Raw genomic sequence first — 72,089 nt, 5'->3', positions numbered from 1 at the left:
TTTTCCCTTTAAGTCACGAGATGCAGGTAACATGTTTTATACTTAATGTGAATATAATGCATACTTTGTTGGCATCTTATTCTGAAAACCGGATGTTCGTCTGAAGAAACCGGATGTTGTCTCACGTTAATCTTTCCGCTATCTTTCAAAGTCCTTCGCTCGCTCCCGATCTGTGCCGTTTGAATGTGTTTACGGTGAATGTCAGCATATCGGTGCAGTAACATGTGAGTGTCTGCTGAGTGGACCACGGAGATCTGAGTGTCTGCTGACTTTACCAGCGATGTCCAGTCGTCTCCATTCCTCCACCGCTGCCAGTGAGCAACGGACTTTCAAAATTTCAAAATTTAAAAAATGCGTTAACGCGCTATAAAATAATTGTCGGCGTGAATTTATTAATGCGTTAACGCGATAATAACGCGTTAACTTGCCCAGCACTAGTTTTTACATTCATCACGCAGAATGTTTTGCCACGTTTTTTTCTGGATTTTGCAAACATATATTTTCTAAATTGTTCCATAAACATCCGTTTAGGAGCCATAGAAACGCGTGTACAGCTCCACCCACTACAGACACTGAATATGTGAGTTTAGATCTCAACATAGTGTTGATGATCCATGACAGGGTGCTTCATTTGAAAAGAAAAGTCTTTGATGGTTCAGGTTTGACGAGCACCACTTGGTCTTAAACTATGGTGGTGATTGTTGAGGACACCGGATACCTAGCTGTTCAGTTCCACTCCACCCCATAGTGTATTTAAACATTAATGTCTGCCTCACGCTCCATAATGAACCACGCTCAGTTCGTACTAAACTGAAAAAAAGCAATTCCCACAGATTTGCTCCAAATAATAATTCCCAGTACATGTGCTGGCGGATTCTTTGCCTCCGAGCCAAAATGTGTTGAATCGATGAACTGTCGCTGAACATCTCTTCATGCTATTGGACCACTGCTCCTCAGTGCTCTCTGGAAGGTTTGATCTGAATACAAAAATGTTTACTCAAAGCAAAGTGCATGTGGTTGCTTTCTTTTTACTGGTGAAGGCTTGTTTTTGCAAAAAAAAACCCTTTTTTATCTTGAGGTGTTCTGGGAGTCTATGTGTGTGCGCTTTGATGTGTGGCCCTTTTTCTGTGTAGACATGCTACTGAGCCAATAGTAGTCATGTGCTTTGTGACTTCTGGCCGTGGCCTGGGGATGACTCCCGACCATTCATGTGACCAGTGACAGTGGGCTGTGTTGGCAAACTGTAGGAGCCTCAGGCTTCCGTGGGGAACATTTACTCCTTTCTTATGCCAGACTGACAGAAATAAACTCGCTAAATTCACCAACGTGCAAGACTGTTTTAAAAGGCCACAACACGCCCTCCATGTGTCAGAGCAAACACGTTCAAACTCTGCTTCAGGCCTCTTTGAACGGATGTCAGTGGAGGTGGTCGTAGTCCTGGAGCGGTCGAGCAGAGTCAGTACAGCTGCTGCTTTACTGATTCAGCACGGGCAACACCTGAACTCATTCTGCCTTCATCGGCAACATTTACTAACCAGAGAAGAGCGCCAAGTAAAAGTGAATCACTGTCACCTCCTGGTCCTGGTGAGAGTGATTCACTTTTACTTGAAATAACTTGGTTATTACATGCAGAAATGCATTTTATTGTGAAAATCTGATATTTCTATCACTAGTTGAAGGGAAAAACAAGTTGTTGTCTGAGTTGAACAAGAACATTTATTGTTATATTTGTTTGCCACCGACTCCCCTCAGGATACCGCTCCCCCAGTGAAGCAAAAATACAGCACACACAACCACCGAAAACACACTATCACAGCCACAGAAAACACACTCTCACAACCACAGAAAACACACTATCACAGCCACAGAAAACACACTATCACAACCACAGAAAACACACTATCACAGCCACAGAAAACACACTATCACAATCACAGAAAACACACTATCACAGCCACAGAAAACACACTATCACAACCACAGAAAACACACTATCACAGCCACAGAAAACACACTATCACAATCACAGAAAACACACTATCACAGCCACAGAAAACACACTATCACAATCACAGAAAACACACTATCACAGCCACAGAAAACACACTCTCACAACCACAGAAAACACACTATCACAGCCACAGAAAACACACTATCACAACCACAGAAAACACACTATCACATCCACAGAAAACACACTATCACAATCACAGAAAACACACTATCACAGCCACAGAAAACACACTATCACAACCACAGAAAACACACTATCACAGCCACAGAAAACACACTATCACAGCCACAGAAAACACACTATCACAGCCACAGAAAACACACAATCACAACCACAGAAAACACACTATCACAACCACAGAAAACACACTATCACAGCCACAGAAAACACACTATCACAACCACCGAAAACACACAATCACAACCACAGAAAACACACTATCACAACCACAGAAAACACACTATCACAGCCACAGAAAACACACTATCACAATCACAGAAAACACACTATCACAGCCACAGAAAACACACTATCACAACCACCGAAAACACACAATCACAACCACAGAAAACACACTATCACAACCACAGAAAACACACTATCACAGCCACAGAAAACACACTATCACAACCACCGAAAACACACTATCACAATCACAGAAAACACACTATCACAGCCACAGAAAACACACTATCACAACCACAGAAAACACACTATCACAACCACAGAAAACACACTATCACAACCACAGAAAACACACTCTCACAACCACAGAAAACACACTATCACAACCACAGAAAACACATTATCACAACCACAGAAAACACACTATCACAGCCACAGAAAACACACTATCACAACCACAGAAAACACACTATCACAGCCACAGAAAACACACTATCACAATCACAGAAAACACACTATCACAGCCACAGAAAACACACTATCACAATCACAGAAAACACACTCTCACAACCACAGAAAACACACTCACAACCACAGAAAACACACTATCACAACCACAGAAAACACATTCTCACAACCACAGAAAACACACTATCACAGCCACAGAAAACACACTCTCACAACCACAGAAAACACTATCACAACCACCGAAAACACACAATCACAACCACAGAAAACACACTATCACAGCCACAGAAAACACACTATCACAACCACCAAAAACACACAATCACAACCACAGCAAACACACTATCACAACCACAGAAAACACACTATCACAACCACAGAAAACACATTCTCACAACCACAGAAAACACACTATCACAGCCACAGAAAACACACTCTCACAACCACAGAAAACACTATCACAACCACCGAAAACACACAATCACAACCACAGAAAACACACTATCACAGCCACAGAAAACACACTATCACAACCACCAAAAACACACAATCACAACCACAGCAAACACACTATCACAACCACAGAAAACACACTATCACAACCACAGAAAACACACTATCACAACCACAGAAAACACACTATCACAACCACAGAAAACACACTATCACAGCCACAGAAAACACACTATCACAACCACAGCAAACACACTATCACAACCACAGAAAACACTATCACAACCAAACACCAACAAATACAGAAAACACCAACAAATAAAGAAAACACCAACAACTACAGAAAACACAGTCAAATACAGAAATGTGATGAAAAAACAAACGGATGCATATATGCGCCTCAAGCCTGATTTCCACGGTGTGCTCTGTGACTTCCGTTCATCTAATTGGTGGACTTTTCATTCCTTGCAGCGTGTTCTTGTAAATGCGGACGTTTCCTTGAATTTTTTTTGTTTTCTTCTTTTTTTAACATGTCAAGTCGCAGTGAATTAAGCTCTCATGGCCCAAGTAGTTAAAAAAAGTTTGGTTTGAACGAAATCCATCATATGGTTCAACGTTCAAAATACAGAACACACAGCTGAACTCCATGTGTGGAGCAGAACGAGTGTATTTTGACGAATTAAATGTACTGTATTTACAATTTACATTCTAACTTGTATTGGTGAAAATGACGGAGTAAATATTTTGCACATGAGTTAGTCATCATGGACATTCTGTAACCGTGTCTTGTTACACTACTCATACCATAAATCTGATACTCTACAGTCATACTTACATACAACCCCAATTATACTGATCCATAACCTTACTATGTTATTAAACTGGTAACCTGTTTGTATGTTTATGATCCATAAAGTTAACCTGATTATATGTTTATGATCCATAAAGTTAACCTGATTATATGTTTATGATCCATGAAGTTAACCTGATTATATGTTTATGATCCATGAAGTTAACCTGATTATATGTTTATGATCCATGAAGTTAACCTGTTTGTAATGTTATGGTTCATACTGTTATCCTGTTTATATTTCTTTGATCTTTCTCTGTTTTGGGCATTGATCTTATTTGCACTAACCAAGTAATTTTGTCATGTTTTTTGTTCAGTTTTGTGTCATGTGTTTAAAACTGCGACACAAGGACAAACACAGGACTTTCACTTCCTGTGTGAAACCAAAAATCAACATTCACTCATTTTAATTAACTTCTGTTGCTTAAATAATGTAACAAACAGTCATTTTGAGTCAAACCATGATGTTTTTAACCAATCCTAACCAAGTAGTTTTGTAGCCCAATCATAACCAAGTAGTAGCCCAAACCGAAGCAAGTATAGTTTTGTAGCATGTTTTGTTCCAATTTATAATGTTCACCACATGTTTAAAATGGTCTAACATTGTGACACAGGATTAACACAGGACTTTCACCCGGGAGACCTCTGTACGTGTCCCTAGTGAAAACAAAAGTCAATGTTCATTCATTTTAAATGTATGCCCACAGCTTAAATAATGTAACTAACGGTTAAGCCAAACCACAATGTTTTTCACAAAATGATAACTTGGTTTTGTCGATGTGTTGGGGTTCTTTCGTTTCGTTTAAAATGTATGCAATAACCACATTTAAAACTGTGACACAGGACAAACACAGGACTATCCCCCGGGAGACTGCTGTTCAGGTCCTGTTTGAAACCAAATGTTAACTTATTTTAGTTTACGCACATAGCTCAAATTATGTTTTGAAGTAATTTTAAGCCAAACCATTATGTTTTATTTCCTAAAGCTAACCAAGTACTTTTGTTACCTAAACTCATCAAAGTAGATTTGTTGCCTTTTTTTACTTTGTTTTGTTAACCCCAAGTCTGAAACTGTTAAAATCTGCAACAGAACAAACACAGGACTTTCACCCAGGAGACCGCTGTTCATGTCCCTTTGTGAGTATATATATATATCCAAAGTACATGTTTAATTATTTTATTTGACCTACATAGCTTAAATAACGTAACAATAAATAACGTTTTACTAAACCTCACCAATTATGTTTGTTGAGTTTTGTTTACATTTCTTAGTCATTTTAAGTCAAACCGTTTAAAACGTTTTACAACTGCGACGCAGAGAAACTGGACTTTCACCCAGGAAACAGCTGTCCATGTTCTGTGTAGGGTTGTCACGTTACCAAAATTATGACTTCGATATGATACCTGCCATAAATATCATGATACCTGATACTTACGATACGATAATAGTGGTTTCTATCAGGTCCTCAAGTGACTCTGCTTGAACTTTCACTGACATTGAAAGTGAACACCACCACAGATGTTTTGTCTATTAGGAGGAACAAGTTCGAGGTTACAGCTTGCTACCCTAAATAACATCCAAGCTACTGAAAACGCCAGGACTGGCGCCTTGCTAATTTACTACGAGCATGATCCTTGAACTGGTCCAAAGTGTGAAGTGTTCTGACAACAAACGCCAGATGCGATGAATGTTTTCCTTTGTGACCGGGACCATGGCCCACCCTGTGTTTACAGGTATAAATGATTCAAGCTCAGACGCAGACCTCTGAGCAGCCTTGATGCATAACCTGTTTGTGTTTCAACTCTGTTCCTTCTTGCGTGAATAAATGTCCAATGATCAATGATTTTTACACCAGTCTCGCGTGGAATTTTTCGAGCAGCTTTTTTTCCAACAAGCCGAGGACGGTCGGCAAAAGCTGCTGCACTTGATGCCATCTCCCCTGCGATCACTTGCTGTGAGTGCGCGCTGCCTGCCGCCTGTGTGAGCGCTGGGTAGCCCCGCCCCCTTGCAGTCAATGCCTGCAGGCAGCATGACAGGGAGCGGAACAGCGAGGCGCTCTGATCGCACGCTATTTTAATGAAGTATCGATACTAAAAAGATGCAAAATCGTATCGTTTTTAACGTACGGGTACCGCGGTACCTTTTTAGTATCGATACACCGTGCAACATTAGTTCTGTGTGAAACAAAAAGTCAAAGTTCACTTATTTGAATTTAGGTCTGGAGCTTAAATAATGTAAAACATGTAGTCAAGCCAATTAAACCAAACCAAGTAACCTAACCAAGTAGTTTTGATGTATTTTGATATTGTTTTATTTCACTTTACAACAGGACAAACAGGACTTTCACCCAGGACACTGCTGCGTATGTCTCTTGTGAAACCAAAGGTTGATGTTAACTTGTTTAACTTCAAGCCAAACCACGATGTTTTTTAATCAATCACTCCCACCAAGTAGTTTTGTTGCGTAAACCTAACCAACTAATTATTTCGCGTTTTTTGAATTTTGTTTTTCTTTGCAACATTACCACGTACTTAAAACACTTTAAAACGGCGAGTTGAAATGAAGTTGCCCTGTAAACGCAGTTGAGAGTTCCAACAGTATTTCCTGAACTGGGTTGTTACACCTTGCTTTCATTGGCTATGTCAACATTGGCTGAAGCAAACGAGGCCTGTGAATGTTACAGGAGCGTTGCTGAAGCTTATTCCCACTGGTTCTTCTCACCTGCCTGTTCCCAATCCTATTTGAAACTAAAACAAAAGGCGATGGAGGGAATGACAGAGTTGTCTACTTTCATATCTAAGCAAACTTTCTTGGGTAAAACGTCTCCTCTCTCAAACGCTGCAATTTCCAGTCATATCTACGTTGTAAATGTGTCTGAAGTCAAGCGACAAGCAGCCTTCCCTCTCTGGGAAGCTGTTTTTAATGTGTGTCAGGTGATAACTGACAGCTGGGGCCTCCCCGCTGTACGAGCGGAGCACAGACAATATTCGAATATCGCTGTGCCAGACCTGCTACTTCCTCTCTTGTGACTCTCAGAGGTTCATTGCAGCCTGTTAGCATCACGTTGATAGGTTTATTGCTCATAACAAACAAAGCATGATTGTGAGTTGAGATTGCAACAAGTTAATGTGATATGTATAAAATTGAAGGAAGTGTAAAGTTGACAATTCACACTGTGGAGTATTTCAAGCGATAAAAGCTCTTTTTTATATTCTAGCCTCTTTCTTTAACAGCAGTAGTCATTCTGACCCTGCGGTCTTGGGAACCATGAGGGTCCAGTGAGGAGCTCACTACACGTGTACAGTCGTCAGATCTGTACTTGAAAACAGCTGTTGGTAATAACACTGCCGTGAATCATCGTACGTTTCCGCAAACACGGATTTGTTGATAAGTATCATGCTGCTACTTATGTCGCTCAGCGTCTTCCCCCAATGTTTCCACCGAACAGAGGACATGATTTGGAAAGAGACACTTTAAAAACTTTGTGATGGAGGCCGAGAGGGGAGACCGATGCTTCCTCTTATCTGATCACAGCGTAGACGAAACATTCTCACATTACAACCATGTGCTTATAGGTAGAGATGCTCTGGCTCAAGAGGACGTATGAATACAGCTTTGATTTTGTGCATTATTCAGATCCTCAAAAGCAACTACATTTAATTTTCCCATTCAATAACCGTGTTTCTGAATCTGACAACAACCCGTTTTCACATTGTTAATCAGAAACAACAAAACATTTTCCGTTACCCTAAAAGACATTTGTGTGAATGGAAAAATCAATGTGTGATAATTGATGGGTCTTTTACAGGAGTTAATGCTTCGAGGAAGTTAAATTAGAGGTTTGGTTTCAGGCCATTAGAGCCTTTAAGGGTCGTCTGTGGTGCTCACGTTATGAGAAGTGATCGTGAAAGATATTAAATGACAGTAAGAACCTATTTAGGCTTGAGTTTATGGTTCATATCTTTAATGGTAGTGAGACATTTTTACAACAAGCATTTTGTTTTTGCTTAAGGGTCCAAAACAGCTAATGAATACAGGAACTTGTTATTTCAAACTCTCCCCAAGGGAGCCCTGTCAGATGAGTCGCCCTGCAGCGCCATGTGGGTCAGGGACCTAAAGCACTCGTGACTAAACATACGCAAACTATAAGAGAAGAGAGGCGAAGTCCCGCCCCCTCTGGTGGACCACCACGGGACCTTACTCCCCCAAAAATATGTACGAGAGTCAACGGCTGAAGACAAATAAATTTAGTTTCATGAACTTAGTTCAGGAACGGGACCACGCCCAGAACACGGCTCATTTCCCCTGCACAAGTATTTAAGCTCAACGCACCTGTTCACTTCCTCTTCGACTCTGTTCTCTCATCCCTCCCCCCCAACCCCATTTTTTGTTTTCCTATTTTTTCTCTCTTGCAGGATTACAGGAACGGCAGGGGACTCTGCACCGCCGGAGCTCCCCAGAGATGGCCCCACTCAACAGTCTCCGTTCCCACCAGCCGCCAGACACCAACTGTCCTCCATCACTTCCCTCCATCCCTCTACCTCTATCCCTACCCTACCTCCTTTCATCTCTCTACCTCGATCCCTACCCTACATCCCTTCATCTCTCTACCCTACATCCCTTCATCCCTCTGCCCTACATCCCTTCATCCCTCTACCCTACATCCCTTCATCTCTATACCCCTACCCCTACCCTTCATCCCTCTACCCTACCCTACATCCCTTCATCCCTCTACCCTACATCCCTTCATCTCTCTACCCTACATCCCTTCATCCCTCTACCCTACATCCCTTCATCCCTCTACCCTACATCCCTTCATCCCTCTACCCTACATCCCTTCATCCCTCTACCCTACATCCCTTCATCCCTCTGCCCTACATCCCTTCATCCCTCTACCCTACATCCCTTCATCCCTCTACCCTACATCCCTTCATATCTCTACCCCTACCCTACATCCCTCTACCCTACATCCCTTCATCCCTATACCCTACATCCCTTCATCTCTCTACCCCTACCCCTACCCTTCATCCCTCTACCCTACCCTACATCCCTTCATCCCTCTACCCTACATCCCTTCATCCCTCTGCCCTACATCCCTTCATCTCTCTACCCCTACCCCTACCCTTCATCCCTCTACCCCTACCCATACATCCCTCCATCACTCGACCCCTTCTGCTTCCTAAACCTAACTATCTTTCCATTACGCAATAAAAACTCTCGAAACTTATCCTGTTATTGGTGTGGTCCTTGTTAGTGAATTACTTGATCCGGTTTGAATTGTGCCAGAATTGGCACACATGGTGTTTGGTCGGTCACGGCTGTTTTCTGTCCTGGTCGCTGCCCATCTTTCATCAGGCTGAAGACTCACCTCTTCTAGAAGTACTACCTGAGCCTTCCACTCAGCACTTATTATATTCGTATTAGTTTGTTGCACTTATTGTATTCGTATTAGTTTGTTTCTGTACTTTTGCTCTGGTTTATGCTCTTAGATGCTTGTTTAAAAAAGGAGATGTTCTTATGACTTCTGGTGACAGTAGTTCTCTTGAATACCGATGTTGAATACACTTATTGTAAGTCGCTTTGGATAAAAGCGTCTGCTAAATGACTGTAATGGAATGTAATGGAATGTAATGTGTTTGTCGAGTTAAAAGATCGTTTTGCACGTCAAGAAAGTTGCATTTTGTTGTAAAACTGTTGAAGACTGAAAATATGAATTAAGAAAAACTACAAACCCAGAAGTGTCTTAAAGTGACGTCTCTCGCTGAAGCTACGAGTGTTTTCATACCAGGATGTTCTCACACCAATAACAGGTCTCACTCCTTTCTATTGAAAATACATCAAGCAAGATCACGTTACATTTGTGCGTGAACCATAGCTTAAGTTAGCTAGCTAGCTAGCAAGCCAAGCTAACGGCCGTGTTGGTGACGTGCATTGTGCGAAACGAGAGGTGTAGTGAATGATACTACGACAGATTGAGATCTTGTTGATCTGCCAAATGATCTTGACAAACATCATTATGTTTTAATTCATGGCGCAATTTAAACACGATCAACAAAAATATTTATCCCTTACCATTGACTATTTTAAGTTTTTTTCCAAAATAAAGTGACACTGGAAGGGGCGGGACTTTGCCTCTCTCTATGCTGTATTTACTGAGCAGATCGTGGTTTAGCTACAAGAGGACAAGAAGTACAAGTACAAGAAGAGTCTAGTCTGGAACATTTTTGTGCCACATGAAGCTACATGCTTCTGCCGCCTGCATCATTTGTTATGAACTTTGTATTCTCGCCACATTTTTTGATGACCTGTTTCCTAAACATGTCTCTCAAATGTCATGAGGTTTGTTTAAATGCGTGTAGTAACGGTATTCGTGGCCCCGGGTTGTAAACGCCACCGCAGTATGGTTTGTTGTCATTTTTTGACTAAAAAAAATAAGTATGGCATTACTGACACACGGCGTTTGGGTTTGGTTTTGGGCCACATCCAAGCACCTTTGAGTTTACAAAGTGCTTTGACAGACAAAGCAACAAAAGCAAAGCAATAATAACAATAACAGAAAGCTCAGTGAGACGGTCGATACCATAAAAAATTAACTAAGAAATAAATAAAATAAAGTCAATTTACTAAAATCAATGTGTTTTAAGAAGTGATTTAAATTTGATGCAAGAACTGGTTAAACCACTTAAGATGCACAACTCTGAAGATGTAAAAATGTTAAATAATAAGAATGTAAATAAAAACTTAAACGGTCTATCACGTCACAGGATGAATGGAAAACAAACCTAATGGTTTCCCCTAAATTGTGTCATTCACATCTGTGATCACAGCAGATAATGAGGTCTGTTATGAGCAGTCAAAGGAAACAATTAAGGGCAAACTTGCTGTTGTTGGGATTAAAAACGGCTGTTTTCAATAACAAAATAGAATTGCTAATTCAACATCATGCAGAGACCAGACCTGGTTTGCGTGTTTGAGCCAATGGAAAACTAGGCCAACTCTGGGAGTGTTACTAGAAAAACACCGTCATGTGGGGTCTCATGAGGGAAAATACAAAGGGTCATTATGTGATTTTCTTGTCTCAATTGAGTTTTTTTGTTTTTAATGATTTCAAATGTGTGTTGTGAAAGAATGCTCATAAAATACTGGAGAAGTAATTATAATCGTGTCCTTAGAGATGTGCGTGTGTTCAGAGTGTGTTTTCTTTAAGAGAAGTAGTTTGGAAAGACTTCAATGTTTCATCAAATAACAGATGAAAAAGGAAGCGTGGATGCTGGGCTCTGTCTTGTCTGCGTCTCTGCGCTGCGTCTTTTCTTTGTCGGTAAAGCAGACGACAGGTCCCACAACGCCTCCCTCCCCTCGTGAGTAACAGGCTCCACCACTCGGCTCCCCATAAAAACATGTTGACGCCACAGTCAGTCAGAGTCACACACACCGACCTGTTCGTTCCCGCGTCTCGTCCCCACGACTCTGGCGCGCTCCACAGCAATGTTGGCGGATATATGCGACGGCTGCTTGCTGCTTTTGTTGGCGAGCTCCACTGAGCGTCTGCGCCTTTAAAGGCTTGTAAAGTGCGCCTCTCTACACATCGCACAGTTCAACTTCTCCACAACTCCGACGCGCGCGGGCGAGTAGAGTAGAGACACCTTAACCCCGGAGAGGCTCACCTTCACGGCTGGACCCATGGAATAATAACTATGGAATACCACTGGATACTGCTGGCTGTGTTTCTGCAGTTAACCTTCCATCCAGGTGAGGCACGAGGCATTTGTGCGCTTGCTGTTTTATTGTTTTTTATTTTTTTATTTGGGGGGGGGGGGGGGGGGGGTACACCGCATGATCGACTGTATCTCTGAATGTCTGCGGGTGTTCAGCTCCCTTTAGCCCAGATAATCCACATCACAGGGAGTTGTTGCATCGTCATTCGTGATGCATTTTCACCACTTTTTCTTTGTTCCGGTGCAACGAGATCTGAAGCGAAGTCGCTGAAACCCGATGAGGAAAGCGGACACTTTGGTGCATGATCTGGATGCCTAGCTCTTAATAATTCATGTTTTATTCAGTGAGCAGGGCGCCATTAATAATAATAATAATAATTTAGAAAGTATAGAATGCTGAATAAACATTGAGCGCTATGTAAACAGACTTTTTCACCGTGTTGTGCTCGAGGAAACGCGGCAGGTTCATGCGGTTTTCCCCTCAGATGAACCGTCTTTATGGAAATATAGTGGCAACTCCTGATTCCGAGGAAGCATGCAAACTCGCTGCCATATCCACAACTGGGTTGCATGCTTACGTAATTCCTCACTTGTTAACCCGACCATTTTAGGGGAGATTTTGGCTTCGACTTCGACTAATTGGCTCTTATGTGCGCAAACGTATCTGCCTGTTTTTATTATTTGGAGCTTCATTTTTTAAGACGTGTTTATTCTGTTTGTGTGCGAGTCCATTCGAAGTCAACAGTTTTATCTTGTCAGGAAAGTTGCCAAACTTGGCTTGCAAACATTTGTTATGGAGAAGCTGGCATGCATGGCGCCATCTGTGCCGAAAAACAAGTGTTTCTGTTTAACTTTGCGCTCCGTGCGCGCTCGGTTTATCCGGCGAGCCTCCTGCATCAGGTGGACTCTTCTTTTTCTTTTCTTTTGCTCCTTGTTTCCATCTGATCGACATCGTGAGAGTATCCGACGCGCACGTTGATGTTCACGCCATCATCGGGGGATTTAAATGACGGCCACATCTTTACGCAGTGTGTGCGCGCAGGGCTGGCCTGTCATGTGATGCCATTAGGTTTTGCCTCCAGCCTGTTTACACAGACCTAATTCACCGTGTTTGCTCGCGCTTAATCAATGTACACATATACATGATGCCTGAGATAAAGAACTTGTAGAGGCTGTTCATAACAACCCCTGACGTTAGACCACACTGTAGCCGCTCAGCAAACAGAACATCAGAACTGACAGCCTCTAAACAGAACCGTTTCTGCGCAATGACACATTGCTGTTTGCTGTCCTGTGATTCTATGAATTCAAGCGTTTCTGTCCTTCAATCATCATCATCATCATCATCATCATGCTTGAGATGTCTCTTTATCAAAGGAGGGATGGGAGGATTTGGACGCATGTCTTTTGGATGTTATCATATATTCTCGTTCGTTGCGGGTTAACTCATGCTTTAAGTGCAGAGGGTGCCATGGACCCTCAAACTGTAGGTTCCATAGGGCCCCGGGGTGGCTCTTGTGATCAGCTTACATTCTAAACAGCAAGGGGTCTGGGGGCCATGGTCAGCTGACTTATGTTTTAAACAACAAGGGGTCTATTGGTCAGCTCACGTTTGAAACTTCAAAGGGTCTATTGGCCCTCACACTGGAAGCGTAAGGGGTTTGGAGGGTCCTAGTGATAGGCTTGCTTATGTGGGCCCTCACACCATGCGCCGAGGGGTCTAAGGGGCTCTAGTGGTTATCTCACGCCATAAGCACCCATATAGGGGCATGATGCTAGTTTACACTGGGCATACTGACAGCCCAGGCTTTGGACTTCCATCGGAAGTCTCGGGCCATGCGGTCTTAGCACGCTGGCCCTTCTGGCCCGGTCCACAACGCAGCCACGTGTTTTAACGCTCCGCTGCCGTATCACCAGAGGAAGCTGCAGCCGCAGTCCTGCAGTGTTTTGTGGTGAGGTGGCTTCAATAAAAGAAAATACTGAAACATAAATATGACTCATTCGCCTCCGCGATGTCAAGAGGTTTGACTCCTGCTGTCACACTGAGCCCTGGACGATGGTCAGAACAGTCTTAAGTGCAGCTGAAGTCACATCGGTGGAGTTACGGATGATCAATACAAATGTCTGTTTCTCAAATGATCTAAATCATATTTTTGTTACAAACCTTTAACACGGTGGTGAGGACACTCAGAAGTCCCAAAATGAATCTGACGGGTCACTTGTTCAAGCTGTATTTTCACCATCCACTCATGAAATACTGCATGTGTCCCACTGCTTGTGTCATGTCTCTGACCTGCTCACAGCAGCCACACTGAGGCTGTAACCCCTTGCTGAGGGGTCACTCGTGGACTTCGCTTTGTTTTTTATTTTTTGTCGCAAGCCATTATCGGATGGGAACCGCTGCGTTAACAACAACTTTTATATTTACAGTCGTTGCACAGTTCCAGCTGTGTATCAAAAAACAACCTCCCAATCAATGATGGGAACGAGAGCCAGAACAAATCCTGTTTGTTTGTGTTTTTAGTTTGGAGGGGATGATCCTGTTGTTTGCGTTTGGATCAGGGACTGTTTCAATGAATCTTTGCAGATGTTGACTTACAAGTGGTGAGAACATGATTTTGCTCTTGTAGCATTGCTCAACTTTGAGGATTTCTAACAATTATATCTGTCTTCTTGAGTCAACATAAAGACAGGGTTCAACTTTAATGTTGTTGTTTGTCACACTTGTACGAAGTCAATTTTTTCCAAACAAATACATTTATTTTTTAGCAGCTATCAAATTACAACAAAGACCAAAGTTAAACTAACTTTACCCACTTGTTCGGGCATATCTAAAAAAAAACAATGTGTGACGATTGCCTGGACAAATATGACAGCCCGTAGCTGATGACGTAGCTGATGACGTAGCTGATGACGTAGCTGATGACGTAGCTGATGACCGTAGCTGATGACCGTAGCTGATGACCGCTCGCTACAGTCCCTTGGAAAATGGCGACACGGCGCTAAATTCGATGGTTATACCGTCTATCAGACCACAAATGAGACAAGAACTGTTCCTGCTCATTTTTTGTTAGCAGTGTAACTTTAGTATAAAAACATGGCGTGTTTAGCAAGCTAACGTTAGCTAGCTAACTAGCCAGCCGCTATATGAGCTGTGCTGTGATTGTAATGCTTCATTGAGGATACTGAAAAAGTAAGAGGGGGGGGGGGGGGGGTCTGGTGAGATGTTGTTAACTTTATTTTATTTCATGATGTCGATTCGTCCCAAACGTTTTTTGCGCTGGAAAAATGAAGCTTGATTTCAAACAGCAGATGGCTTTTCTAGCCATTTTCAACCATGAAATGCAGATTTTCTTTTAAATTTGTGAAGAAATGTCAATATTAATGAACACCAGCTATGATTTGTTTCATCAAAGAACAGTCATGTCATTTAATTCATAGCTTAAACAAACGTGTAAGTGCGCAGTTCAGCTTCAATTGTCGTGTTTAATCTTCATTTATGTAAATGACTCTCGAGTCTTGTTAGTTTTATCCAGGTGGCAACCTCCGGTCCTGCCGAGTGAAGCCGATGCTGAAGCGTCTTAACGCTGCATTCTCTCTAATGTCCAGCAGGGGGCGATTCCTCTGGTTGTATAGAAGTCTATGAGAAAATGACTCTACTGTGGGGAAAATGGGACTACTGTTCTAACATACATATATAACACCAACTGTCTCATCGTGACTTTATTATGTTTGACATGCAGTTGATTTCGCTCTCCGTCACTTTGTAGGCAACACCAAGCCCACCATCACCCCCGTCGACCCCCACCTTGTCGTCCCGCTCAACGCACCCTTCGAGCTGTGTTGCCAGGGTGAGAAGGAGATGCAGTGGCAGCGGGAGGACCGGCCGAAGGTGCGGGGGGAGAAGAAGGTGGCTGGGATGTCCACGCTGCGCATCCCCAGGGCCCAGCCTGTTCACATGGGCCGCTACATCTGCTTGGAGGAGAGCACCAAGGAGCGAACCTCCATCTACGTCTATGTGAAAGGTAGCTGCGTGTAACCGTCGAGTGTTCAAGTGTATTCAGTGGATCGCGTGTGTTTGGGATTACATGGTGTTTGTGTGTGAGAGAGAACTGAAATCCAGAGTACAGGGAGCAGGGTGTGTGGGTGTTTGTAGCTTTGCCCCGGACAGGTAGAGTAAATACTCTAACTGTTTATCGAGTGCATGGTGGAGCGTGTTTCCACCTCTAAGTGACTCCACATCTCCGTGGCCCGCTGCCATCGCTGCAGGCGAACATCATGTGCTTATCATTCGCTCCACAGTTCGCACCGAACTACTTTTATGATGAGAGGCACACATGTAACATTGTCACAAGATGTTTGGATTTGATTAATGGTCATCGAACAATTCAAGCTCTGGCAACTTGGCTTCTCTGAGAAGCTGCAGCTGAGTCATCGTTTTTGGCAGATCAGATGTCCTTGTGTCTGTTAGTTCTACGAATTTGAAGAAGAAAGAAAAGGTCGATTTATAGACGTAATCCTTAAGAAGACAGACGAGCAGCTGGTGTGTCTGTTTCTGCTAATGGTATTTAAACAAACCCACGTTGTTGTGATCTGCTGTCAAAACTGGCCCTTGCTTTATTTGTATGGATGCGTTTGGATGAATGGTAGCGGTCACTGCTCAGCGCGGTGGCAGATGCATTGCATTTTCTTGCGACTGCTTCACAGTTTAAGTGGGACAGTTTAGCCTTTAATGTGAAGCAGCAGCCGTGGCAAATGTTCAATCAAATTTATATTTGAATAGCCTAAATCACAAATAAAAAATTTGCCTCAGAGGGCTTTACAAAATGTACACATGCGACATCCTCTTGTCCCGGATCGCTCACATCGGAACAGGAAAAACTCCCCAAAAACCCTTTAACGGGGAGGAAAGAGGGAGAGACCTGAGGGAGAGCATCAGAGGAGGATCCCTCTCTGATGGACAGAAGTCTAGTCTCGATGTCATGTGTACAGAATGAACAGCAAAACAGAATTACAGGCATAATGTTCTAGTCTCTGCAACAGGATGAAATGGTCGATGGTGTCGAACGCAGCGCTATGGTCTGACAAGACAAGAACAGAGACAAGTCCTTTGTCTTTGCCTGGCTACAGTGCCGAAGAGAAACCTGGGTTTGTTCTTATCTTTCTCTGTTAGCATCCTTTGTTTTACTGTCTTCTTTTTGAGAGGAGCAATAGAGTCGAGTGTCCTCAGTGAGCCTGTAGCACTATCGGCAAGATGATCAACCCGGGTCGGACTAAAGTTATCACAGGAGTCCTCTGTTATATTGAAGCATGGTATGGAGTTAAATACAGACGGAATCACTCCTTTAAATTGAGCTACGGCACCATCACATAGACATCTAGTGAAGTAACTCTTGCTTAACGTACACTCCGTTAGTAGGAATTCAAAAGTTATTAGATAATGGTCCGATAGAAGAGCGTTCTGTGGAAAGACTTAAATCTTCTGTTTTAATGCCATAAGTCGGAACCAGGTCGAGGGTGTGGTAAAGCCCATTACTTACTTACTTACATTCACTGTTACTCACCAAATTGCTAATAGTACACTTTAAATGAATGAACACAACTTACCTGCAACCTCAAGCACCGCACTAACTGCTGCTGTCTGTTAAGATCACGGCGACCACGGTTGGTGAAGCCGTATAGCTCCAGATGTCCATCAAAGGCCACCGCACTGAGAAATGAAGCTAACGGCGGCGGCGGCTTTTCAGCTCTGAGTTGATTTCGCTTTTTCAACTCGATTAAACACATTCATCATTTTCTGTGAATTCATATGGCAATAACTCAAAATAACAAAATAGTGGTGGGAAACGAGTGTATGTGTGTGTTGCGTTGTTACACCATGGCACATGATCACCAACTAAAGCCTCATCAGCTCAATGTGCAGACCTGTTCACAGCTCTGACGCCTCCGTTTCTTGGCAGATCCCGACAATCCCTTCAGAAAATCAATGGTGTTCAACATTCTCACTCGAGTGGGAGACAATGCTTCCATCCCTTGCCTGGCAACCGATCCAAGTCTGGACAACCTGCGCCTGGAAACATGTTCCAGCAGAGCTCCGGCCTCTGGTCTCCAGTTCTCTGCCAGCCCGGAGCGAGGCGTCGTCATCCACAACACGCAAAAGGCCTTCGAAGGATGCTACGTGTGCACGGGAAGACTCGGGCAGGAGAGCGTCAGATCGCATGACTACTACCTGACAGTGAGGCCAGGTAAAGAGGTGTCAATGCACTCCAGTGTGTTGTAGTCTGTCTGCTCGACATTACATTTTTGCAGGGAGACGTGTTTTGTCGTGGTTTACGTTTCGCCTTGACGTGTCATAAACAAAACAACGGGCTTTGACTTTGTCTCATGTGAAGCAAGTTTTGTTCTGTTTTTGTTTTGTTTTCAATTTCGTAGTCATTTTAATGCAAACCTTGATGTTTTGTAGAAAGTGTAAACAAGTAGTGTTGTAGCATTTCTTTTGTTTCTGTTTCGGTTTACATGATCAACCACGTGTTTCAGACTGTAATCTGTGGAAAATACGTTTCCTTCGACGTGGACTCGAGGATGTAGTTTCGTTGCGTGGGAACATCATTTTGTCGGAGACGGTGTTGAACACTCAGTCACATTTGCTTGTTTTGTTTTTTTTAGTCCCTGTTGCTCCTCCTGTGATTGAGATGCAGGCGACAAAAAGAGTGATTCTCACACGGGATGAGAGTCTCTCCCTCACCTGCAACACCACCAACGTCAACGCAGAAATCCAGCTGAAGTGGGTCCCCCCTCCTGGCTCGGTGAGACCCTTCTTCCCTTCCGTTGCCGTGTGCTGTGCTGTTGGTGGAAGATTCAACTAGAAAAATACTGAACACTGAGTGTTGACTGTAGTCTTGTTAGAGTTAAAAGCGCTTTGATCAGATTCTTCACTTAAAGTTACTCTGAGGAACTTTTAAGTGGTCCTGAACCAGTCTCAGTGTAGTCCTGATCCTCTATCAGACCTCCATCAGTGAAGAGACCATCAGAGAGAAGATGGTCTGTTTCTATAGAGTTATTCTTAATACTCGTCATCCAATCCACAAAAAATAACATGACAAGTTGAATATTTGTATTATTGTAAATGGAATCGTTTTCTGTTACCTGGTATCAGTGCTTGTTTCTTCTTATGAACGAGAGTGAAAGGGGTCAAAGTTCTCGCTGGCTAAGCTTCAGGATCTTGGCTGTGTGTTCACCGTGTGCGTACGGGCGTGATCGTCCTTGTGTGTGTGTGTGTGTGTGTGTGTACTTGCATGCAGCCGGTGTCAGTGTTTGTGTGCTGGGCAAGCATAGACCAGCAGACAGGGTTAATCTCTAGAGATCTCTGGGCGTTGACAGGGTGCCGTCTGGTATCCACAGCAACCAGTAAAGGTTGACGGTGCTTCACGCATCCTGACGGAGAACTTCAGTCACGTGCGCGGCGCCACGTTGCACATCGCAGCGGTCAGACCTCAAGACGTTGGGAAGTACCGCTGTGAAGCCCAGAACGAAAGAGGGGTCAGCTCGCAGTCGGCGTGGCTCGATGTTTATGGTGAGTACACGAAGACGTTTTGCTTCTTCTCCGTTTAAAGCAAAACTTTTGATGTCGTAAAGCAATGAATGTGGAAATGTAACCGGCCAATGAAGAGAGACCTGAAGCAGAAAGTGCTACCTGTCAATCAGTCGTTGAATTGTTGAATTTCTTGAGATTAAATTTGAAGTATCCCCAATTTTGAAAATATTGGTAAATACACTTATTTTGCTTTCTTGCTGAGAGTTAGATGAGAAGTTTGATATCACTCTCATATAAAGCCCACGGTAGAGCGCCGGGCTTTCATTTCACATTGTGTCCAAACTGGGAATTACTATCCAGGTCCATCAAGTGATGAGACGTCTGTAAATCAGAGAATATATATATATTAGTGCTGGGCAAGCTAACGCGTTCATTTCGCGCTAACGCATTCATTAATTAACGCCGACAATTATTTTATTGCGCGTTAACGTATTTAAAAAAAAAAGATTTTTTCTTTTTTTTGTTTGTTTTTTAACTGAAAGACAAGAGACAACACATATACATAACAACAAGAGGATGACAAGAACAGTGGGATAAAAGCCAGCAAACATCCTGTCGTCATGTCTCATGTTTATGGTTTTGCATTAGAGATATGATGTCCCTTCAGGGTTGCCGTAGAGAAAAGGCGACTTCCGCTGCTCTCCCTGGAGACGACTGGACATCGCTGGTAAAGTCACAGACACTCAGATCTCCGTGGTCAACTCACAGACACTCACATGTCAGTGCACCTATCTGCTGACATTCACCGTGAACGCATTTAAACGCCACAGATCGGGAGCGAAGGACTTTGAAAGTTAGCGGAAACATTAATGTGAGACAACATCCGGTTTCTTCAGACCAACATCCGGTTTTCAGAATAAGATGCCAACAAAGTATGAATTATATTCACATTAAGTATGAAACATGCTGCCTGCATCTCGTGAACCAAATGTTAATGCCCTTTTGTTCATATAGCAGTACTTTAAAATAAAAGTGCGCAATACACTACTTTATAATTCATTATTGAACTTTGCCGTAACATAATCGCGATTAAATATTTTAATCGTTGCCCAGCACTAATATATATATGTATATACACACATTATTTTCAGGTCAATAAACTTCCCAGTACGAACACTTTAATATATTTAAATCATTGGGTCCTGAAAGTTGTAGAATAAACTATTAACCAAAGCAGAGTTATTGTTCTCTGCATAATGGCCGAGCGAATGGGAAGCCGGCTGAAAGGGAACGCTGGTGTTCTTTCTCTGGATGTGGAAGATTTGGGTCATTTTAATTTAGCTTCGAGCGCCACTGAGCAACTTTCTTTGGAATGATCTGGGCCTCGCCTCCACGCTGTGTATCCAGCTCTCTTTATGCCTCCGTGCTCTCATGTCTGTTTGGTAAACGTGAAGCAGTTGATTAGCTTTGCTCAGCTTAGCATAACGAATGGAAACAAGTGGAAACGGCTAGATTGGCTCTCTGCAAAAACCCACTCTACCGGCACCTCTAATGCGCACGAATCAACAAACAGCATAGAAAGAGAAGATCATTTATTTATATTTCTGTTGCGTTCAAAAGGCAGAAATGTGTCAAATATGCTCTTAAAAAGGTTACATTGAGACAGTCTGTGTATGGATCAAACAAACACGACATACGTGTTACGTAGCTTTAAAAGTGCTGGTAGGTGGCTTTAGTTACCTTTGGAGAAAGCCAGGCTAATTGTTTCCCCCTAGTTCCAGTCGTTATGCTAAGCTAAGCTAACCAACTGCCAGATATGACAGTGACACTGAACTTCTCATCTTATGTCGCAAATTAACGTACATGTACATTTGTGCTGTGATTCATTATTGTTGTTTCTGCCCCTCTGTCTCTGGACTGGGAGGTGCAGCTGCAATCAGTTTCTACTCCAATAAAAATAGACTCAATTTCACTTCTGCAAATCCCTGTAAAAATATCTAATTTCTCTTATTTTTCAGAGAAAGGATTCATCAACTTAAAACCCACAATCAACGAAACCATCCACGTCCGCTCGGGCGAGAGCCTGTCCCTGAACATTGACATGGAGGCTTATCCGAAGCCGCACTCGTTCTCCTGGAGCTTCATGGGCCACGAGCTGAGGAACACAACGGACCACGTCATCACCACACACAGCCACGAGTACAGGTGGGACAAACACACAAACGCACACTTGCCTTCAAGTGCCTTTGGTTTTACCACCGAGATGAAAATGTTCATTAACCCCGCTCGGTGGAATTTGACACCTTTGGATTCGGCTGCAGGTCAGTGGAGGTGCTGCTGCTCACGGCTTCCTGAGAAATACAGCTGGAACTCTAAAACACTGCTCCGGGGGCTTCTGGTGAAAGGGGAGCTGTCAGAATATAAATGGCTTTTCACAGGAAAAGAAAGCGTGAAATATGTGCAGTATTACCTGCGTGCTGCAGATAGAGATATTACATAATGTTATGCAAGGCTGCATGTTCCCAAGCAGATTAAGGGCACGCGAGGGAGCACAGTAATCAATAAATCAATACTCAGACATTTCTCCGCCAGAATAATTGGAAACTGCAATTTGTGCCTAAACAAGCAAACTGGTCGTCATCTAAAATGAAAATATCAGATCATTTCAGGTTCTTTGACATTTTTACTGCTGGTTCTTAAACATTGATAAATGCATTAAGATGAGACAGAACTTTATTAATCCTGAAGGAAATTCTTGTTCCAGAGTTTCAAAAGTCAACTTGAATATAAAAAGTAAAATGCAAAGTGTATACGATGTTTAACGCATGAGTGCTGAATCGATGTGATTGCTTTGTGTTCAGGTACAGCAGCGAGCTGAGGCTGGTGCGACTGAAGGTGTCAGAGGGTGGAGTTTACACCTTTCAAGCCTCCAACGGCGACGCTTCAGTGAACTACACCTTCACCATCTTTGTGATCAGTGAGTTGGTTCATCGGTTTTTATTTTTTTGTGTGTGTGTGAAAGGTTTTCTGTTCCTTTAAGGTCCAATGTGCAATGAACTCCATCACTGCACATTGCATTAATCTTCTGGCGCTGACATGTGGGAATATGTTTCATTGATTTGATTTTTTCTGTGTGTGAAATGAGGTCCTGAGAATCCACCTCACGTCGCTGTGTATCAGTCACGCCTCACGGAGGTTTAATGTCCGTGACATGTCCTGACGTGTGTTTTTGTTTTGTAGGTAAACCTGAGATCGTGTCTCATGAGGGTCCGGTGGACGGACAGGTACGCTGCGTGGCCGAGGGGTTCCCCGCCCCGCAGATCACCTGGTACTACTGCGAGCAGCCGTACGTCAGGTGAGATTTTTTTCTTACTATCAGTAATTCGACAATTTTTTCTATCCAAAGTTAAAACTGTTTCAATTGTTTCACATGCTAGATTCCTGCGCTTCTGTTTTAGTTTGTGCCGTTCTCACTGGTTTTGCAGTGGGCGGGGCTAAAATTGGGAAATGTAATGTCGTATGTCCTTGCACCAATCAGACTCAGTGATAACAATCTGGCCAATAAAAACCACACCCTCACAGTCCTGATGAGTTTTTAAGAAACTTTTATTGAAGATATCTAAACTTGTCAAACTTTACCGTAAATTGTTGTTTATTTAGTAATGAACACTTAATATTACAGAGAAATACTTAGTTGAGTAGTTTTAAGGGGCTTAAGAAGCCTTAAGAGAGAGAAATAAATATCAATATTTCATCCAAACGTTATCCACATTTGTGCATATTTATTGGTGAAGGTTTCCATTCATTTTCCATCATCATTTATCAGTTTAAAATATAAAATAAAAAGCAAAGACAGAATATCCTTGGATTGTGTAATAAGTGCACTGAATTTAAGAACTACAGCCTAAAGGAATTACAGGGATTGGACTGATTGGATTAGTCAGACTGGTCATTAAATTGACGACAAACAAAAGAAAAGCTGCTGAACCAAAATCAATCTGACCAATTTGGTGCTCAAGGCAGCACTGCTGCTCTGATCTGTGACTCAGAACCGTGATACAATCTGATGTTTTGTGATCCGTTGCACCTTTATCACTTCTTCTTCCGTCTTCTCTTCTCCCCTGGGCCCCAGAGGGCTTTTGGTCTTTTTGACATGATATAATATATTCGAGGGAAATGATGTTCATCGTATCACTTGTCAGGATCAGTGTTGGTCGTTCACCTGCTCAGGTAAGTCTGACTAAGAGCGAGAAGCGATGCTGCAGGCAACCGAGAACAAGGGACGATGAGCAGCGTTCATATTTATGTTGTGGGCTTTTCTTTGTAATCATTTGGAACAATGTTATTGAAATAGTATTAGTTAAAAATTCCCCCATTTGTGGCGCCCCCTAAAGATGGATGGCACCAATACCGTTATCCCACGGGTCGATTCTAACAATCTAATATCCAATAAAGTGCTGCAGGAATGAGTCCTGAAACCAGAAAACGAGTCAGCATGAATGCACTTCTGGTTCCCTCGTCTCTAAGTCAAGATGTTTTTGGTTAGATGTCTAAAATAAGGTGGTTTAAGATGAAGAGATTTAAAAATGTTGTTCTACAATATAAAATCGGTCAGAATATCTCCCTCTGGTTAATCTAGAAACTTCTACGTGTCTTAAAAAAGTAAATGAGACGACGTAACGTCCTCACTAGATCACTAGTCCTCCTTTAGCTTAGTGGTGGAGACGTGAAGTCACGTGACCGTGATGGAGTTCATTTATAGACTAACGTGAAGTCACGTGACCGTGGTGGAGTTCCTTTATAGACTAACGTGAAGTCACGTGACCGTGGTGGAGTTCCTTTACAGACGAACGTGAAGTCACGTGACCGTGGTGGAGTTCCTTTACAGACGAACGTGAAGTCACGTGACCGTGGTGGAGTTCCTTTACAGACTAACGTGAAGTCACGTGACCGTGGTGGAGTTCCTTTACAGACTAACGTGAAGTCACGTGACCGTGGTGGAGTTCCTTTACAGACTAACGTGAAGTCACGTGACCGTGGTGGAGTTCCTTTATAGACTAACGTGAAGTCACGTGACCGTGGTGGAGTTCCTTTATAGACTAACGTGAAGTCATGTGACCGTGGTGGAGTTCCTTTATAGACTAACGTGAAGTCACGTGACCGTGGTGGAGTTCCTTTACAGACGAACGTGAAGTCACGTGACCGTGGTGGAGTTCCTTTACAGACTAACGTGAAGTCACGTGACCGTGGTGGAGTTCCTTTACAGACTAACGTGAAGTCACGTGACCGTGGTGGAGTTCCTTTACAGACTAACGTGAAGTCACGTGACCGTGGTGGAGTTCCTTTATAGACTAACGTGAAGTCACGTGACCGTGGTGGAGTTCCTTTACAGACGAACGTGAAGTCACGTGACCGTGGTGGAGTTCCTTTATAGACTAACGTGAAGTCACGTGACCGCGGTGGAGTTCCTTTACAGACGAACGTGAAGTCACGTGACCGTGGTGGAGTTCCTTTATAGCAGGGGTGTCAAAGTCAAATGGACGGAGGGCCAAATAAAAAATTTAGCTACAAGCCGAGGGCCGGACTGTTCGAATGTTCATTGAAAAATTTTTAAATGACGCATATAGTCTAGTGAACCTAATTGAACCTACTGAAAACCTAACAAATATATTCCAATATGATCAGATAAATAAAGCAATATTTTCTTATGGCTCTGTCAGTAATCTTTAATTTTCAACAGACACAAAAGACAAATTTCCTTTATATAAAAATCCCCATAACATGAACATTAAATGAAAGAAACCGGTATTCAAGGCACCATCAGTAGCCTATATTTTCTATTTTAGCAAAAGTGGGCTAAATTTACTTCAAAGAAAAAAACAATAATAGCAATTTTCTATCATCCACTCAACTGAAATATTTTTAAAATATAATTGGATTGAAATACAATAAAATAAAGTGCAAAAATCTATTAATCAAAAACAACACTTTGTTTAAGGAGAAGTAACATGCAGTGAAAACAAATATTAAACTTTAACTTTTAAACTTGAACTGAGTAAAAACTCTAAATATGTGATTGCACAGTAATGTTCACTTGTTTCCCGTATCTTCGCCACCAGTCCGCTCCTGTGTCCACACATCGCAGGTGCTCCGTCGGTTGTCAAACCCACGAGTTTTTCCCAAGGCAGCTCCAACTCATTTACACATCTTGACACCTCTTCATACAAATCATGCCCCGTAGTTGTGCCATGCATAGGACGTAAAGCCAAAAACTCCTCTGTCACGCTTAGGCTGGAGTCCACTCCGCGGATGAAAATTGACAACTGGGCAATGTCAGAAATGTCGGTGCTCTCATCCACAGCCAAGGAATATGCAATGAAATCTTTTCCCTTTTTCACAAGCTGCTCTTTTAGATTGATGGACAACTGGTCTACTCTCTCGGCAATGGTGTTTCTGCTCAGACTCACATTTAAAAAGAGTTGCCTTTTTTCTGGGCAAACTTCGTCACAAACTTTAATCATGCAGTTTTTGATGAAATCCCCCTCCGTAAATGGCCGGGCTGATTTAGCGATCTCTTCTGCCAAAATAAAACTGGCCTTGACAGCAGCCTGGCCTTGTGATTTGGCTTTTTTGAACAGAGCCTGTCGAGATTTGAGGCCTCGTTTTAATTCCTCTGCCTTTTGTAGCCTTTGTTCCATGTCCATATTCTTGTTTTTGTCCGCGTGTTTCGTTTCATAATGTCGTCTCAGATTATACTCTTTCAGTACCGCCACACTTTCTCCACACAGAAGACACACAGGTTTTCCAGCTACCTCCGTGAACATATACTCCGACTCCCACCTTGTTTGAAACCCCCGGTTCTCAGTGTCCACCTTCCGTTTTGCCATTTTTGATGGGTATCTGAAAGTTAATTTTACTGTGATGCTGACGACTGCTGTGCCAATAAATATTGAAATGAAGCAGCCTACTGCTCGGTGCGTCACCGTTGCATTGTGGGAAATGTAGTATTGGTGCGTGTAAAAGATCTGCGGGCTGCCGGCTTGCTGCAGTCTGCGGGCCGGTTCTAATAATAAATCAAGATCATCCCAGGGGCCGTAAAAAACCTTCTCGCGGGCCGGATGTGGCCCGCGGGCCTTGACTCTGACATATATGCTTTATAGACTAACGTGAAGTCACATGACCGTGGTGGAGTTCCTTTACAGACTAACGTGAAGTCACGTGACCGTGGTGGAGTTCCTTTACAGACGAACGTGAAGTCACGTGACCGTGGTGGAGTTCCTTTATAGACTAACGTGAAGTCACGTGACCGCGGTGGAGTTCCTTTACAGACGAACGTGAAGTCACGTGACCGTGGTGGAGTTCCTTTATAGACTAACGTGAAGTCACGTGACCGTGGTGGAGTTCCTTTACAGACGAACGTGAAGTCACGTGACCGTGGTGGAGTTCCTTTATAGACTAACGTGAAGTCACGTGACCGTGGTGGAGTTCCTTTACAGACGAACGTGAAGTCACGTGACCGTGGTGGAGTTCCTTTATAGACTAACGTGAAGTCACGTGACCGTGGTGGAGTTCCTTTACAGACGAACGTGAAGTCACGTGACCGTGGTGGAGTTCCTTTATAGACTAACGTGAAGTCACGTGACCGTGGTGGAGTTCCTTTATAGACTAACGTGAAGTCACGTGACCGTGGTGGAGTTCCTTTACAGACGAACGTGAAGTCACGTGACCGTGGTGGAGTTCCTTTATAGACTAACGTGAAGTCACGTGACCGTGGTGGAGTTCCTTTACAGACTAACGTGAAGTCACGTGACCGTTGTGGAGTTCCTTTATAGACTAACGTGAAGTCACGTGACCGTGGTGGAGTTCCTTTATAGACTAACGTGAAGTCACGTGACCGTGGTGGAGTTCCTTTATAGACTAACGTGAAGTCACGTGACCGTGGTGGAGTTCCTTTACAGACTAACGTGAAGTCACGTGACCGTGGTGGAGTTCCTTTATAGACTAACGTGAAGTCACGTGACCGTGGTGGAGTTCCTTTACAGACGAACGTGAAGTCACGTGACCGTGGTGGAGTTCCTTTACAGACGAACGTGAAGTCACGTGACCGTGGTGGAGTTCCTTTATAGACTAACGTGAAGTCACGTGACCGTGGTGGAGTTCCTTTATAGACTAACGTGAAGTCACGTGACCGTGGTGGAGTTCCTTTATAGACTAACGTGAAGTCACGTGACCGTGGTGGAGTTCCTTTACAGACTAACGTGAAGTCACGTGACCGTGGTGGAGTTCCTTTATAGACTAACGTGAAGTCACGTGACCGTGGTGGAGTTCCTTTATAGACTAACGTGAAGTCACGTGACCGTGGTGGAGTTCCTTTACAGACTAACGTGAAGTCACGTGACCGTGGTGGAGTTCCTTTATAGACTAACGTGAAGTCACGTGACCGTGGTGGAGTTCCTTTATAGACTAACGTGAAGTCACGTGACTGTGGTGGAGTTCCTTTATAGACTAACGTGAAGTCACGTGACCGCGGTTGAGTTCCTTTACAGACTAACGTGAAGTCACGTGACCGTGGTGGAGTTCCTTTATAGACTAACGTGAAGTCACGTGACCGTGGTGGAGTTCCTTTATAGACTAACGTGAAGTCATGTGACCGTGGTGGAGTTCCTGTATAGCCTAATGCTTTTGACTTCTGCCGATTTTATTCACGCTTTAAAAAATCGTAAAAGTGGAAGATGCCCGTTGGCTTTTTGTCGTGGGAACCAGTGATGCTAACTTTCTGGTTCGTCTACAGCAATAAGTCATCCCGGCAGAGCTCCATTATTAGATATCCATTGTATGTTTGCAAACAACTGTCATGGTTTTTGCAATGGCAACGAGGCCTGCATGTCCATGTGTAGATACAAGGCGTATTTGTCAGTGATGCTCCCTTGATGATCGCCACCACCCATTCATTTAAGATTCACACGCTTGCAAAGCTCCTCTGAAGTGTACCTCGAGGGTCCTACAGGCTGGACAGAGTCAGGAATGATGATGACGGTGGAATGTGGGATTGAGGAGGCTGTTTCCCCGGCGCTGTCTTGTGATTGGTTGACGGCGATACGATGACCGCCCCCCATGTGACACGGGATTGGAATAGACTTGACTTGTGATTGGCGGAGGGGACCCAGCGCGTGTTTGCCTGGATACAAACTGGACGCGGGGACTCATCTCTCTCTCGCGTGTCAAAGATAAAGCGCGTCCGAACGAAGGGGCACCCGGTTGCCTTAGCAACAACCAATCCCAAGCGGCACAGGCAGTTGATCATAAGTGATTATCCAAACTCCATCCAGTAATTCTTTAAGTGTAATCGAATTACAGACACGCACGGCAATGTGCGGAAAGACAATGAGCCGGTGACCAGAGAGCTGCTTTTAATGGAGCCCTGGGACACTTTTATTCTCGCTCATATTTCATGAGCACAGGAGGAACTTCCCCTCAATTATTAATACTTCTGGTGGACACGTTGATACTGTTCAACCCACAATCGTTATGTTCACACAATATGCAGAACCACAGAGAATCAGGTCTTTTTCAGGTCAATTAAAAAAAGGCTGGGTCTTCACTGAGGTTCCAGGCGGTCGTACACAGAGGGTCAGACCAGAGAGAAATGAGCGAATAAATCCAGACAGGAAGGAGGCAAAATCCAAAACCAAAGAGAACTTGCACTGAAGAATTTCTTGATAGTGATGAGCCCACAATGTAGAACAAGGCGGCAACATCCAGTCCTAAAAAAGGGAAGCCAAAGCTTCATGTCTTAAAGCTGCATTCTCTCTAATGTCCACCAGGGGGCGACTCCTCTGGTTGTATAGAAGTCTATGAGAAAATGACTCTACTGCTCTCTTGATTTATTACCTCAGTAAACATTGTAAACATGAGTTTATGGTCTCAATCTCTAGTTTCAAGTATTCTTCAATACAGCATGATGTTCATTTAGTACATTATGGTCCATTTAGAGTCACACAGACCATAAAGCAGGGGATGCTTTAGGGCGGGGCTACTGTGATTGACAGGTCTCTACCAGGGCGTTGTGTCTCACGCAGACACATAAAAGGAGAGACGTCTCAGTAAGACAGCTGATGAATAACTCTGTGATCCCTTTTGTCAACAGCCTGTAATCTTCTGCTTCTTCAGGTGCTCCCAACAGGTGAACGCCACCCAGGAGGAGCACAACGTCATCACCGTCACGCTGTTCAGCCCCCTGTTCGGCAAGACGGAGGTGGAGAGTCGCGTGAACGTGAGCCGGGGACGGTTCAGCACTCTGGAGTGTGTGGCGACGGTGGAGGGAGAACAGGCCTACACACTGTTTTCTATCAGCGGTGAGTATATACAAAGAAAGTGGGATGCGGTCCACACAAACACGCTTAAATAGGGGCCACGTGGCATTGAAGGGGGGCGCATGTCAGTCTCGTGTTTTGTTGCCGATTTGATGTAATTCCTCTGCTCGTCCTCACCTTCAGATTGGAATTAAACCAGAGTTCAACAGCACAAGAGAAGACACACACACATGAAAATCCTGTTTCATTTACTGGAGTATTCTGTTAAAAAGAAAAGCCTGCTTTGTGCACTGAAAACACAAAGTTATCTTAGCAGTTCTGTAAACCGCTACTTAATGCTCGAGTCAAAATATTTACTACCAGCGTGATTTGGGGGAGGATTAACGCGTCGGCGTGGTCCAAGTACTGGTTGGTCTTCTTTAAACTGTTAAGTAAACATTAGCAAAGGGGAGATACCTCGCCCGTGATTGGCCACGATAGGATGTTGTCCCTTACAGATGGGAGTTAGTCCATTGTTTACTTTATGACTCCAAATCCGCTCTGTTATAACGGCTTCCCCATCTGCCGTGTGACGTCCTCAATGTGGCGTGAGCGCAGGAACTGAAAGGACAGTCGTTCCTGCATGAGCCCGGAGACCCGGGTTTATGGAGGGCATGGGTGGGGGGTTAGGGCGGGTTCAGCGGGTATGTGGGCGATCGTGGCCAGGCAGCACAAGCCTTTTTGTCTTTCGGAGCGTGCGCTCAGGATTTCGTGCGCTTCACTGAGCAACAGCAGACCAGGCGGAGGCGCCGAGAGTGTGGAGCGCAGTGGGAGTCCTGGCGGCGCTGGGATCCGTTCTGGGGGCTGTGGGCGGCTCGGGAGGTGTCACACCGGGCTTTAGAAACCACTGACAGGTTTACAGGGGATTAGTTCCTGCAGACGCTGCATTCTCAGATTTGAAATGAAGAGAAAGCTTCTTATCTCTAAAGAGCTTATTACATCCCACTGTACAGAGGAGCAAAACAATGAGGCATCACCAACAGCCAGGCGCAGAGGAACAGGACACTGGTCACGTATAATTACTCGCAGACACAGCTGGAAAAGGAACAGAAAAAACGGTAAAATACCATATGATGGAAACGGATATAAAAAAAGTCAACCAAATAAAAACAGAATTTGTAAACGCAGGAAGAAAAAAAAGCAGAGACAGTATGTTTACACGTGCAATTGGATTAGTTGGCTGTGATTTGACCAAAGTGAGCTTCACTGTGACTTAGCCCTCTCTGGCTTACCGTGATGCCCCTCTGCAATGTCATTTAGAGTGGAAACATGGCAAACCAGTGAAAGAGTCACAGATTCCAAGTCCACCAAGGCTGGGCAATATTATATTATTATTTAATTATCGTGATTTGAGACAAGATATCGTCTTAGATTTTGGATGGCGTAATAAGACTAAAGTGTTTTTTAGCCGCCCACAGACGGCATAATCGACACGGTCAATGTTTATTTAGTGTGTTAACATTACTCGTCAGAATTGAAGACGCTACGATGTTCACGGTGTCCTGATTCCTGCGTTGTTGGTCGGTGGAAACGAGTCTCGTGAGACACGTTTGGTGTCTGTGTGGTAATATCTTCCAGAGCGCGAGTCACGTAACACGTGTGGGCGCAACGGTTTGTCTTTGTGCGTTGGTCATTCACCTGAAGCCTTGAGAAGAAGAGCTGCAAACATTCCAGAGGGAGCTGACATTCCAGCCTCATGTATCCGCCAAAAATGGGTCAAAACTGTCAATCACAATCATTTTGGATATAGAAAATCAAATATGTGATCTGAAGATCCGCATTTCTGCTTTCGAGTAAGTCTGACAATGATAACAACAGATGTTGCAATCGGCAGGAGGAGTGACGTTATGACATGCGGAGGTTCCATTGAGGTCCATTATGGTTCCTTCAAGCTCCATTCTGTATAAATGACGGATGAAGTACATTTTATTGTTATCATGATGTGTTCAAATGTAATCTTGTTAAAAATGTAGTTCTTGAGAAACCAGTTGCAACATGAAATAGATATTACAGATGAACTATCAGCGGTTTCACTTCCTCACACGAGCTCGAAGCAACTTATTACCACTAAAGATGACTATAGCAAATGTCAAGGATATAGTTGATCATAAATATTTTTGGTCATTAGCTATAGGCCTATTCAAAATATTCATCCTCATATAATATAATATAACCGTGATCCCTGCTCTCCATATGGCCCAGCACTTATTGCCGCTGCTCCTGCAGTCGAACGTGATCATTTCTGTCTCTCTGCAGAGAGAACCGTCGCCCACGATCTCTTCACCCCTCTGCTCATTGGCTCCGTGTCAGCAGCAGGTGTCCTCTGTCTCGTCCTCGTCATGCTGTTCTACAAGTACATGCAGGTAAGACAGATCTGCACTCCTCCCCGCCTGGCACGCTCTCTTCCATTGACAATTTGAGTCAAGTCGAGCAAAGCGTGTTGAAAACCCATCAGCAACAAATAATTGTCACAGTCACTGACGCGTCTGTCTTTTGTCTGCATTGGTGCCAGAAACCCAAGTACCAGATCCAGTGGAAAGTTATCGAGGGCATCCATGGCAACAACTATGTCTACATTGACCCCACCCAGCTGCCGTACGATCACCAGTGGGAGTTCCCGCGAAACAACTTGCGTTTTGGTGAGCAACTCCTTTCTATCCTTTATGATCTGAGGCGTGTTTGTGCTGCGTTAGGCCTCCATGATTCTATGAATCTGTCATTTCTGATGATGTTTTTTTCCGTCTAGCGTTGTAAATCAACGTCGGGGCAGAGTGATGTGCAGCTGAACGAGGGTGTGTGTCAGTAATAGCCTAACAGTGCAGACGGCATGACATCACCGCTGCCCGCCTCGGGCGACTTCATGCGGCTTGACAAACAGTCTGTTTTCTGTGTATGTGGACATGGCGTTTTAGCCACGCGTGGTCATTAACCAGTTTCACAGCTCCTTCGTGATGAAGCCCCACTCCCTCACTGCAAACATGACATTGTTGACATATTCTGGGTGTTGTTTTAAAGAAACCTCCTCAAACAGGATCCTGCGTGTCCTGGTGCCTATGTACACAGCCTGGGGGCTCAAACCGGTGTTGTCCTGGGAACACTGGCATGGGGCCAGCATGCTGGAGGGAAACGGGATGGAGGAATAACAGTTGTTTGTGTGTGTCTGTCTTCTCGTCTTCAGGGAAGACGCTGGGATCTGGTGCATTTGGGAAAGTGGTGGAGGCCACCGCGTACGGACTCTCCGAAGCAGATTCAGTCGCGACGGTGGCGGTGAAGATGCTTAAAAGTGAGTGCTGGCAACACACTGTGGGAGACCTTTATTTGTCCCGGAAGGGTTTTGTCGCTGTTTGTTTTGGCAAATGTTTGTCTGAGGTGGGAACCTGAAAGCGTCAAAATCAAAGAGCAGAGGGAGGGTATACCATCATGTATATAGTACATAGTTCAGATACACGCCAATATCTTTGCTGCTGACTGTCGTCGCCCCTGTTAAGGCGTTCTGTCTGGGGGTGAGAGATGTGTACCATCCAATGAAGACTGACTCAATAAACAGATGTATGAATCAATGACATCAGGGATCTGTCAACCTGGAAGGTGGCTGGCTTCCTCAGACAAAAAAGAGAAGAAGGCAGCTACTCGTCACTATTATGCTGCGTTCACACCAAACGCCACGCAAATTGTTCGAGTGACTGGATTACATACAAACGTTTTTTAACATTTTTTACATTTTGGGTTCTTACAGCTGTAGTAAACCAGCCGACGCGTGGCTTGCTAGATACGGTCAACACAGCTCGATGAAATTATTCGATCTTCAATGATGTTATGAACCCACACAAGACTTTGTTTAGTTTCCCGGCATATGTGGGACTTCCACAACATAGTGGTTGTTTCCTCCATTATGAAAATATCTTTTTTTTGACGGCAAATAACCGTATTTTACAGGCATCTCTTTATTCAAATCAGCCTCCAGCAACAAGCACAAATACCAGATCGCGATATGTACTCGTGGTCCAACTTGAGCAATCCTCACCATTCTGATTCTGTTCAAATTCTTTTCCCCCTCACAGCAAGCGCTCACGCCACAGAGAAAGAGGCCCTGATGTCGGAGCTGAAAGTCCTCAGTTACTTGGGAAACCACATGAACATCGTCAACCTGCTGGGAGCCTGCACTGTTGGAGGTGCGGCAGCCATGTTCTGTCCTGTATTATCATTTCATCAGAGATTTAGGGAGACTGATTTAGGTTGTGGTTCTTGGTGCCGCTGTGGTCTGCAGGCCCTACACTGGTGATCACAGAGTACTGCTGCTTCGGAGACCTCCTGAACTTTCTACGCAGAAAGAGGGAATCCTTCATCTGCTATAAGCTGGAGGAAGACTGCCACTACCGCAACGTCATGCCGCAGAGCGACGTAGCTGGGTCAGGTTCTTTTCTGTATGTAAAACACTGGTATACTGTGAGTGTAAGAGAAAGGAGAGCACTAGTATATACTCTCCAGAACGTGCGTAGGAGGGTATTTGGACACCGGCGTGCCGATGTGTGGCTGTGCTCGGCTGAGACCAGACTGCTCCTTTTCCTCTTCACAGTGACAGCTTGAACGGCTACATGACCATGAGGCCTTCTGCTGCTGGCAAGCTGCCGTTCGGCTCATCCTCTGAGAAGAGACGCTCACTACGCAAAGGCAAGAGAGCCAGCCATTCATCAAACATCTTAAAATACTCAGACAAGAAAAGCAGTGGACTCGCAGGATAATCTTCGTCCTGTTTGTCCTCTCAGGTGTCTCCGATGAAGAAGATGCAGAGAGCGAGATGTTCGACGAGGATGGTCTGTCTCTGGACACAGAAGACCTCCTCAGCTTCTCACACCAAGTGGCCAAAGGCATGGAGTTCTTGGCCGCCAAAAATGTGAGCAACAACCATCATGGCCATGCCACAGCAGGGTTTTTTTAGGGTTTGATGTAGTTGTACTTCAATATATTTCTTTCTAACCGCTGTTTTTGTTTTTGGAATACTTACACACAGGAAGGAAATGTAACACAGTGAAAAAGAGCTTTAGCAGCGCGTTACATGGTGGTGGAACATAATGTGTTATAATTACTTGAACAACAGAAAGTCAGTTAGGATCCTTTGTTGTCGTGGAAATGCAAATTAAACACATCTACGTAGTTTACATTCTTATTTTAAGCCCGACCATGATGTCTTTACTAAACCCAACTAAGGGGCTTTGTTGCCAAAACTTAACGTTTGTTTCGTTGCATACGCTTGTTTTGTTGCATACTTAACGTTTATTGTGTTGCATACTTAACATTCGTTTTGTTGCATACACAATGATCGTTTTGTTACATACTTAACGTTCGTTTTGTTGCATACTTAACGTTCGTTTTGTTACATACTTAACATTTGTTTTGTAGCATACTTAACATTTGTTTTGTTGCATACTTAACATTTGTTTTGTTGCATACTTAACATTTGTTTTGTTGCATACTTAACATTTGTTTTGTTGCATACTTAACGTTCGTTTTGTTACATACTTAACGTTCGTTTTGTTACATATTTAACGTTTGTTTTGTTGCATACTTAACATTAATTTTGTTGCATACTTAACATTTGTTTTGTTGCATACTTAACATTTGTTTTGTTGCATACTTAACGTTTGTTTTGTTACATACTTAACGTTCGTTTTGTTACATATTTAACGTTTGTTTTGTTGCATACTTAACGTTCGTTTTGTTACATACTTAACATTTGTTTTGTTGCATACTTAACATTTGTTTTGTTGCATACTTAACGTTCGTTTTGTTACATACTTAACATTTGTTTTGTTGCATACTTAACATTTGTTTTGTTGCATACTTAACGTTCGTTTTGTTACATACTTAACGTTCGTTTTGTTACATATTTAACGTTTGTTTTGTTGCATACTTAACATTAATTTTGTTGCATACTTAACATTTGTTTTGTTGCATACTTAACATTTGTTTTGTTGCATACTTAACGTTTGTTTTGTTACATACTTAACGTTCGTTTTGTTACATATTTAACGTTTGTTTTGTTGCATACTTAACATAAATCCAGACCAGATCCAATCCTTCTGTACTTACCTTTCACAATAAAAGCCATAGACATATACTAACTGTTGAGGGAACTCAAATTCACTCAGAGCATTTCCCTAAAAGAAAACTCAATAAAATATCTGACAGTGATTTTACTTTTGGATAAAACTCTGACAGAGCACGGATCATCTTTCCACAGCTAGTAAACGGATCTAAAACGCATGTTGGAGCACACTGTTGAAAGATTTATTAGCCCTGGAGTCAAGATACCGTGGCCAGTAAGCTCCGGTATCGGTGTCAGTGGTTGTGTGTTACAGATCCAAGTGTGGAAATTCAGCACCAAACTGCATTAGAAGAAGCACCTCATCCATGCCTAATGTTATTATATTGTTGATTGGTCATGAATATGACATGTATCATTGGGTATTAAAGGTAGTGGTGCATTTGTTTTCCTTCAGTGTATCCACAGAGATCTGGCTGCCAGAAATATCCTCCTGACTCAAGGACGAGTAGCAAAGATCTGTGATTTTGGCCTGGCCCGAGACATCAACATGGACTCCAACTATGTCGTTAAAGGCAACGTAAGTCTGCACTAAAGATGCCTTTTCTTGTCTTCAATCAAACCCTGTGCTTCAGTTTGCTGGTTTCAAACTGTCAAAATAGATTTGTAAAGTAATGATGTAGTTAACTGGTTTGACCTCGGTTAGTCAATCATGTCTTTACTTGTCAAACTTCTTCCTTCTCGGCTTTTCCAAATCACTAGAACGTTATCAGGAGCTGTGCGGTTGTTAAGGCGAGACACTACAGGCAAAACACAATTATTCATGCACTAATCAATTTTGAGATTTGGGGATTCCCAAACTACTTTCATACCGTGTTCTTCTTCTTTCAGACTAGAGTAGAGAAAACATTTATTTTATACTTTGTCTGTTTACGTCTGTAGATTTCTCCTAAATTCACCAAAAGTTACCATTACATAATGCCTCATTTGCATATTTAAACATAACTTTTCAGAAAACTTGTAATTCAAAACATAATTGTCTTCATGCAAGTACTCAACTAGGGGATTTTCATTGTGACATATATTAGCTACAAGGAAGTACAGTTAGTCTTGATGATGTTTTACACATAAACATCAGACCAAACTGGTATTTGTCTTTCACTTACTTCTTCTAGGAAACATTTTATGACGTTACCTTGAGTTATTTGCAGGTTAAAATCGAAATGTGTTCTAACAAGTGATTACAAAGTGAAGACTTACGCAACACTAAAGTAAAACAGGTTGCACCTCACAAACTAGTTTATAAATAGAGAGAAGCTGTCACTCAATATTTACACCTCATATGTGTCAGGGGGAACTGTTGTGTATACACAACGTTAGCTTGCTAATAGTAAGGGAGGGTCATCCATATGTTGCCAGGGTCCTTTGTTCTTGATATAAACGAACAATGAAAGAGATTAGTGAGGGCTATTGTCGCAGTTCCAATTATAAAGCAATGAAGGGAGAAGGATCGTAATAATCCGTCCAGCCACTTTGGCGATATCGGTGCCACGTTGTTGTTCCGACGGCCCATTATTACGGAACCACGGTACGACCCACTGGATCAAAAACCTGTTGCCCCAAACCCATCCCATCGTTCCAGTGGCCCATTGTTCTAAAACACAAATATGCATCATTGGATCAAAAGCCCAAAACATACCGTTGTTTCCACGGTACATTTCTCCAAAAATGTACCGTGGAAACCTAATTATTATTAGGCTGATTATTATGCAGAATAGTGTGACAGAATAGTGTTTTTTCCCCCACAAGCTGTCAGGTATGAACTGAGCTCTGAGTGATGTTTTTTCTAGATCCTCAGGCGAACACAGTGTGTGTGTGTGTGTGTGTGTGTGTGTGTGTGTGTGTGTGTGTGTGTGTGTGTGTGTGTGTGTGTGTGTGTGTGTGCATACCTGACATGTATTACTGTCTGGTCATTTAGCAGCCCTCAGTCACAGACGTGTTTGACCTCGAAAGAAAAGAAAGCAAACATCGCTGTGTGAAAGGCTTTGATTGATTTCTACTTTCCATCTCACTCAGTGATTATTGTTGCTGCTTCTTGCAGGCTCGTCTGCCGGTGAAATGGATGTCTCCAGAAAGCATCTTTGAGTGTGTGTATACGTTCGAGAGTGACGTGTGGTCCTACGGCATCTTGCTTTGGGAAATCTTCTCTCTTGGTAAGTCCGTCCAGCCGCTTGTGTGTTTTGTCGTGTGTTGTTTCTTTTCAGCGCTGCACAATGTAACCGAATCTCTAAAACGCAGGAAACAGTCCTTATCCTGGCATGCCTGTGGACGCCAAGTTCTACAAGCTGATAAAAGAAGGATACCGAATGGATGCTCCGGAGTTTGCACCCGGCGAAATGTGAGTTATTGGTTTGGAAGTGTAAAAAGATCAGAGGAGAGATGATGATGTATTATTGGAGTTAGTGTGAACAGCTCATAATTCATCTCTCATATCGATTTCATATTCATGTGAAAACATCTTCAAACTACTGGATTTATTCAACTTTCTCATCACATGTGAACACATCATGATAACGTTATAATGTACCTTCAGCCAGTACTCATGTTCACTGAGCAGAGCCTGAAGGCATCATAATGTAACTGAAGTGGTGACTCCGTTGGTTAGCCGTTAGCGGTGCTGCTAACGTTACTAGCTCTCCTCCTGTTGGTTAGCCGTTAGCGGTGCTGCTAACGTTACTAGCTCTCCTCCTGTTGGTTAGCCGTTAGCGGTGCTGCTAACGTTACTAGCTCTCCTCCTGTTGCTTTAAACACTGATTGGTTGTTTACAATTAAACATTATCAGAGATCAGAGACTAGAAACGTATGTTCTACTGAGTCAGTAAAACTTTATTTACACTGTGATGGTTAACGTTACACTGTGTATGTAATCTGCGGTTCGCCAGGGGGGATCCGGGATCGACAGTGGTCCGTTACACCACTACACACACACACACACACACACACAAATGAAAGGGGATGTGAGTCAAGCGAACAGACCAATACAAGTGTTTGTGTGTTTCGCTGCTGCTGTACAGGTATCAGATTATGAGGTCCTGCTGGGACGCCGACCCCTTCAACAGACCCCCCTTCACGAAGGTGGTGGAGAGGATCGAACAACAGCTGACGGATGCCACGAAACACGTAGGTTGAGCGCCACTTCTCAGGTTGTTTGTTTTTCACTATAATTGGTGCAGAACAGAGACTTCCCGGGCGGTTCAACTGGAGTATGAGTGAGTGAAGTATTTTTTAATATATTAATGTATATATATTTATATATATGAATAAAAAATATATATTTATATATAATTATATTTCCCTTCTTGGCGGTGCCTTTGCCTCCCCAAATGCTCTACCAACCAAAACTCTATCTGGAGCTCGGCACATAGTAAATATGGAATACCCCTAATGTGGACCTCATGTCCTTATTCATTTATTTTTATTCTTATTTTAAAAGTAACTTTTGTTTTCATAGTCGTAAACAGCTCTCTTTGCTGTACATGTTTGTCTGTGTGTCCGTTTCCTGTTTTTATTGGACCAAAAAAAAAGTTGCCTTTGTGGATTGATAACAGAATTATATTGGGTGTGTGACGGTAAAACGCATCACTTCTCGTAGTAGCGTTCACACATAATTTGGCTGAAGATCGGGGGGGGGGGGGGGGGGGGCTCTCACAGCATGAGCAGCAGATGTGTTTGAGCTTCCAGCTAGATGTGATCATGCTTACATGTGAGCGCCTCCGTTGTTTTCATGTCTGTCCTCGTGCACTTCATCAGCTCTGACAGTTCTCCATGTCGATGTCAGGTTAATCTCTGAAAAACATCTGCATTCAGTCTGTTGGCAACAGGACAAGATTTTGCCATCGGAAGAGTGCTGGTTTCCATTTGTAGTCTAATAGAAGTTCTTAGCAGTCACGTCCGTGCAGGGACGTGGGAACCGATTTTAGCTTCATATCGGTTTAGAATTAGTTGGATGAGAGAAAATGATAACGCTCTCACGTTGGTGCTTTAGATTTGAAGCCACAGCCAGGAGACTGCTAGTTTAGCTTAGCATAAAAGCTAGCAAGATAAGATTTTTTTCTTTTTTAAACCTGCCTTCCAATTATTCCTTTTATCTGCATCATTTTATGACAAATACAACTTTTACTGCGATGGGAACTGAAAGAGTTTAAAAGTATGTTCTCTCTCTTCAGATTTATCTGAACTTTAGCTCCAGGCTTCCTGCGACGCCCACAGCCAGGGAGGAGCCCGATCCTCAGATCGCTGCGCTTCACCGCCTCAACTCAGCCGGCAGCAACAGCGCTCCGACTCCGACCCAGCCCTTACTGGTCCAGCACGAGGTCTTCCTGGAGGGGACAACCCTCAGAGCCCAACGGGTGTGAGGACCTGCCCGACCTGTTTGGCTGCCTCATAAAGTGCCTGTAATGTTCCGCCACAAAACCAACCATGACACCCGCCCACCAGCCTTTGTTGCTAGACAAACGGTAATTGCCATCGATTACCAGAAACAAAGATGGATGGCTGTGATCGCTGTCATCACTACTGTTGCCTGCAGATTATCGGGAGGTCAGTTGGACGAATGCTCCCATGCTCTTGGCAGAGAACTGTTGAGGCACCTGGGAAACGGTGGAGGGACATCAACACGTCTAAAACTGTTTTTGTTTTTTGTTTCAGTTCCATTTTTCCAACACATTTCATAAAGGTTGTTCTGTTTCTTTCCAGCCATTGCAAAAACTTGTTTTTTTTTGTTTTTACATTTTGTGTTTTTGTTATTCTTTGTTGTTATTCCTGATATTTATGTAGCATTTTATTTTCTCGTCTTTGTTTTTTTTTTGGGTGGCTGTTGCAATCGTTGGAGGAAAAGCATTCGAGGCACTTGAACTTCACATCTTGTCAAACACACACTCACCACATGATGCAGCTCTTCTTTCTCTTTTACTGTCAGTATTATTTCCAACTGTTCACATCTACGTTGATATGAAGGAGATACTTTTTTCGGGGGCCAATTTGAGTGTAGATATGGAGACACTGGTGTATAAGCTATTAGACAGCATGGTCGGTCATGCTTAGACTCCATAAGTGCTTCAAGTCGATTTGGAAAAAGTATTTCTGCTCTTTTTTCAATGTACGATGTTGCTACCTAGAGAGCAACTGCTGGATCTGTGAACGGGTTACATGGATCAGCCCACGATTATTAACACACAGTTGTCTTCAGAGATGCGGAACAGACACGGTACGTTAGCTTTTCATTTGATGTGCTTGTTGACTGTACATGTGAAGATGTTGATGATGGGAGGTCACGAGAAACGAGACACTGAGAAGCCTGTGGCTCTGGGTCTTTAGCTCTGTTACGTAAGCATGCAGGTGTGTAGTTTCACTTTTTGACAGCTGGACTGCTGCAGAGTTCTCTTTGTAAAAGTGTAAATAACTGTTCATGGTTTATGTGGTTTGCTCTCCCGCCACATCCAAGTGTGTGGTCTTTGTTTACAAGCATGAGACAGGTACTGCCATTTCTGCTTTTTCACCTTCTTCCCCTTCAATGAAGGACCGGGAAACGGGACCCTTTCTGTTTTGGCTGATGGGCTGTTCTTTGGTTGTAGCTCTCTGTTGTACAGTACAGATAAAGTCGAGGGCAATGCCTAATAAGTGGACTGCAATATTCTTTGAGTCGACAACACAGTGGGTCTTCTTCAACAATCCGGTCTCATTCCCAATTCGTCAAATACCGACCAAACGGTGGCCCTCGGTGACTTATACCAACGCACTGGGCTGGCAGCTAACTCCAGTAGAATATCGAGTGAGATTGTCCACAGAGGGTCGAACAAGGGTCGACCGCTGTTCGTGTCCCGTGTGACACTAAAAGTAAACGTTGACCTTTTGTCAAGCCAATCGTTAGTCATTAGTGTCGTCGGTCCCTTGACTCGTTTGTCACTCGTCGATAGAAAGTGAGACGACCACGCTCTTTTCCTGAACCTAACTTAGTGGTTTTGTTGTGTCAACTTCCTGTGAAGACGGAAGTTTTTTCCCCCAAAAAGACACTGTGCATGTAACAAGTGGAAACCATGGACTCTGGACGTAGTCGTCGTGACGTCACCCGTTGGTTTGTAAGCCGCCGTTTTGAAGCTTTGAGTTCGGCGATTTAAGTCGTCGCCATCTTGTTTTTTTGCAACCAGTGAACAGGAAGTGACCATATTTGGACTGAGGAGGAGTGACGTAGAGACGCCGTATACGACTGGTGGAGACCTGTCAATCACTGTGTAGCCCCGCCCTAAAGCATCCCCTGCTTTATGGTCTGTGTGACTCTAAATGGACCATAATGTACTAAATGAACATCATGCTGTATTGAAGAAGACTTGAAACTAGAGATTGAGACATAAACTCATGTTTACAATGTTTACTGAGGGAATAAATCAAGAGAGAAGTAGAGTCATTTTCTATAGACTTCTATACAACCAGAGTGTCCTGGTGGACACTAGAGAGAATGCAGCTTCAACACATCGGCTTTATGTCTTTAAAACCGGAGGTTCCCGCCTGGTGGAAACTGACCCGCCGTCCAAAACGTAGAGCGACATCGTTTAAAGCTAAAGGCCACTGAACTTGTCTATATTTGACGAATTGGGAGTGAGACTGTGTCGTCTTCAAGGCTCTCTGATTTTGGCCGTCAACGCTCAGCTTCAGCGTGTCGGTCGTCTCATTGTTCTCGAACCAGTAGCTGGTTTCCCAGCAGCCCTTCCAGCTGTTTCCTCCACCAGATGTGTGACTTTTCAGCACCTCTCAGCGGTGGTCTGCACCAGTCCCAGACCATTGTGACCCCCCCCCTCCCCCTCCCCCTCCTCCCACAACTGGTGGCCGTGGTTGTGAAGAGCACCAGGAAAGTGTCTTGTTTGAGTGTATGAACATGTGTGTGTGTGTGTGCGTGTGTGTGTGTGTGTGTGTGTGTGTGTGTGTGCATGTCTGTGTGACTGCAGAATTAAAAGAAATACTGTCAAGAGGTGCCACTGCTAAAGATTCATCAAGTCGTTTAGGCTACAAAAGAAACCCACAGTCTTACTGCTCCGTCTTTTTGTAAATATAAATGTGCGTTTTATTGTAAAGAAGTAATGTCTGCGCTTTTGAAGATGTTTATCTCAATGAAGATGTGGTACATTGATGCACAGTTATATTATGCCATATTTTCTTAATGTGTGCACAGATTTAAAACTGTTGGTTCAACTGGAAAAAGAAGAAGAAAGCTTGTATCTCTGTCACCATGGTAACTTAAATGGAAGAGATTATCTTTGGATAGATTTAGGCTGATTCATCATTTCAAACAGTTACGCCAGTTCACTCGGGCCCACCGCCTCATCCAAACACACCAATGATCACATGTGATCAGCAATATCAGCAACAACAAAAAAAATACCAATGAGATTATTTTAAAATTCTTTGCTTCCCGAAGAGCTTTTCCTGCATTTTGCTACATATTTATTAAACCTGTGGCTTTAGTGTTACTGTGTAATTTTGATGTTGTCATTGTAAATAAAATTGTGGATATTGAATTCCCAATGAAACTTTATTTTTTTCTTTTCATTGACATCCTTGCACAGAAACACTTCCTGCTCAACACACTGTCATTCTGTGCAGCTGCTGTCGTCGCATGTCTCTTAAATTCTGCACGGTCATGCATGGAAACGGTTCCCACGTGTCCTGGAAAACCTGGAAAACAGTTGACCAATTTTCAAGTCAACGGGAACCAGTGCAATGCTAACTTCCTGTTGGCTTTCAACAGTATGCATCCCTGCAGAACTGTATTGACAACATAATGAGAGAAAAGTGAGCATGACAGGCCACAAATACAAATATGAAAGCCAGCTTAAGTTACATCTTAACTAGCGACAGATCATTGGTGTAGTTAGACCGCATTGAATGGAGATGAAAGACAACAGGTATTTCTCCTTGGCTGTTTCTGTCACCAGTAAGAACAACCAAACGCTAAATAAAACATTTCTAGGCAACCAGAATGTTACAATTAACCTTCATGAAGTGAAAACACACGTGAAAGGGTTAAAGTTGTAAGAGAAAAACACGACAACTCCCAGACAGGACAACACCGTGGTAGAGACCTGTCAATCACTGTGTAGCCCCGCCCCTAAAGCATCCCCTGCTTTATGGTCTGTGTGACTCTAAATGGACCATAATGTACTAAATGAACATCATGCTGTATTGAAGAAGACTTGAAACTAGAGATTGAGACATAAACTCATGTTTACAATGTTTACTGAGGTAATAAATCAAGAGAGAAGTAGAGTCATTTTCTCAGAGGAGTCGCCCCCTGGTGGTCACTAGAGAGAATGCATGTTTTACTTTGCTTCGCTCGTCAGAACCGGAGGTTGCTGCCTTGGTGTCGACCTAACAACCCAAGTATTACGGAAACTTCTCCAGTTAAACTGCATTCAATCCTTTTTCGTAACCAAATCTAGAGAAGAAAATAATTTGTATAGTTTTGCCAGCTGCCAATCACGACAAGCGTTAATCAATTTAACGCAGCCTGTGGTTCAGCACGCCAAGAGGCCACCAATACGTCGAAAAAGTATGACTTAAATGCTTCCATTCACATGATTGGTATCGAATGAAGTACTCTGTTGGTATCGGTATCATTTTAAGGGGACTGGTCTTTTTTTAATACCCATCACTAAATAAATTATGCAATTATATTTTTCCAGTGCAGTGGCAGCTGTGTGTGTGTGTGTGTGTGTGTGTGTGTGTGTGTGTGTGTGTGTGTGTGTGTGTGTGTGTGTGTGTGTGTGTGTGTGTGTGTGCTCGTAGTGTGTCCCCTCAGGCTGTTGTCACAAGTAATTTAGATCATCTCTACTTTGGAGGTTCAAATGCTAATGTAAAGTACAGTAATGGATGACACACTATCAGATTTCTTTGTTTTTAGCCATTCTTCCTGCTCTCCTCTAAATCCTTTTGGCTCCAGCCCAGAGAGGGACATCTGGACGTGAGGAGGACGGCAGCACTCGGGACAAACCTTGCGTGGGCAGAATCCATTGTTTCAGGGTCTAACTGATAAGAGACAAGCAGGAAGTCCCACCATTGAAGTAAATGTTTGTTTGTCAGAATTAAGGAAGTGTTAAAGAGAGGCTGAGGTGTATCTTCGTAGTAATTTGACCAGCAGTACAACACTTAATTCAATGTAGAATGTTACACACTAATTACACATAATGTGTATTAGTCAAGTCTGTTCATCATCTTCAGCCTTCAGGCTAGAAGCATGAAGGAAATAAACAATCTAGTCCTGTATTCCCAAAGAACAGCCATTTCCAGTTACTCTGTCAGTTCTTTCTTTCTTTCTTTCTCTTTCTTTCAGTTGCTCCTTCTAATCTCATTTAACGGTTGTATGTGAATTAAGTGAAATAAGATGCTTTTTAACCCTGATTGACATAGTTAGACCTCTTTAATTCATACCAAATACTGCCGTCGTCATTACAGAAAGATATTCCAACTGTTTGTCCTGACTAAACGAAAGTTACTGCAAGGAACTTTCATTTTGGACAAAATTGGAGGAGGAGGAGGAGGAGGAGGAGGAGGAGGAGGAGGAGGAGGAGGAGGAGGAGGAGATGCTGCTGCCTCCAGAGCTCCGACTGCGGGTGAAGCCGGATCTGGGTCTGCCAACAGTGGACCGGTCTCTGCTGGAGGATCTGGGTCTGTCCACGGTGGACCGGTCTCTGCTGGAGGATCTGGGTCTGCCAACAGTGGACCGGTCTCTGCTGGAGGATCTGGGTCTGTCCACGGTGGACCGGTCTCTGCTGGAGGATCTGGGTCTGTCCACGGTGGACCGGTCTCTGATGGAGGATCTGGGTCTGTCCACGGTGGACCGGTCTCTGTTGGAGGATCTGGGTCTGTCCACGGTGGACCGGTCTCTGATGGAGGATCTGGGTCTGTCCACGGTGGACCGGTCTCTGCTGGAGTCTGAGCTGAAGGAGGTTCTGGTGAACCTGCATGATTTCAATTGATTTCACCAGAATCCGACCCGGTGGCACCGATGCCGAGCATCAAGAATAACTCTATAGAAACAGACCATCTTCTCTCTGATGGTCTCTTTACTGATGGAGGTCTGATAGAGGATCAGGACTACACTGAGACTGGCTGGCCTCATCCAGCATTCTTAGCTCTACCTACAAAAAAGAAGGTGGTCGGGGGTGGATGGGTCCAACAACCAGATCTTTCAGCCAGCAGACCGCTGTTCGCTCAATGTTGATCTATTAGTCATGTTACTTACGTACTTCATGAACGCCACTTCTGTAGATATTTGAACCCAAATGACAACTAAGTAGTTCTTGTTTCCTAAATCTATCTGTTGTTTCCTGTGAACACGGAACATTATTTAAAAAAGAATGTAACCATGTAACAAGCAGAAATTGATCGGTGTTCCTGGCTTTTATAGCAGAATTAGGATGCTTCTGGAATAGCAACATTCCTATGCTATAAGATAGGATTTCTTTCCTAAATGCGCTTCAACATGTTTCTGTCGCACCAAACATCCAAAATTTCATCCTGAACTGGAAAAAAAGACAGGACGTCAGACATGGAAAGTAGTGATGTCTCCTTGAGGGCTGATAGGCGTGCACTGTGCGGGAAATTCATGCTGTCTTGAGAATGAAAATGTTCTTGTTGAAGTAAGCATACCATTATAATAATTACACTGCGTTTAGAGAGAAGAACCATCAGTTATCTGTTGGCAACAGCCTCTTTTCCCGATCCCTCAGGAAGATTTAGCTTTAGGACGTGATCTGGCACCAAAAGAGTTGACTCGTGTTTTGTAAAAATATAGAAAAAGTCATTAAAGAAAGAAAGAACATATGCATGTAACCCCAGTGTATTTTGTGCAACGGGCCCTCTGGGATTGCTCAACCCGCTGCGGTTCCTCGCTGTGGTTCTAAATTTGATAAGCATGTCACACTCCTTCCGACGCTGTTTGTGGTAAAATCTGGCAGTTTTAATATGAAACACCTCCTGTTTTGTTTTGAAGCGCAAAGTAAGACGGAAACAGAGACGATGGTGCAAATAAACCGTTTTCCTGTGAACAGGGAACCTTTTTTTTCGAGAAATTACAAAGCACATACTCAGAAACAAAAAAATTGCCTTCAGCTTCTGTGAAATGTATTTGTATAAAAAGAAAAGAAAGATTTAACAGTAACAACCTCCGGGCCTCTGTGAAATGACCCTCGTCGGCCACATCACACAGTCTTTCTTCAGCGTCATGTGATGCTTTCGTACCTTACCATGTGACGCCGGAGGGGGCGATGCAACAAAGACGGCATCGAGTCTCGATGTACCCCCGAAAACACCTGAATACAGCCATTGTCACAGACTTTGAACCGAAATTGCATAAAGTCTCTTTTACTTTAATAAATAGATTTTATTGTGCACCTTTCTTCTTCTTTTTTGCAGTTAACCGATGCGCTGGAGGTCGGGAAAAAAAAGGAAGGCGACATGAGTGCGCCACATATGGGGGTTACTTTTCGGGTCACCACCACTTCCCATTTGTTGCTGAAGTTGCTCAGGAAACCTGCGCCCTGACTGAGCCGAGGAGGGCTGCTGCTGCTGCGGCCTGCCAGCCAGAAGATACACCGACCGCAGAGGGAGCAGGCGGCCATGGGTGAGGATGAGTGTGTGTGTGTGTGTGTGTGTGGGCCGGGTGGGGGTGATGAGGGCAACACTTTATCTAAGGTACACTGCACTTCCTCATGTGTCAAGAGGGAACCTTCTGTTCCCGGCGCAGGACTCCAGCAGATGGCTGCCGGCTACTCTGCTGTAGTATATATAAAAACACTTGATGGACAAACAACTGTTCATCGTACTTTGTATGATTCGTAACATTTTTTAGGATTTTTCTCATGACCTGTAAAGAAATCACAAGACATTTTGTTGTTTGGTGAACATTGGTTGACCGTAGAAAAGGAATAGTTTCGTTAGTCATCTGTTCTTTTTAATATGAAGGGGGTGTTGATGAAGCTTAGCACAAAGACTTGAAGCAACCCAAACACAGAAGGTGAAAAAAAGATCTCATTAATAGTTCAGTAATTAACATGTTATAACTTGTCCGAAGGAAACTTAAAGAGCAAAAGCCCTCGCTAATATCAGACGACAACCTCTGGTTCTAAAAAGTAAAGCCAAAGCTTCATGTGTTAAACCTGCATTCTCTCTAATGTCCATCAGGGGGCGACTCCTCTGGTTGTATAGAAGTCTATAGAAAATGACTCTACTTCTCTCTTGATTTATTACCTCAGTAAACATTGTAAACATGAGTTTATGTCTCAATCTCTAGTTTCAAGTCTTCTTCAATACAGCATGATGTTCATTTAGTACATTATGGTCCATTTTGAGTCAAATAGACCATAAAGCAGGGGATGCTTTAGGGCGGGGCTTACTGTGATTGACAGGTCGCTAGCACAGCGTTTGTCTGGTCTGGGTTTTGTCCGTGTTTTGGTCTTAAAACTGTAACTATTTCACTGTGTTTTCACTTCATGAAAGTAAATTGTGACGAATGTATTATTCAGCATTCAGTTGTTCTTAGCTCCACCCACTTGTGTCACTTCTGGTTGCAAAAAAAAAACAAGATGACGACAGCCAAAAAGCCAAACTCGACGCTTCAAAGCGTCAGTCCACAAACCAATGGGTGATGTCACGGTGATCACATCAGCTTCTGATATGCAGTCTATGGCTCGAAAGTACGGTTTAAAAAAAAACGATCTTGATCCATTAACACCATATAACTTCAGACTGCCATTTCTGAACGAAATCCTCTACTCCCTGTACCTCTCATGTGGCATCCCTCAAGGCTCAACCTTGGGTCCCCTTCTATTTTCCATCTATAAGCCTCTGTTTGGCAAAATTGTCCGGAACCACAACATCCCATTTTACTGCTACACAGATGAAACACAGCAACCTTCCCTTGTTAATAAAGAATCGTTACGGCTAATCATTTTTTACAATGAAAGAAAAACAAAACAGAGATCGTATAGTTCCGCCCCACAAACTCCTCCAGCACCGCTGTCCCTCAACCACTTATCCAATCACATCAAACCCTATACAAAATAATCCTTAGAATAATATTTAACAATACTCAGGTTAGTTGTCAAATCTTGCTTCTTCCAGCTCAGAATCATGTCCAAGATCAGCCCCTTCTTGTCGCCAAAGATTTAGAAAAAACTCATCCATCCTCTTTTCACTGCTTACAACTGGTACAGAATGCTGCAGCCAGACTCCTATGCAAACGTAAAAAGAAGGGATACTCCTGTGCTAGCATCTTTGCACCGGCCACCCTGTTCGGTATCGAATTCCTTACAACATTCTTCTGTTTGTGTTTAAAGACCTGCATGGTCTCGCCCTGAGCTACATTTCAGAAACCTCTATCCCCTGTACAGTTCAGCTAGGCCCCGAGGATCTACGGATCAAGGAGCTTCACCGAGATTCTCCCTAAAAAATACAAGGTCAGAGTTTACTCCTTTAACACACAATTATACTTGCTTGCCTTTCCCTGCAATGATTCTTGACATGATGTTTTCATGAATGTAATTCAATACTTGTGTCTTGTCATAATGTTTTTGCTGAATTATGATTGAAAATAATTTTGATTTGTTTTTACAGCAATCTATGAACAGATCATGACCTTGACAAATTGTGTTTTTATGGGGGGGGGGGGGGGGTGACTTTCCTGGAGCCATGTTGTCACCGTGAGTTCAACTGCTCCACCCTATTGTCAATATTTATGCTAAGCTAAAATGAACTCCAGCTTAATATTTAAAGGAATAGTTTTACATTTTAGGAAAAAATGCTTATTTGCTCTCTGGTTGAGCTTCAGATGATAATATCTGGCTTGTTTATTCTGTACAAAAAAACAAACAACAGACAACGAAGGAAGTTGTTGGTCCCAAGCATAGACTGTGGTCCAGTTTTCACTGTTTTCAGTATGCTAAGCTAACTAAGTTTGTCAAGAAATCTCTTCATAATCTTAAAAGTACACACAAGCAGGATTAATTACTTTAACTGACAACTAAACATGCAACAACCAGACATTTAGATGCTGACAACCGTTTTTAATTCGGTGTCTAAAGCTCGATAACTGGACGACTGGATCACAGCGACACTTCCTTTGCCAATGTTTTTGATGACGTCAGCTGAAAAAGCGTCTTGTTACTTCGTCCTTTGACCACCGACATCTTTCAGTGGAGTTAGTTTTTCAGGACTTTAAATGTGTACAAATCTTAGGTACAAGATATTGAATAGACCCACATCCTACTATTTATTCCTTATTTTAATTTATCCACAAATGTCAAATCGTCCTATCAACTGAAATATTTGACATGCTAATGTACCGTTTAACCGCTAGATGGCGCTCTACACGTTCACGCGTGCTTCCTTCTGGTTTTGGGTTAACGGTGAAGAAGATGAAGACATCGCCAGAAGTATTCTGTGCGCTAACTAACCTCATGGCTTCATGTCAACGTGGTCTGCTGGGTAAACTTGGCACATATTCAAGTAAAATGTTATCTTTTAGCTAGCTTGCGATGCTAGCAAAGGTACGGTACTCTTTTAAATGGTAGCTGGTTAGCAAGGTACTGTAGTTTTATAGTTTTGATTTGCCTGAAGCTACTATGTAGTTACTCTCTTTGTGTTAATGATTAAAAAGTGTAAACGTGAGTTTAGAGTTAATGGAGAGTGTTCAGTACACCGTAAAGTCTTTACAGATTGCTGGTGATTTATTGCATTCGTGGTAAACGTCATGGGGATTTTGGTAAATATATAAACCAGGTAGCTACTTTGAGAAATGAAGCACCATCAGTGTTCTGTTATAGAAGCAGCTTTCTAATGCAACTCAAATGTACAGGTAGCGTTTGTGACATTTAGTTCAGTTTATTTATTTTGCACAATTTAAACAATAAAATACAAATAGACAAACATAACAGAGATAAATAATATCACAGTGCAGGAAGAGGCAAAAAGCCAACTAGGCTTATTTGAAGCCTCCACCTACATAATATTATAACTTTACAATATTACAGAGAACATAAAATGAATATGCATAAGATATGAATACGTAAAATATTATTGACAAGATGTTTTTACAAGATATGAAATATTGGGACATGGGACATTGGTTTAACAGATGAAGAAGTCATCGGCCTGTAAGTCTGTCTTACAGCCGTCTCATTAGGAATGCAGTGTGTTTGGGTGAATGTGTGAGCGCTCCGTCGGTGTGAGGTCTCTCCAGCCTGGTGCAGTGGAGCTAATCATTAATGTGACCCGTCACCTCGGGCTTGATGCCACATTGTTTGAGTTGGCGCACAGCAAGGCACCATGGAAACCTCGCTGCCTATCTGTAGTAGGCCCGTATCTATCAGGGTGTGGGCCAATCATTGGTGAAACGGGTTAAAGAATAACTTCCAGCAGCTTTAATTCAACCCTAAATATATCGTGATGCTTATTTCTGACCTCCTGTCATCCCATTTGATTCATTTAGTTTTTTATGTAGATTTAGCAATATTATTTCTCCAGACTCCTCTTCAGGTCATAGTTCCGAAACATAATGAATCCCCCTCTCTGGTTTTAGTGTTTCTTCAACTCCCTTATCGCCTCATAACTTTTCTGCTGTCCATCAGGTCCTCCGGGTCCTCCTGGGAAAACGTTCTGTGTGTCCCGGAACATTCTGTCACAGGTAACAGGATATCACCTGTCGGCTCATCAAATATTGAACTGGTACGGCTGAGAGGCTGACAAAAGCAAGGTATTGAGTTTAAATCTCCAGTTGCCTTGGAACTGGCACATAGATCATGACGTTTAGCCAGAGTTAACTCTGCCAAACATGCCATTCATTCCTCTTCAATGACTGTCCGCTCCACTGTTGTGTCTAATCTTGACTCGGGTGTCTCATCATACTGCAGTTAAAGCCAGGTTATCACCGTATCCTGTGCTTTATCACCAATGATACATTTTACACACTTCGGAAAGTTGGATAGCCTTTTAACATTACATTAAGAGGGAATATCTTCCAAACTATCTCGCATATCCTGTCTCATTTCAACCCCACAATTATATCAAACGATCCCATAATTACAAAACCTTGGATGTCCCTGATCTACATACTTGCCGTTTAAAAAAGCAATGAACTGCAAATAACTCTGAAACTCGATTATTTTCTTCTCTTTAGAGATTTTAAAGCAATATTTTCTTTCCTTAATGACACTCAAGCTCTTATTTGGACTTGTTGCATGAAAGTGGGCTGTTTGACTTTATATTTGTCATCTTCTGCCTTTATGCTGGGGTTTGGATACTATTTAAACACAAGTATATGTACATACAGTAGATTGCCATATGTTCCGGTGGCTCAGCTGATGAGTGCATTGGATTGTGCTCCACCAGGCTGTTACTCATAGTCCCTTCACATATGGTGTAAATAAGAGAGGGAACCTGGGACACCCGGGTGTTATGGCCTTCAGTTAAATGCATGAGCAGCTCCCTGCGCCATGATAAACATACGACAGGATTTTATGAAGTCAATGTTGTTTCTGGCGAAATTTCATTTTCTTCTTTTCTCTAACTATGAAGCAAGAACTGTCAGTCTGTATGTCCTTGGCAAACCCTCCAAAGGGTTCATCTGATCTACTTCACACTTTGAGGGTGGATTGCTGGGGACACAAGGACACGCAATGGAGAAGTTGGTGCAACTTGGACACAGGCAGTGTCTGCGTTCGGCCCCGATCCCACCGAGACGCGTCGCTGGAAACGCCTCAAAAACATTCTTTTCAGCGAGCTGCAGCCCTCGTTTAATGTCTTTTTTTTCCACATTCAAAGTTTCTATTGAGGTTTGCAAATGAAGCATCGATAGTCTGTCCTGATTGGTGCTTCATGGACGTGAGACAGAAAGTGGAGGGGAAACAGTTTGGTGAACGCCAACAAATTAGGATTGAAGCCGGATGTTTTGTTCCATTTAAACAAGTTTAGAATTTTCTTCATTTAATACATTTTGAGTTTTGGACTGAGGGCTGGGACAGCGGCAGCAGCGCTCGCTGTACTGTATGTGTTTGTGGTTTTTATTGTAGATCATGCATTTCTAAGGGTATGCAGAGACAAGAGAAACACAACATTGATAAGCCATATATTCAAGTTCAATACACTTTGAATAAACAAGTGATCTTTGATGGGAATGCCGTTGATTTTCAAGGTACAATATTTGGTCATAAACCAAAGTATTGGACACATTTTGACCCGATGATGGTGCTCGGTTAGAAGTCCAGGGATCACCAAAGTTAAGTACAATTCATCCTGAGAGGAATAGGACAAGTCTGTAACAAATTTCATGGCAATCCGTCCAATAGTTGTTGAGACATTTCAATCAAAACCACAAATGTGAACCTCATGGTGGCACCAGAGGAAAGGTCAGGGGTCACCAGATCCTCTGGGTGCCAAGGACGTCTGTACCAAATCATCATCGCACATAGCTGCTGGAACATTTCACAATCAATCTAAAATATCAACCTGTTATTGCTAGAATACATGTCAGGAGGCCGTGCATGTCAGTACAAATGGTCATCCTGTACTTCTCTTTTCAGACATTTCAGTCTGGACCAAATTAGTGGAGCAGCTTTCCCTTCCTCCAGCCGTGCAGCTGGCAAAGTGTCACCTCATTACAAACTAAGTCTGTGAGGGACCTTCCTTTTTACAACCCAAAGCATTTTATTTTAGCAGACTTTTATTTTCAAGGTGTGTTATTTGTGTAAACCATTTTATTTTTCATAAAATGGTTTAATCCAGGTTAAACCATGTAGAGGACTTATTATTGTTATTATTGTTCGTTCTACATTTCAAAATACTATTTTTCTGTTCATGTTTTTCTCTGTAATGTGCCACAGACAAATTGTTGCCTCACTCTTGTATATTTCACTCCCTACAACAGCTGGTTTGTATCATGTAAACAGAGTAAACAGCATGTTGAGACCTTCCACTTATATCGATTTTTACAACCTGTCTGGAGTGAGACGTGGAATACCAGACATTGTTTGCTTTGGCTGCGAGGCCTTGACGGTATCGTTCCTCTCTTGAGGGAAAGGAGGCCTGAGGCCGATAGACTTGTCTGTCTCGTCCTGCTCTTTGACAAGTGGATGTTGACAGAAACTGATACTTTTGTTGGTGTCTTAAGTTCTTCAGTTAACCTTTCTGTGCTTCACCACCAACAAGGTGACTTACGCTGAAATACAGAACCAGAGACAGTCATTCTCAGGATTCTTTCTCCATAAGTACATGTCTGGTAAGAGAAACTCAGCCTTTGCGGCTGGTGTGCAGGTGAACGTGTCTTTTATAAGATGCACTCGTGCGCTTCATGTTCGGGGAGCCCCGAATGCTTCATACGCGGTGTTGCTGCTTGCAACATTTTCCAAAGAAACCCTCATCGATCATTGACTCCAGGGAAGTGAAGAAGAGTTTAGTTGTAACGTTAGTTCATCCAACAGCCAGAAGATAGAGTGAGCTTCAGTCATTGACTAACGACATGCTCGACTCAGTCCCTGAGGCTCCGCCCCCCGCTGCTGCACAGAGAGCTTTCGCTTGTTTAATCAAATTTTGTGTCCAATTTGACTAGAGAGGCTACTTTCGGTGTCCTACATGAGACATTATTATCTCAGAATAAATATGTACAGTAGCCAACGGCGAAAGAAAAAAATGACACATATTATGTTTATTCATTTAAAAGTAAGTTTTGCAAGTCTAAGAAAGTTGCAGTTTGCGGTTGTATCATTTAGTGAACGACATCTCTTGTCTTACTCAATGCACATCACCAACACCAGCTAGCCAGCTAGCTAACGTAGCTGTGTTCCACTCACAAATGCAACGTTGTCTCTCCCGATGTGTTTTATCCAGCGACTCTTTCCATCAGCCGGACAGAGGAAGAGATTCTGCAAGCAAGTTTATTTATTTATCACATTTCAGCATCAAGGCAATTCAAAGCCAAGGCAAAACACAACAGGAACACATTATAGAAGGACACTAAATACAACTACAAACATTCATTCAGGGGCCAAGATGAAAAAGAACAAGACTCAAAGTCACATTAGAGCATAACACAGCTGCTGGTGTTCTTCTTAACACCTGACAGAGATTCCTTTCTGTTGGCACAGAAGAAGTAAAGAAAAGAAGGTATTTAGTGTGGAACACTAATGATTTCAAGATTCAAGTTATTATTCAAAAAATGATCCTCAAGTATTCTATATCCAATACACATGTTCACCTCAGGACATTAGACCTCAGATGTGCTCTTCGTTTTTTAAGGATTGCGATCATTAAAATGGGATATTTGGTGTCAGTCGATGCCGGCAGGTTATAGAACGCCGGTCCGGCTCAGACTGAGGAAACGAGCGACAGCTGTGAGGGAAGAATGCAGCTTTCAACAGGAAAAGATCTGCTGCTTTATGTCGTCGTTGCACGATTCCTGATCATACTTTTCCTTCATCTGGAGATTCCGTCAGCTGCACATGTTTTTGTAAGACATTTGAGCATAGAACTGTGTGTTCAGTAGATACAATAAAAGTGATTAATAATTCATAATTAAGAAATCATAATTAGTCATAATCATAAGCGTTTTGGAAATGCATAATTCAGATAAGCATGAAGTGTTTTAGGTTTAGGTTTTGTTTTAGGCACCTGTTATTTTATGGATTTGAGGTTATAGCTGTCTGAATGTATTCAACAGGATGTTTGGAGGTCAAGCTGCTTAAAGTCTCAGAAGTTCCACTCTTTACTAAACCTCGTTGTCTTATCTTTGCATTCAATCAGAGATTTAATGATTATTGTTGAAAGAGAAACAACAACTTCTGTTGTTTTCAATCTAAATCTACTTGTTACGAGAACATTCATTCTCTATCTTTGATCTTTAATGGGTACAATTATAGAAAAGGTTCTGAAAAAACATTTTGTTGATGTTTTCTCCTCAATACTTGAGACACTTGAGGCTGAACGTCTGGAGAGGATAGACGTTTCTTGCAGCCCTCCGGCTCACTGTTCTGTACACACGTCTGTAATCTCCTCACTTTGAACAGTACGCAACAAACATCCTGCTTCTGCGTTCATTATTCAGTCTTCCTTCCCTTTCAACCTGAGCTCTTTCCAGCTCAATAAACATCCACGCACACACATTCCCTCTCTCTCTCTTAGTCTTACGTCACAGATCACAGATGATAATTCACCAGATTCACGCTCCCTCGGCCCGTCAGGAAGCCATCGTCTTTGCACATTTAGGTTGAATTTGAGCAATCTAACCCATGTATGTATGTCTACACTGACAGCCTAATGTAGGTGCTTCTGTCTTCAGCTGATGTGAAATTGTGATGAGGAAATGTTTGGATCTTCTTTTCCCTGTGTGGGTTTTTCCTTTGCCACGAAGCAACATTCTCAAAGTTCTCAGTTGTATCTGCTCATCCGTGTCCGAGTAGTTAGAAAATGTTGGATGTGCACCAACAAGCGAAAACCTGACGCACGGTAAAAAAGCGTCCCCTGCTTTATGGTCAGTGTGACTCTAAATGGACCATCATGTACGAAATGAACATCACGCTGTATTGAAGAAGACTTTAAACGAGAGAGTGAGACATAAACTCATGTTGCTACACTGCTACACAGTGATTGACAGGTCTCTACCACGGTGTTGTCCTGTCTGGGAGTTGTCTTTCTCTTGGTTCCCTCGACAAAAAAAAAGGGAATATTTCATTGGATTCTGGATTATTACAGAAAATAAACTCTGTGGCAAAAAGCCCTTGATAGATACTTACATGTTCTGTTGTGCAAGATAAACTTCATGAATAAACATCACTTTTATGGTTTTTGAAGCTTAATTGCTGTTGGCAGAAGTAAAAAGCTACACACACCTGTGTTGCTTGGCAACTGTTCTGCTAAATGTTGCTGGAGACTGCAGTGGTTGGCGGGAGAATTAGTATTTATCAATAAGTTATTGCATGTTTTGTTGCTGGGTGTTTGTTTCACGCTCTGCGTCGTGCCTAACGAAGCCCCTCAGCTGTTAAAATCACGGTAAATCTCCGTCTCACGTGACTCACTTCTTCATTTTTACCCGTTGGGCCGTGATGACAGGCCTCTGTGCAACACCAACGGCATGTTGCAATCCACAAATGGTTGCCATTCAATTTAAATGCTTCCAAACTTCAAGTGTTCAACGCGTAAACCTTTTAACCGTGAAAGAGTTTTAATGAATAAACATATAACGGGATTGGCACGCAACTATTTTACGTCCGTAATGTGGTTAATTTGGTTTTATCTCTTGATTTCAGTTTCCGCTTGTTTAGAGGAAAGAAACAACAACAACAACAACAACAACACCTCGAAGGAGTGTTTTAATTCGCCGTCACTGCTAGTAGTGTGTGTGTGTACGTGTGTGTGTGTGTGAGTGCGTGTGTGTGTGTGTGTGTGTGTGCGTGCGTGTGTGCGTGCGCGTGCGTGCGTACGTGTGCGTGTGTGCGTGCTTGCGTGCGTGTGTGTGTGTGTGTGTGTCATGTTTTCCATGTGAGGACAGAGAAATCACACATGAGTGTAGCTGCAGTGACTCAGTGTCTGCTGAGACTGCTGATAACCGGAGAGGGTCTCCTTCCTCTACAGCTGTGCTTGACCGGCACAACAACACTTGAATGAATGAATTATTCTCCAAAGACACGTGCACGCACACACGCACACACACACACACACAACAGTGCCGGTGACACAGATACCTCTCTTCTCCTTGATAAGTAGTGACCGTAGTTGGACAGGAACCAGCAGTGTTATCGCGACTCTGGGAGAAAAACATCCTGGAGGTTGTTACTTTCTATGCCCCCCCACCGGCACTACCTCAGCCCCCCCGCTGGCTTTTAATATCCAACAGCTAAGTGACCTGATGAGACATTTGTGAATGGACGGACCGGCGGGTTTTCTTATCGGGGCCCTGCAGATTTCAGCCGCTCGTTGGGCCTACGAGACACAATAACAGTGAGGCAGCACATCCTGCTTCACTCAATACAGAACGGATGACTGTGCGATCAATTGTTGTGACTGTGCAGTGCAGTTGCGTCGGAATCGTTGGGTTCATGCCCCCTGATACAGCTGCAGATAGCTGCATTACACGAACAATGTTTGGTTGGAGAGGCGCCATTTTATTCCCGTCGTCTTGCACCACGCCGAGTCCAGCAAACAAACTGATGTGGATAAAAAGCACCGCGGGAAATCTGAGTCGATTCAATAAACTTACATTGCAATCATCTTTTGTGGTTGTTTATTGTGTTAGTATAATATAATAAAACAATTTCATCACATTTCATTCCTAAAAAAAAAATAAACACACTTTAAAAACAACACTTTAATGTTACCGTGTTATATTTATGATAAATGTGTTCACATCTCTCTCTGAAAGGCTCCGTCGTGTTATTTATTACACATTAAGTCTGTTCATCGGATACAAATTCCAGCATGTTAATATTTATGATTTGAATCACTGTCTCAATCCATTCCAGTAACCATAGAACCATTTCCTCTTTTCCTGTTTCAGAAACAACAGAGAGCATCTTGAGATCGTCCTCCATCTATTGTGTGTTTCACAACAACAAAATGAAGCTGAACTGCACGCGGTGGCTCAATGAAAGGATTCAGCAAAGTAATATCAGCTTCTGTTTCTGCAAACCGTCGCTGATATCAATGTGTGCATTGTTCAGAGTTTACAGGTGTTTACTGTGTATGCAGTCTGTGTTTACAGCACTGTCGACCACAAAGCAAGACTTCTAATTATTTGCATGTATAATGGTGAGTGGGTTTGGATCTCTCTCAGTGCAGGGCTAGATTATGACTTTGATTCAACCCGGTCTTGACAGATGTTCGGAAATGATCTGTGTGTGTGTATGTGTGTGTGTGTGTGTGTGTGTGTGTTGTACACACTTGCACTTAAATCTGTCGTCGGAATTTTTCCAGAGAGGAATGTTGGAAAGACCCGTTGCTCAGCGTAATTCCTCCTCTGTGATGATGCGCTCTGCTGCTCCTCTAACGCTGTGATGGAGGTGATGACAGAGTCTGTCACCCACAAGACTACAAGACGCTGATTGATGGGCGGGTGTGGTGGAGCAACTGCAGTAACTCATCCAATCTATCCTGCCCTGCACGTCACATCATATTTTCATTGCTCATTCATGGTTCAGTCGGTGCTTTTAAATGATGAAATGAAATCGTCTCGGCTTCTATTTGACTGTTTTTTTTGTAAAAGTGAACAACGTGGATCGTATTCACTCTGATTCCCTTCCTCTGCCTCTGAACACTGAAACGCCACGGGAGTTAAATTTCTGCAAAATAGTTTATCACAGGAGTCAATCTTGACTTGCCAGCAAGTGAGTGACAGGCTCGTATAAGCAGCCTTTAAAAGCTCGGGGGAGGGACGGGGATATGACAAGAACATGCGATAAGCTTGTCGGTGAAACAAGCATATCTATCAAATCAATACGTGTGTGTGTGAGTGTGTGAGTGAAAATGCATCTAAGCCCCTGTGTTGATTGGTTGCAGTTATTTTTCTTTCTTTTTTTAGGGTCTTGTTTTTTAACTGACAGTTCTAATGAAAGAACCTGGTTAGAGGTTCCACAACTTATTATCTCTTGAGTGACAAACTGATTTAAATTAGACAGTTTAACAACCAAATCGATCAACTCCATACTGGTGTGTGTGTGTGTGTGTGTGCGTGTGCGTGTGTGTGCGTGTGTGCGTGTGTGTGTGTGTGTGATAACACAGATTAGTGTCATGAGCATCAGGTACACATGATCCAACACGGCTCTGCTGCCTCGTCTCCTTTCACGTGACAAATCTCACCGTCGGGATCTTTGGGGGTACATTGAAGGTTTTCCATCGAGGGCCAACAGATCCGACCTGCTGCTCTGTTTGATCTCCGACTTTAGCAGCAGGGCTTTTGGGGAGCCGATGTTAAAGCGTTACTACCCCTTAGTGGTGGAAGTTATAGCCTCAAACACTACGGAAGTCAAACGACCCTTCTCTCTCTGTGTCGATATTTTGGGTGGAGCTTTACTTTGTAAGAACTTAGTGTTCTTTTTGTATGTACTTAGTGGTCCCCAACCTTTCCCCCTACAGCTATATCAGATGAGCTCACTGACACCGCCCTCCTGCTACAAAAAACGGTGTCATTTAAGGCATGGCAGGTTTATTTGTACAGCACATTTCAACAACAAGGCAATTCAAAGTGCTTCACATAAAACCATTAAAAGCATCAAAACATAAGGGAAAAGAAAAGGTTTAAAAACAATTAAGAACATTGATTGAAACATGAAAAACAGTCATTAAAACACTAAAACGCAGTGTGAGAAATAAAACACAGCAGTGATGAAATGAAGATAAATGCATCGGCAGGTTTTTCCACATCCTGTTGAGACAGAAGTCCTCTGATGATGTGTTCTTCAGGTGATAGTAGGCTGATTTTGTAATCGTCTTGATATGACTGTTCAGGTTGAGGTCTGAATCCATAACTACACCGGGATTTCTGGCTTGTGGTTTTTAACATCAGTGACTTTCAATCGTTGGTCCAGTTGTAGATTAGTTCAGTGCAGTTACCAGCCCCTGTGTGGGCTACAGTCCCCTGGTGATACAGTTATGTCTGTCTGTCTGTATGACTGTCTGTCTGTCTGTCTGTCTGTCTGTCTGTCTGTCTGTCTGTCTGACTGTTCATCTGCCTTGTCTGCGCTGTCTGCTGAGCTGGCAGCCTGGTCGGTGGGTTGGGTGTGTGTGTTTGTTCATGCCAAGGTATTTCCTGGCAGCTCTGCCTGCAGCTCGTGCCTCCACCCCGGAGGGAATGAACGTTCCCGCCTTGTCTCCTTCAATTCGTCTTATTCATCTTTTTTACAATTACTTTGCAGCTTCACATATGCCAGATATCTGCTGATCACATTGTCTGACCTACTGAATGTGATTACATCTTTAGTGCGACAGAGGGCGCTGTTGCTCACGTATCCTTAAACAACACGACAACCTTTCGAACAGTGATGATCTTCATTTTCTGTGATTTTAAAACCTCAAAGACCATTTCTGTGAATATGTTTTGCTTCTCATCCGCAGTTCTTCATATGTTATATTAATGCTTTTGCTGAGTAAAATAATGCATTCGAAACATTGTTTTTATTAAAAACCCTCTGTCCCTGTCTTGAGCACACCTCCAGATATTAAGGCGTCCTTCTGGCCTCTTCTGGGGAGGACTTTCCAAATGTACCCCCAGTGTTTGGTGTGGAAGTGAGGAAACAACTCCTCACTCGTTTCCTCTAATCAGTGCCTGTTGCCCTTGATTGCAGACAAAATATGTTGTGTTGTCACGCTGACACCGACCTGCACTTTGAAAGGAATACTTCACCCACAAAATGACCTTTCGTACAGCAGTTACTCCCCTCGTGTTACCGTGAATTCTTGAAGAAAACAGGAAAACAACATCAAAACATCCGGTTACGGACTCTCACACTGCTCAGTGCCGTAGAGTCCAATCATTGATCACTGCTTCACTAACACATCTCCATAGAACCAAACTATTTAAAACAACTTCGGACTCGCACGGACAAGGAGTGTGATTGGGGAGTCGTGACGATAGAGAGGCGAGGAGACGTGACAAGACAAGATTTCAAGGTGATTCATTGACATATAAATGGTTGCTTTGTTCATGAGGGATATGTTCCTTTAAGTCTCAGGCCAAGCATCAGAGGCTCTGTCTCAATAACACATCCTGGCAAACGGGGCTGCAATAATCCTCAAACTAAAGTAATCCACATTCCCTCATTCAAGATGCCGCTGCATAAAGATTTACTGTTTCAGACAACAAGACATTCACACACAAGTGTGCGGTTACACGGCAGTGTCATACGTGATTACGTGTATTTCTTTCTTCTCAGCTCTCAAACCTGCTTTACAAACGAATTCTTTACTTTGTTTGTTGTCATACACAACCTCACTGGTCTTGGCCGAACTATTATGGGCATTGTGAGCTGAATACAGCTGAGGAAATACCCAAGGTTGGAAGGGCATTGTTCCTACAGCATGCACGCGCACACACACACGCACACACACACACACACACACACGCACACACACACACACACACACACACACACACGGCTGAGAAAGTAGTGTTTTCTCTGCGTTAGACGCAGAGAGAGGACATGAGATGTGTCTGGATTCATTGATTCGTGACAAATACGGGAGATTTCACAATAACAGAGTAAACAAGAGCCGTCCTAATCTGTGAGTATTTTTTATTTTATAAAACTAGTTACATTTATTGCAGGTAGAGTAATACATTTTCAATAAAATACTGTAAGTTATATATATATGCAGAGAAGAACTGTACAAATGTGACAGTGTTGGGATTGAGGTGTGAGAACGACCTCCTTACTGGACATTTAATCTGCCAAAAAACAAACATTTGCAGATTCAATTATCTGAACGTTCCAGATGTCATTTCCTGCGTTAGAGGAAGTGGCTGGATTGCGCTTCCGGAAGTGGGCGTGTCCTCGTGTCTCGACCTTTTTTACTGGCTGAGTAAACATGAAAGCATGGCCGAAGAGCGCTACGCTTACAAACTCATCATACAACCTTCCAGTTTTCTTTCCCCAGCTGACTTATTGAGCAACACCTGAAAGTCGTGCAGTGAAACGACTCGGGGGGTAAGTTGTAGTGGGGGGGGGGGGGGGTCAGACAGGCGCCGTGCTGTAGCGGATCTCCGCGTTGAACTTGTCCGGCGTCTTGGGCAGCGGAGGCTTCTTCAGCATGTTGTGCTTCATGATGGCCTCCTCGTTGGCGTAGATCGGGGCGTCTGTGTCGTCGGAGTGGTACCCCGACTGGTATCCGCTCGTCTGATTGGACGACTCCGAGGCCAGAGACTCTTTGCTCTTAAAGCGCAGCAGCTGACTGGAGGGGGGGGGGGAGGTTACATTTAAACTTGGTTTGCAGCTAAAACACAGTGACACTCTGTGTGGTGATGATGTGAGCCCTCACCTGAAGTTGGGTGTCGTTGGCAGCTGTGGATTCAAACCCTTCACCTCCTCAGGTGGGAAGCACAGACCGCTGTCTGTGTGACCGTCCTGTGGAAACGGCAGCAGCGGAAATCAACACGGCGGTTGGTGCAAACAGAGAGTTCACCCTTTATTTCGTAAAGCAGGGTACGTCCACGCCAAGGATGAATCAAAACTAATGAACGTGAACGTGTGTTTGCTTGCAATAATGGAAAAATTAGCTTGGTAAGTGTTTTTAAAATAAGATTTATTTCAAGGCCTTTTTAACAGATTTTGAGCAATATTTCACCAATGAGATTAGATTTTGGATTGTTGCAGAAATAAATAGATAGAATAAATCAAATAAGGCTCATTTGCTGAGGAGTAAGTAGATCACAGCTGAGATGTGTGTTGTGTTGGACGTGCAGACACTCACCGTGACCGGGCTGCGAGCCACAGGGACGTCCTCAAACGTCTTCACACTGAGGGGACGGCCGCACCGCTCGCTCTGTTGGGACAGTCTGCACAGAGGGAGCAGGCGATTGGATAACGTTCACAGCGGAGGAGTTCCTCAAAGCCGTAAGTGAACGGTACAAAATATTCGTGCAACGACGATTTCAACAGATTTCCACCTGCAGAGATATTTGTTTGACCAGTGAAATTGGTCTTTGCGCTGAAGTTCTATGTCCTAAATTTCGAGTTTCAAGTCCCAAAAAAGTAAAAATGCGCTTATCAACAAATGTTTTGCCATTTAAGTCTCCGTCCACATGTTTTGCATACTGAAATTAGGTTTCTTGTTTCCCTCCACATGGTTTTTCTACACAAACAACATCATCTTTGGTGTAATTTCTTCTCAACTGCTTCTGGTAATGTAACGTTTTCATGGTTAAGCAGCGTGATTAGACTCATTCAGTGGATCTGGAGAGCGTGGAGAGTGAGATCGTCATGCTGACCCGAGGGACGGCGGGTTGTCGTAGTGGAGCTGAGCCTCCAGGATTTCCCCACTCTGCGGCCTGCTGTAGGGGTTCCTGGGGTCGGGGGTCACTGCAGATCCTTCTGCCTCGCTGCCGACTGTCAGAGGGATGTAGTCCTTCCCATCCTGGATGATAAATACACGCTGGATCAAATTAATCCACACAAATGAGTCGAAATATCAACTCGCCTTTAAAAATGATCAATTCAACGTTTTCCAGGAATTACTTGTCCTGATGCTGTAATCAGCTTTCTCCTGTCGCAACTCGCTTGCGTCAGCCTGTATTTCTTCAGCTAACTTCCTAAATTTCCCAGAATGAGTTCCGGTATACTGGGAACACTGACGGCCATAACTACAGCACAGTAAAAGACATGGACGGTGCCTTTTAATCATAAATTGCATGATGGACTATTGAGGCTGGACAGAAACCGGTACATCTGAATCCTCTTTGTTCTTGCTGTCTGACAACTGACAATATTTCCTGGAATATAAATGTTTGATGGACACGGTGTACAGACCCGTTGGGCGCTGGCCTGCAGCAGGTTGCCCAGATGTTCCACCAGCTCCGCGAATGTGGGCCTGTCTGTGGGACGATCCAGCCAGCAGTCCAACATGGTCTGGTATCTGTAAGTAAACGGGATCACGGTGAAGACGTTGGAGCGAGTCGAGGGTTTTCTGCATGTGACCTGCATCGTGTCGACTTTCCGCTCACATGTCGGTGGTGGCGTATTCCGGAGGTCTCATCCTGGTGCCCTCCTTCAGCCTCCTGCAGAATAACTCGTCGATGCAAACACCCGGATAGGGAGAAGCCCCTGCAGGAGATAAGATGGAGGTGATACTGCAGGTGTGCAGTGGTCATTATGTGTCACGTGTTGCGTGTAATGGTGATTATGAGGCTCACCCAGAGAAAAGATCTCCCAGAGAAGAACTCCAAAGGACCAAACGTCACTTTGTGTGGTGTACACCCGATCGAAGATGGTCTCCGGAGCCATCCACTTCAGAGGGAGACGAGCCTGTAGCAAGAAGAGGATGTAACCTCCATTACGTCACATATTTCGACTGTTTGTTGAGCCTCCTTTTGACTGCAGGAACTTCCCCAGAAACTAGGAGCTTTTTGAGGAACTTTGCGTTTCGACCAGAGTCTAAATAAAGATTTACAATGTTTACTGAGGGAATAAATCAAGAGAGAAGTAGAGTCATCCTCTCACATACTTCTATACAACCAGAGGAGTCGCCCCCTGGTGGACATTAGACAGAATGCAGGTTTAAGACACTTCAGCATTAGCTTCACGGACGGTTAGTTCAATTTCCCTCCTCTGCATTTCATCAGTTGATGTCGTTGCAATGAGACAAAACCACGTTTTTTGTTGTTTTTTTAAAGCTGAAACGGTTGGGCACAATGAACTGCAGCCTGCAGAGGGTTTACCCTGTGACCAGCGCACTGATTTGCCTGATCTTCGCAGGTCTTCAAACCGTGATGGAAACACAGACAACAATGGTCCAAAGGAACCTTTTTAGTTCGTTGAAAAGTAGCGCCGGGCTTAAAATGACCAGAAACCTCTCAGTGTAAACGCAGCTGTTGATCCCTCATGCGTCAGTGTGGGGGACTCACATCTCCCTTGCGGACATAGTCGGGGTCTTTGTAGACGTCTCTCGCGAGGCCAAAGTCGCAGATCTTCACCACGTTGTTCTCTGACAGCAGGATGTTTCTGGCTGCTAGATCTCTGTGGATGCACTGCAGAGCAAACAGAAACAAAAGGGATTCACATTCACACGCACAGAGAGATTATCATCTCCAATGTTGGACGTCTGCACGCTTACACACAGACGTCTAGATCATATTTAGTTTCACCTTGCGGGACGACAGAAACTCCATGCCTTTAGCCACCTGGAAGCTGTAGCAGATCAGGTCCTCCATGGTCAGATGGTCCTGGTCTGAGCTCTCTGTGGTCACATGATGCATTTTAAATCATAACTGTGAGCCCTGACATTACAGGCGTCCACAACACCGAATGTGGGAGTGAGTCATTCTGCGTTGTCTTCCCCACCTTCCTGCGTGTCCACGTTGCTGCCTGAAGCCCGGTCTCCAGCTCTGGAGCAGACGGCCGTTCCCGTGCAGACGTCCAGCTGGGCGATCTTCCCCGAGCCCAGATCCCCTTCGGCCACATCCTCGTCTGCAGACGCCCACTTCTGGCTGTCCACCCGCCTCCTCTGTTGACCACGAGGGAAAACACAGAGAAAGAAAGAGTCACAATGATATTTTATTCAAGCTGCAGGTTTTCTTTGTACGGATCTCACTGCATGTTCAGATTGATTTATTCTTGCCGCAACCGCGGGGGGTCGCCAATGACCTCATGAGATCGAGGCGCTGCGTTTTTTTGAGCCAGGCGACTCTCAAAAATTACTCTCAACCGACTGCACGACCCAATGCATGATGGGAAACGCCTGGCTGTCACCTGATCGAAGAGCTGATTGGCGGAGAAAATGGAGATTGACAATGAGCTGCTGGAGGAGAGGGTTCCATTTACCTTGTAGGGGCTGTACTCGCCACGCTTGCTCTTCAGGTAGCTGGAGAGGTTTCCGTTTTTACAGTACTCAACAATCACCATCAGTGGCCCTGCGGAGTGAGGGGAAGAGGTTAAGGGTCAAAGTAAGACGACTTTACATCCTGCTGTATTGAAGAATACTTGAAACTAGAGATTGAGACATAAACTCATGTTTACAATGTTTACTGAGGGAATAAATCAAGAGAGAAGTAGAGTCATCTTCTCATAGACTTCTATACAACCAGAGGAGTCGCCCCCTGGTGGACACTAGACAGAATGCAGCCTGGTCATGGAGAATAGAGGACGAAGGTAAGGACAGCTCTGTGCTCGCTCACCTCCAGGCTTCGTACAGGCTCCCAGCAGGTTGACGACGTTGAGATGATGTCCAATATGAATGAGAATTTTCAGCTCGGACATCAAGGCGCGGTACTCGCTCGACGTGGCTCCCTCTGTAAGACGGACAGATTCAATTCAGAATTAGTGTATTTGTTGTCTTTGTGTTGGTGGAGGAAACACTCACCTTTAAGCATCTTGACTGCAACAGTGGTGTGCGTGGTGGCTTTCTCGATGCCGAAGGCGGCCGCTTCGACCACCTGACCAAATGCTCCTCGTCCCAGCGGGTCACCTTTAAATGCAGGACATTCATCATGAAGGCACAAATAACAGCGCCAGATGCAGTTACATCACCCGTCATATGATGTGTTGATTAGAATTCATTTTAAACTGGAATTCATCTGAAACGATCAACCATATAAAAGTGGATGATTTGTAGTTTTGCTAGCGTTGCTCCACCACTTTAGTCCAGACTGAAATGTCTCAACAACTATTGGATGGATTGCTATAACTTTTCATCACCTCTGGAAGACTTTTTATATTTTTGGTGCTGCTCTGACTTTCGTGACGGACACATCTCCATCCTGTGTTCACACCAAACGTGAAGCAAATTTCAATCTCTGTGATCTTTTTAAAACTCTTCCAACTCTCTAAGCGGGGACTTGCAGGAGCTTCGTGTCCTGTTCAAGGCGATGCAGATGCTTGCTTGGCTCCTTTACTCGCTGTGCTACCTTGCAGTCTCACCTAGCTTCAGCCTGTCCCGAGGGAACTCCCATTTGTTAGCGTCGTACGTGAGCCTCTCGCACTGCTCGTCCATGGGCATGTCCTCTGCGTCCAGGATCATGGACAGGTAGCCCGTCTTCAGATCCCCCCGAGTTGGCTGAAACCGTGCGAGAAAAAACATCCGAATTAATGATCGAAAACTAAATTGTACAGCATGTTTCCAGTGACTCCATTGCCCCTCTCTCGTTAAAAAAGATCCCAATCAGTGCTGCTGGTCTACGTGACTTATCGGAGCAGAAAGTGGACCCGGTTGTTCCTGGAAACAAAGGAGGGCTGCCACTGAGAGCCAAACCAGTCACTTCTAATCAGTCTCACACCCCCACACTGCGTGTGCATTTTAGCTGTACTTCTTTTTTTACATTTTCATTCAGAATCATCCTTCCTTGGGCTTTCCAGAGGAAGGATGTATGTAGTGTGGCAAAGGGAGGATGAGGATGAGGAAGTTCTTACTCTCTTTCTTCCACGGATGACAAAGACGATCAGCAACCAGAAAAACATGGCGATGACCACTGACCCGATGGGAACAATCAGCTCCACATTGGTCTTTTCCTCTGCACCTAGAATGGACCCAACAATTTGAGATGCAGGCGTGCTCACAGACAACAAATCCCTCAGTGAACAAAAACGTGGGACAGTCACGGTGGAATGTCGATTGTGATTTCAGTGGCGTGCCTCGGTGGAGCTGCATAAAGTTCAGACCGTCTTGTCTTTGGCATGTTCGTGTGTGTGTGTGTGTGTGTGTGTGTGTGTGTGTGTGTGTGTGCGTGTGTGTGTGTGTGTGTTTGGGCTGGAGGAAGGAGACTGTTGGAATCTGGACTGCAAGCAAACTGATATTTTATCGAGTCATAACAAATGTTCAGGAGTCGGCCAGAACAATTACTGCCAAAGACAACTCGTAAAAGCCCTTTTGGAGCCGTCGTGAGCGACATGCTGCAATGAGCCGACGTCTCTCCGCTGCAGTTCAGCGTGTGACTGTACGATGATGATGAGGGGGAAAGACTGGGTCAGGAAAGGGGAGCGAATGGTGTTCTTTCTTCTTGTTGTTAGGAGGGTGGTCTGAATAGTTTACATTCAAACTTTTCACAGATTAATTGTTCCCTTGTGAAATTTATTGTAAACATATGTTTTAAAAACGCAAATATCACGAAGATAGCTTTAATTTGAAAGAAACGTGTAATAAACTTGGCCGGTCATGTGACTCATGTGTCATATATGACATTCAACCACCGTCCTCACCCCAAAAACCTTCAGAAAATCTCTCTTTTTGTTAAACTGCCTGCTCTTGCTTGTTGCTCTGTAAAACTCCCTCACACGCAGGCGAGACGTTGTTGTTGTCCGCCCGTCCTCTGCCCTCCCTTGTTTGCAGGGATGACGCCTGCAGCCCAGAGCAACTCTAACTGGGTCTCTGTTCTGCTGGCGGGGTCCGGGTCACGTAGGACCTGGTTCTAGTCATTTGTTTGTGTGTCGCTGTGTCGCTCTCTCCTCATTGTTTTGGATTTAGAAACACCGAGGAGGATGTGTGCTAACTGGGCCGACTTCCTGTCATGCGGAAGCAAAGTTATTCTTACTCTAAATCTTTGATATCAAAAAATGTCAGATGTTTGATATGAATTGTTGAAGCCTTGAGGTCAGATATAAATACACGGTCTTTGTGAGTATTGTGGGTATTTACAAGAGGTTAAGGCTGGAGTATCCTACATGAACTATGAGCAATATTTTCTTCACCAGCCGTGGGTGGATAACTGAAGTGGCCTACTGGGGACAGGTCCAGGGGCTGCGAGGGGTCCGGGGCACCTGGACCCTCTGTTTGAAGTGAGCGTGAACATTTCGTGTTGTAAGTTAAATGTTCTCTAAATCTAGTAAATGTTTGCAAAGAGATGCAAAACATACACAAATTGACAAAAAATTACTACAAAGTACACAAAACAACAAAAGCTACACTTTTAAAACAACTACAAAGAGACACAACACAACTACAAAGAGACACAAAACAACTACAAAGAGACACATAATGACTACAAAGAGACACAAAACAACTACAAAGAGACACATAATGACTACAAAGAGACACATAACGACTACAAAGAGACACAAAACAACTACAAAGAGACACATAACGACTACAAAGAGACACAAAACAACTACAAAAAGATGCAAAACAACTACAAAGAGACACAAAACAACTACAAAGAGACACAGAATGACTACAAAGAGACACAAAACAACTACAAAGAGACGCAAAACAACTACAAAGAGATGCAAAACAACTACAAAGAGATGCAAAAAGACCAAAAAAAGATTTCGAGACAGAACGAAGACCCCAAAAAAGTATTAAACAAGCATGAAATAAGTATAAAGAGAATCAAAAAGAGCATAAAGACACGAAAAACAACTACAAACAGACACAAAACGACAACTACAGTTGGGGCTCTTGCTCCCATGGAGGAGGGGTCGGGGGCCTTTGACATGTCTGTGCCCAGGGGCCGATATGTGTTATCAGTAAACAGGAAATACTTCATCATCGTACTGTAATACTTTATGATTCGGGGGAGGGACTGACCTTCGGTCGTCAAATAGGCCTGTGAGGTGTCACAGCCGCGGCTGTTACAGGCCGTGCAGGTGTACAGACCGCTGTCGTCCTTCTTCACCCGCTGAATGGTCAGAATGTGGTTGTGCTGACTCAGGATCACGCCTGAAAGCAATCCGTGCCTATTAATTGAATGAACTGTGGCAACGTGTGACGTGAGCGAGCGTTCATTAGAGAAGCCATGTGACCGCCTCACCTGAGCCCTCCACCACAGTGTGGTTGTTTTTGGTCCACACCACCGTCGGGTTCGGCGTCCCGCCAGCATCGCACAGGAGGCTGATCGTTGCGCTCACGTTAACCTTTTGGTCGGTTAAATTATTATGGATCCTTGCCGCCTCAAGACCTAAAATCAGAATCAAAGGAAATACATTTAAAAAAACTCTAAATGTCAGTTTTTGTTGACTATTTTGAAGATCTCTGGTAGCAGCAGCAACCTGTCAATCACAGTAGCCCCGCCCTAAAGCATCCCCTGCTTTATGGTCTGTGTGACTCTAAATGGACCATAATGTACTAAATGAACATCATGCTGTATTGAAGAAGACTTGAAACTAGAGATTGCGACATAAACTCATGTTTACAATGTTTACTGAGGGAATAAATCAAGTGAGCTTTAACACATGAAGCATCGGCTTCACTTTTCAGAACCGGAAAACTGCCTGCTTGAAATGACGGTTTCAACTTGTAGGTCCTGAATGTTCTCAAACATAAAAAAAGGGGAATTGTACATTTGTCTCACCTTTGAGAGAAAGACGGCGCATCAGGCAGGTTTTCTCCCGAGTCTTAATGTTTTCCACCTGACAGGCGTACAGACCCTCGTCCCGAGGGGACACGTTGGGCAGCGACAGCTCCAGGGTCACGTTGGTGCCCTGCAGGCTGGACAGCGTTACACGAGACGGGGGACTCCGCTGCAGTTCAAGGGAGCGACGGGAAATATTTTAATATACAGAGTCTTAATACATGAGTCTTAATTGTCATTTAAATGTATTATCATGGCTGTGAAATGTGGAGCAGATCTGACTCAGGACTCTTAACTTCGGACCTTTTTTGCCACCTCGTCACATTCAATTAAAAATGGCCGACCTTCGGTTGGGTTTTGGTTATAACTCCGAGAGGCTTATTTTGCAAGAGACCCCGAGTACCAGAAAATATCCACCATCTAGAAATAGAAAATACTTCTGCAAAGTACAAGTACCTCAAAATTGTTCTTAACTACAGTTACATTCCACCACGGGCGACACGGCTGCACCGGCGTGATCTGCTCCGACTCCGATATGTTGGTGACACCGAACCAGGTCATGTTCCCGTAGAGCAGCTTGTCGGCCTTACAGCGCAGAACCACGTGGTCCTCCTCCAAGGGCGCGCCGGGGGGAGACACGCTCACCTCCAGGCCGCCTGCAGAGCAGATGGACACGCGGGCGTGGTGCATACTGAAGCGTGGTCACAGTTAAAGGAGAGAAGCCACACGAGACCAAAAGAAAGAGACCAGTGCTCACGTGTGACGTGGAAGAAGATGATGCGTGAATCCTCCCCGACTTTGTTGGCAGCCGTGCATCTGTAGAGGGCGTGGGCCTCGGCTTTCTCAACCTTCAAAGAGCTCGCGATTTTCTGGGAAAATGCATTTAATTTGTTTATGATCGATCGTTGAATAAAGTGCAACTGCAACACTGTTGAACCCGAGGATTGTCTGTGGAGGACTGAAGCTGCCGTTGTGATAAATAAATAAATAAATAAATACAAATGACTGTTTTAAATACATAAACTTAATCATCAAATAAATGTGCAGGTTCATTTAAAAATATGTTAGAATAAGATATGTTTATTTATTTGAACAAAAAAACTAATTAATGAATAGAGAATAAAGAAAAGCAGAAATAAATGTAAACATTAAAAATATTTAAATAAAAATAAATTAAAACAAAAATAATAATTCTTGTTTTTATTTCTGGGCATATTTATTGCTTCCAAATTTAACA

The 72,089-nt window shown here is 43.5% G+C and overlaps 2 protein-coding genes across 6 annotated transcripts in view; one reads left to right on the top strand and one right to left on the bottom strand.

The window, feature by feature from the left end:
• Window positions 1-11,622: 11,622 nt before the first annotated feature.
• On the top strand, window positions 11,623-43,417 carry kita (KIT proto-oncogene, receptor tyrosine kinase a; the record flags this gene model as incomplete). 4 transcript variants are annotated; one of them, XM_079267512.1, is made up of 21 exons in its annotated part: window positions 11,623-11,940; window positions 15,677-15,931; window positions 17,867-18,151; window positions 18,573-18,712; window positions 19,308-19,479; window positions 21,459-21,645; window positions 22,302-22,417; window positions 22,681-22,795; window positions 29,611-29,795; window positions 32,049-32,155; window positions 32,305-32,431; window positions 32,971-33,075; window positions 33,854-33,964; window positions 34,060-34,216; window positions 34,369-34,463; window positions 34,559-34,686; window positions 36,293-36,415; window positions 37,937-38,048; window positions 38,134-38,233; window positions 38,910-39,015; window positions 40,062-43,417. In XM_079267512.1, the coding sequence occupies exons 1-21, from the start codon at window positions 11,886-11,888 to the stop codon at window positions 40,248-40,250; spliced, it is 2,970 nt and encodes a 989-aa protein (XP_079123638.1). In that variant the 5' UTR covers window positions 11,623-11,885. The 4 variants fall into 4 exon arrangements, with proteins under 4 accessions (XP_079123638.1, XP_079123637.1, XP_079123636.1 ...); XM_079267511.1 differs by having other exon boundaries at window positions 19,287-19,479; window positions 34,060-34,201; XM_079267510.1 differs by having other exon boundaries at window positions 19,287-19,479.
• Window positions 43,418-62,139: 18,722 nt separating this feature from the next.
• Window positions 62,140-72,089, bottom strand: part of kdr (kinase insert domain receptor (a type III receptor tyrosine kinase)) — a 17,586-nt gene continuing 7,636 nt past the window's right edge. For both annotated transcript variants that reach the window (XM_079266766.1, XM_079266767.1), the window contains exons 12-31: window positions 71,610-71,721; window positions 71,309-71,508; window positions 70,853-71,021; window positions 70,313-70,459; window positions 70,090-70,221; window positions 67,980-68,086; window positions 67,491-67,626; window positions 66,934-67,038; window positions 66,749-66,862; window positions 66,396-66,484; window positions 65,916-66,078; window positions 65,720-65,811; window positions 65,480-65,602; window positions 64,769-64,880; window positions 64,580-64,679; window positions 64,386-64,491; window positions 63,848-63,993; window positions 63,331-63,415; window positions 62,899-62,984; window positions 62,140-62,811 (exon numbers count right to left, since the gene is read on the bottom strand). In XM_079266766.1, coding sequence (XP_079122892.1) covers window positions 62,595-62,811; window positions 62,899-62,984; window positions 63,331-63,415; window positions 63,848-63,993; window positions 64,386-64,491; window positions 64,580-64,679; window positions 64,769-64,880; window positions 65,480-65,602; window positions 65,720-65,811; window positions 65,916-66,078; window positions 66,396-66,484; window positions 66,749-66,862; window positions 66,934-67,038; window positions 67,491-67,626; window positions 67,980-68,086; window positions 70,090-70,221; window positions 70,313-70,459; window positions 70,853-71,021; window positions 71,309-71,508; window positions 71,610-71,721 — 2,541 coding nt within the window. In that variant the 3' untranslated portion in view covers window positions 62,140-62,594. The remainder of the gene's footprint in view (window positions 62,812-62,898; window positions 62,985-63,330; window positions 63,416-63,847; window positions 63,994-64,385; window positions 64,492-64,579; window positions 64,680-64,768; window positions 64,881-65,479; window positions 65,603-65,719; window positions 65,812-65,915; window positions 66,079-66,395; window positions 66,485-66,748; window positions 66,863-66,933; window positions 67,039-67,490; window positions 67,627-67,979; window positions 68,087-70,089; window positions 70,222-70,312; window positions 70,460-70,852; window positions 71,022-71,308; window positions 71,509-71,609; window positions 71,722-72,089) is intronic.

The sequence above is a fragment of the Melanostigma gelatinosum genome, assembly GCF_949748355.1.
Source record: "Melanostigma gelatinosum genome assembly, chromosome: 4".
Lineage (NCBI taxonomy): Eukaryota > Metazoa > Chordata > Actinopteri > Perciformes > Zoarcidae > Melanostigma > Melanostigma gelatinosum.
The sequence above is the reverse complement of the archived record's forward strand: the minus strand, read 5'-3'. Positions and strand labels throughout refer to the sequence as shown.